A 71,168-nucleotide genomic window follows, 5' to 3' on the forward strand; every position below is an offset into this window, starting at 1 on the left:
CAGGCCGGTAAGAGGGGCGGAGCCAGCAGTGGAGCAGATTGGGCAAAAAAGATTCCCCGACCCAGGTGCAGAAGGCAGCCAAGGGCAAATCCCAGGTGTGGGGTAGCGACGGGCGGACCCAGTGAAGGCGCAAGGCAGCAGGCTGACCACGGTCACACATTTGCATGCAGATAAACCAGCCAAGGAGCGAGCAGTGAGACAGACTGAGCAGACCCCAGCAGCGGGAAAGAGCATAGGGGACCGCTATTGCTCCCTCTCTGACCCCACCCCCACATAGAGTGTCACAAACCAGTGACATGGGTGGCCCCGCCCTGGTAAACAACTAAGGCTCCTCTCCTCATATGTGACAGGCACCAACAGAGCAAAACATGACAAGAACAACTCAGAGCCCCAGAGTCCATAAATCTAAGCGAACAAGAAATTGCGAACCTATCAGAGGCACAGTTCAAAACACTGGTGATCAGGATGCTCACAGAACTGGTTATTTTAGTCACAAATTAAAGGAACATATGAAGGCTAAACTAATTGAAATGAAGGGAAATGCAATAGTGATGAAAAGGAAACTGGGACTCAAATCAAGGGAGCAGACCAGAGGGAAGAAAAAAATGACCAAACAGAAAAATATGAAGAAACAAGAATTCAAAAAAATGAGAGGCTAAGCAACCTCCAGGACATCTTTAAACGCTCCAACATCCAAATTATAGGGGTACCAGAAGGGGAAGAGGAACAGCCACCAGTGGAAAACTTATCTGAACAAATAATAAAGGAGAACTTCCCCGACAGTCACCTACAAAGTAGTTCCCATCAGACTGCCAGCTGATTTCTCAAAAGAGATCTTGCAGGCAAGAAGGGGCTGGAAAGAAGTATTCCAAGTCATGAAAGGCAAGGACCTACATCCAAGATTGCTCTATCCAGCAAAGCTTTCATTTAGAAGGGAAGGACAGATAAGATAAAGTGCTTCTCAGATAAGATCAAATTCAAGGAATTCATTATCACCAAGCCATTATTATATGAAATGTTAAAGGGACTTATCTAAGAAAAAGAAGATAAAAAAGATGAACGGTGAAAGGACAGCAAACTCAGTTATCAACAACCACACCTAAAACAAAAGCAAACTAAGAGGATGTCTAGATCAGGAGCAGAACCATAGAAATGAAGATCACATGGAGGGTTAGCAACAGGGGAGTGGGAAAAGGAGGAGGGGGGAGAAGGTATAGAAAATAAGTAGCATAGACAGTAGATAGAAAATAGATGGGAAGGGTAAGAATAGTGGGGGAAATACAGAATCTAAAGAACTTGAGACATGAGGTCATAAACTAAAGGGGGGGGTAATAGTGGGGGAGGGGTGTGCAGGGTGGAGGGGAATGAAGGGGGGAAATAGAACAACTGTAATGGCATAATCAATAAAATATATTTAAAAAATGCTTTTGTTTATTCACATCACTTGGGCACTTGCCCCTTTCAAACATGCATATTTTTTCATTTAAATTTGTATTTATTGATTGTTAGAGAGATACTGATTTGATGTTCCACTTATTTATACATTCACTAGTTGATTCTTATATGTGCCCTGACCAAGGATTGAACCCACAACCTTGGCATATTGGGATGATGCTGTAATCAACTGAGCACCCAGCCAGGGTCAAATATACATATTTTCTAAAAAAGATTTTATTTATAGACAGAGGGAATGGGAAGGTGAGAGGGAGAGAAACATCCATGTGTAAAACATGGATTGGTTGCCTCTCACATGTCCCCAACCAGGGGCCTGGCCTGCAACCCAGGCATGCGCCCTGACCAGGAACTGAACTGGCGGCTTTTGCGTTTGTGGGACCACACCAAACCCACTGAGCAACACAAGTCAGGGCCAAACATGCATATTTTTAAATGTAGTACCCACATTTGCTAGTGTTTGAGAACTCTGACAAACTGAGAATCCTCTCCATTTGCTCTTGAGCCTGCCTCTTAAACAATAATCAGTGTATCTACTAATAAATATAGTTCATGTGACTGAGAGTATTTTTTGGATGTAAACATTGCAAAACAATATGAAGCAGATTGTCTTCTTGGCCGTAAGAACATTATACTAGCCAACGCTTGCTGAAGAAACTGGATCAATATTCACTTACCAAATTGTTTTAGATGTTGGGAGTATATATAAAAGATTGATGAGTCCTCTCCTAGTGTCAAATCTAATCAGTGATACTTTAACACACTTCAGATGAGAACACACACACCTCTCGTGAAATACAAGGGAAATACAACTGCATAATACTTGACACTTCAAAGGCTTCATCCCTAAATGCCCCCAAATTACATGAGCCTTCTGAGGACAAGTTTGAGAAGCACTGATTTAAATATGCTAGAAAGTACTCTTCAGAGTCAGTATTAGATGGCAGGCTTTTGTTTTTAAATCCTCACCCAAGGACATATTTATTCATTTTGGAGAGAGAGAAATTGGGGAGAGGGCGGAAGGGAGGGGGTGGGGGGAGAGAGATCAGTTACCTCCCACGCAAGCCCTGACCAGGATTGAACCTGTAACCTGTTGGTGGTGTATGGGATAGCACTCCAACTAACTGAGCAACCTGGCCAGGTTTAGATGGCAGGTTTTGATGAGCAGTTTTGTACTGGAATTAAAATAGACATTCTAAAATTAAGGCCATAAAAGATTACATGTAAAGGATCACTGTCATTTGCCACTATAAATAAAACAACACAACTGTACAACTATATTGACACTGGTACATTTTCTTCCTATCAAAAGTAGCTTCAAACCTTATATGGCATCTTTCAGGGAAATCTACAAAAATTTTACACTTTTATTTTTTCCTTTATGTCAAGGGATCAAAAGTAGTGATTAGGTTTTCCTACAAATTAGTGACTGAGCAAAGAGCTACTTATGGGTTTGTTTTTTGTTTTTGCTTTTAAGCCAGAACCACATTTACAAAAAGTCACCCCATTATAAAGTGGTCACATTTGGCAAATGCATGAATTAGAGTAATTTTTGAATACATCTTCTAAAAACTTAAATAGTAAGATGTACAGTTTCCACCAAAATAAAAACTTTATATCAAAAATAGAGACTTTGGAGTCTCTTTTCATTTTCCATTAGAAAAACTGTTAAAATGTTTTTATGACCAAAAGTAAAACAATGATGAAAATGAACTAAGCACAATCATTTCATCATCTGACTTTTACAAGATGAAGAATTTGTGAAAAATTAAGGCAACAACGTAAGTCACATTATGAGTAGGTTGAAGAACTCACAAATAAAGGGAAAATTCTCTTTAATCAACAATTTTCAGTTTTCACAAATAATCCTAGAACAATTCAGGTGACTAAGGTTTTGGGGGACACAGTTCTTACATGTACATAAAGAACTATTACATGCTCCATTTTCTGTAAATAACTCTATTGGCTGGATTAACAAACATTGTCACAGAAACAAAAAACAAAAAAATTAAAGCCATAGACCACTGCGTTTATATGTACAAAAAGCCATAAACATGCATTTCTCCTTTACTAGGAGGACTTAAATAAATGTGTGAACATTAAGGCAGTGATGATCCTAAAACATAATGAAATCCTAAGTTAAGGCTTTATGTTTGTTTTGAAATCCATATTCATAGGCAACTTGACCAAAGCAAACTTTTATCTACCAGGTCAAATTCATCTGCTCAGGATATGCTATTTACCCATTATGAACAATAATTCTATTAAATAGGAATTAACAACACAATTTAATGAATTATTAGTCCCCTCCCTAGGTTTGGGGGATTTATCCTTTAGCAGCACAACCATGTGCCACAGAAGGTAGAACTTTTTTCTTTTGGTAAAGGTGGAAACCTAACTTTAGGCTACAGTCTTTTACTTGCCTGAAAGCAGGCCAACAATAAAAAATTCAGCATCTCCTAAATATCACCAAAGCATCCTTGACCGTGCTCCCATCTCAAAACAGATGTTCTTGATTATTGAAGCAATAGGTCTTCACCTCAGTTTTCTTTGACTGGCTGGTATTACCCTTTCTAAACAAATAAAGCAACAAAATGCAGAAGCTGGATCTATTCTATAATTGCTATCCTCAAGGCACAAATAATATCTTTGCTAGACCAATGTCTTTCCTTATTTAAGGAAATGAGGTGGATGAAAAGAAGATTCACTTTGTTTGATTGCACGCTTCCCTTTCAAGCTAATGCAATGTATTGAAATTTAGTGGGAAATATCCTTTTCCATTTTTTAAAAATTTAGAGTGACAAAACTCAGATCAGCCCATGCAGTTAGACAAACAGTTCTGGAGCACCACCATAGAGCAGAGGGAACACCAATGTTCTCTCTGGCCTACTTAGAGAACAGGTGGTGGTGTTTGTAGGGCACACTCTGGAATAAGCTAATAGGCATGATTCCACAACCCATTGGAATGACTGTTATTTAGACTAGAAGGACCACTATTTACACTAAGTGCCTGCTGCTACTACTTTAAGCAGTAATTTTACAACACAAGTCTTGTGAAGAAAGTACTGTACATTTACTTTGCTATCAATAGTTCATGTAGAGACAGGATGGTAAACACTACATGAAAACTGCCTGGAAAGCTAAAGGCAGATGTTTTCTTTTGTGTCTGCAAGTCAGAAAAGAGATGTCAAGGCAGAGGAAGCTGCAGAAAGCATGAGTCTCAAACCATCTAAACACTGGCATTTAAATCTGATGGTGCAGCATTACATTTCTTTAAGTATTAGTATCAGGAAGCATGAATTTCTAACAAGCACTATCAAAAATATGTTAGGTGCAATTGAAGTAACACTTAGACTAAAATACTGTGGAGATTTGAAAAGTCTGTACCCTAGTAACTGGTAAGCTTGGCTTCAGCTACATGACTTAGATGGGTTTTGAAGGTGTGAAATTCCTTTTTTTTCTTAAGTATGGAAAGACTAGCTAGCAAATGAAAGGGCAAATGTAGGCAATGCAATGCAATCCTTTTTAGATCAACATCTTCAATTTATAATAACACTCACATTTATACACAAATTTCATGTTTACAAGTACAAAAGGCAAAGAACCTCAAAGAATCAGAGCAACTGCCTATCAACTACATTCAACAGAGTTAATACTGTTTCTCTACTCTTCATTTTCTAAATCCAGAAGGAAATTGCAAATGCATCCCACATGTGGACTCCGTTTTTAGAAGTTGGAGACTGTGTGTGGTTCTGCACACGTCTGAGTTTCTACAGAGCTGAACTGAGATTCCATCGTGTTCCAGGCCAAATCTGCAAGAAGAAAGTCATCCATTGCTGTCTGAGTTTCATTGCTGGTAAAGAACAAGCTCCCCAGGGTTTCAAAGCCAGAATGCATGGTTTGTGTTTCTGTACTGTTCAACTGAACCTTGCCTTCTACAGTAGATATGTTTTTAGCAGTGGAGATCCCTTCAGTCTGGGTCTCTGTGTCAGATGAATCAGTACTCATGGAAAAGCTGGAGTGCTTCAGAATACTTCCCAGAGGCAGATGAGGACTACTATCTAAAAAGAAGTTCAAGTCTGTCTGTGTCTGTGTGTCAAACATTTCAAGGCCTAAGAAATTAGAGTTTCCCCTACAACTGTAGGGCTGGGCAGAAGTGTCTGCAAGTAAGAAGTCAGTTTGGGTTTCTATGTCCAGTGATTCTAAGACTGGCTCCGTGGTCATGGTGCTAAGCTCACTCTCTTCAGTTTGAGTCTGGATATTTGAGGCCGAAAAGAACTCTTCAATGTCAAAATCAATCGCAGAATTCTGGCCTGGGCCAGATGGCAGCTGGGTGTCAGGTCCAGTATTTGTGTCAGACAGAAGACTACGACTGTCCAGTGTCTGACCAGGCAGATTACTTGACAAAATGTTTTCTAAATCACTTAATAAATCCATAGTTTGGGTCTGATTATCTGTCATGTTCTGTGAAGGAAGCATACTGTTCTGTGCACTGAAGTTTATAATTGGCGCAGGTTTCCCAGTATCTTGATTTAACGTCTTAGGGTGGTTCTGAGGTAACAAACCATGAGTTACAGTCTCTCCTACTAAGCTGCTGCTTATAATATTGTCTGTAGGAATACTGTATGATGAATGGACACTCTCAAAAATGTCTCCACACATTACAGCTTGGTCCATTTGTACTCGGTCATCTGTTGGACTTTGTATTCCACTGGTTTGAGTTTCTCTGGAGACCCCACCTGACTGGAAACAGGCATCTGAAAACACATCAGTCTGAGCAGCTATAGATGAAGTCACCTTAGAATCGGGCAAAAACGTTTGTGTATGAACACTAATGGGTAGGGAGACTTGAGAACCAAATGTCAAATCAGTTTGAGAACAAGACGATACAGAGGAATCAGGGCTCACCCACTGTGTAGAAGGTATGAAGTGTTGTGTGGCATAAGACAGATCTGTCTGAACATTGATTGAAGAAATGCTGTTCTTTTGACACGTGTTCCCTAGTTCATGTAAAGGATTAGACAAACTTTTACCCAAGTTCACTTGAACACCTGTACTTATTGGCTCAACAGCAACAGGATTCACAATTTTTGAAAGAGGGAGGCTCTCCTTGAGAGAGCAGGCCTCTGAATCAAGGCCGAGGATCAGGGTTCCCATGGACAAGGGCAGTAAGTGCACAGCACCCGGGGCAGAGCCCTGATGATCGACACCTAACACCACAGGCTGGGCCGAGGAGTCAGCTGTAGGCACAAAGACAGGCACAGAAGAAAACTGCATAACGGGTAGTTTAACCAAAGCCACTCTGGGCTTTGGTAAAAGTAACTTCTGAGAATATCTTGGAGCTGTTGTAAGAGTCTGCTTTCTGGCGTTAGAGCCACAAGAGTCTTCAAAAGAAGTCACTAGCTTTATTTCTGAAGTTTCTAATTCTTGAGTGTCTGTTCTGGGGGTTGGTTGGTTGCTCAGTGATTCAGTGGTCTTACTGGACAACTTCTGGTTGTGCAGGCAGTTTTCCATTTTCCTTTTCTTACCAGGTGGATCCCTGAAAACAGTGACAGAGTAAAGAGGTCAGACTCAACCCAGCGAAGAGAAATCCCTTCCTTTGCAGCCCTCTGAGAACTGGGTCTGCTGTATGGCAGGCAGAAGTTCAGAAACATGCAAACAGGGAAGGAGGAAGCATACCCAAATGCTATTTCTTTTGGGTATTAAAGCTCTAAGTATGAGAACTCAATCTAGATATGTGAGCATAAGGAAGCTAACAGATTATACAATGCAACATTTATTATTTCTAAATTACAAAGCTAGTACTCCAAGTATAAATTTGAAAGTACAGTTTCATGATAAGGGACCACCAAAAGAAGTTGGCAAAAAGATTAAGGAAGAAGATCTGGGTCAAGTCAGCATGGATCCTTTGCTAGTACTGCTGCCATTTCCAAAAGTTCTTCCACGTCACATCTCTTCTCCACTATTCCTCCTTTCCTCCTACACTAAGGGCTTTCCAGGAAGTTTCATTAGAAACTCTTCTCACAGCTACTGACTTTTGGGTCGCCATTTCTTCCCCTTTACCTGTGCTCTGCAGGTATCTCATGGCCAGTTCGGTAGATATGAGACTGTAATGCAGTTCTACTGGCATAGGGACAGCCACATGTGCACTGGAAGGTCTTGCCACAGTCCTCTGCATGTCTTTTCAAGTCCCATTCAGTGCCATACGAATTGCTGCACTTACTACATTTATGCTTCTTTTCGGCATGCATTTTCATGAAGTGCTAGGAAGAACACAAAGGGATCAGAATAAAGAATTGCAAATGCTCAAAATGTTTCAAAAGCCATCAACATACAATGATTTTACATGATAAAACATAGCAGTCCACATCAAAAGAATATAAAAGCAGGTAAGTTGCAGTTTCTCATATGCCTCTTCTATCACTTTTGCTTTGTGAAAAGTATGGAGACAGTTGTAGAAACAATCTATGGCACCCAGGATTTAGGCTCTGATCTACAAATAAGTGCTGCAGGCAGAATAAAAAGTGTCTGCAATATTTTTTATACAACCTCCCTCCAGCAAACTGTCAGGAAGTATTTCAGCTGCCAATCTCTTCTGGTCCTGAATCACCTCTTTCCCCAGTTGCTGTGCCCCTTCCTCCTTCTAAGACAGCTGCTTCTAAAATTCTTCTTCTGTGGCATTCTGCAACTTCTTACTCCTTTGGGAGAACATTTCCTCTGCGCCTTACTTGTCTGACCTTGGAAGCACAAAGATTCACACAAGCGAGATGACATACACATTTTTCTCATTCTTTGAAGTGATTGTTTTCTCTTTCTCTCTGAATCCACTTCTGGACATCTTCCCTTCTAGAACAAGCCATGTCTCTTTCACTTGCAGTACGTCTTACGCATCTTTTCCAACTGGGAGACCTTTGGGTGACTATCCTTACAAGCAATTTTCTGCTCAATTCTCTAGTTATATTTGGCAGATAATTAGAATGCACACTAGGTTTATATTATTTGCATTTCATCCTCAGAGAAGTATTCTTAAGATAAGTAAAATACCTGTTTTACGAGAGAAAATTGAGAGAATGGCCTGTCAGGCCCTCTAGGACATCCTTCGATTGGACAACAGTAGAATTTGGGTACGGTTTTCAAATCCTTTCTTATTGTTGGATTTACTATGCCATCCTGAAAAAGAAAAAACCACTTTAAATAATTATTTTTAAAAAATCAATACAACAGGCTGGGGGTGAAAACAAGGAATGATGAAAGATAGAAACAAGGGATCTTTTTGGGGAGATGAAAATATCCTAAAATTGAATGATGATGGTTGTATAATACTAAAGTAATTGAATTATTCACTTAAAATGGGTAAATTTTATAGTATATAAACTATAGTTCAATTTATGTTAAAATTCTATGCATTTCTTTACCTGTTCTAAACCTATAATCTCTGCCATTTATGGATGAAAAGGGGGCTCTATGACAAATCTAACTGAAAGTAACCTCACAGGGTGGTCTGATCATAAAGTCCTAATTGGGCAGGTCATCGTGGGCAGCCACACCTCAGCTCTATAAGTTTCCCAGTAAAAGGTGACCTTTGCTTTAAGCAAACAAGCTCTGTCCATTGTTTTTGTGCATCTGGATTTGCATGAAATGCCTCTTTTTCATCCCTCAGATGTGTAATCACCTTCAAGAGACATAATTGTTAACTCTCGTGTAGTCAAATCATAAAGATTTCTGTGCCTGCTTTCTCCCACTTTTCTGTAATCTTTCTAACTTTCTTCCTTAATGCCAACTGTGCAAAAGAAACTGCGAACTGTCATTCTGGGAAGCATTTTTCTCAGTCTATTGAGATTTTTCTTCCAGGTATGTCTTCTGTTCAGGGCACACAAACTCTTAATTTTGTATAGGTTCTTAGTCAACACCTTAAAGCTACCTTCTATATTTGCCCATGATATATTTACAGTTTATCAGGCTCAAGGTTTCTACATCACCCTTACGTCTTTCCTCCCTCTTTATCTTACCCCCAGTGTCTCAGTGTGAACTCCTGAAAAAAAACCCCTTCACTATGATGTTTGGCCTTCCTGATACACAGCATTGTGACTTTCTCTGACTGTCACACTGCCCCCCAAAGGAGCTAAAGCTAGTTGACACAACTTTTGTATAGCATACTATGCCTGAAATTTAATCATTATTATAATGGCCAGTATTACCATAGCTTTTACCATTGTCAGGCACTGTTGTAAGCACTTTATACATATTAACTCTAATCTTAATAGTTAGAGTTAAGTATGTGAATGACTTTTTGGCTAGGAGTTTTCAAGTAATTGGTAAGTTAATTTAGCTTGAAATGCTCTATCCTGTTGGCCTTGATGACATACTCTGCTGACGTATCTCAAGTGTGATGACCTCCAGTATAATTTTTAAATCCTCATCTAAGAACATTTTTTTTCATTGCTTTTAGACAAAGAGGAAGGGGAGGGGAGGGGAGAGAGAGAAAAAAAACGGACTGGTTGCCTCTCATAGGCTCTTTGACTGAGGACTGAACTCACAACCTAAGCATGTGGCCTGACCAGGAATCAAACCTGCAACCTTTTAGTATACTGGATGACAATCCAACTGACTGAGCCACACCAGTCAGGGCCAGTATAATTCTTATCTAATTCCCTTCCAAGTAGCCCCAAAGAAGGTGGGAAGTGGTGGGACTTTAGGGGTCACTGGAAACAACAGGACACACGCTCAGGCCTCAGCTGCTTCTATAGAACCAAGATATTCTGGTCCTCTAGTATTCTGATGAGAAAGGATTTATTACTTTAGGAACATACCAACCTCCTTCTTTCCCATCAGTGTGTATCCAAAGAAGGGAGAAATTAGTAACTGCCTGTCTAAGACTCTTTCCCTCTCCTTTCCCACAGATCTCAAGAGGAACATGCTGATCTTGTTGAGTCTATGTCCATTCATTTAGAGGGAAGAAGAAGCCATTCCCATTTTATTTTTAAAAAACAATTCATCGTCCTGGCTGGTGTAGCTCAGTGGATTGAGCATGGGCCTGCGAACCAGAGGATTGCGGTTCGATTCCCAGTCAGGGCACATGCCTGGGTTGCAGGTCAGTTCCCTGCAGGCCAGTTCCCAGCAGGGGACAAACTAGAGGCAACCATACATTGATGTTTCTCTTCTTCTCTCCTTCCCCTCTAAAAATAAATAAAATCTAAAAAACAAAACAAAACAAAAAACAAAAAACAATTTATCTTTCAGTGATATCATATCATCAGTTATTCCTCCATGTCTTGTGCAATGGTCCATCCTTTTATAGTCCTACTGCACTACACTTTCTAAATATTCATATTTATTTGGATTATTTATTGAATAAGTGGTCTCATAAATAATTGTCCTTCCTAGCCTAGTGTTGAAACAATTTGACATACCAAAAAGTATTTGTATACATCATTTCATACTCTTAAAAAAAAGTATGTAAAATAAAATCCCAACTCACTGTGCCTCCAATCTACCTTTATAACCATATCTTTTTCTGTTACCTTTTTAAATACTCCCCTATTCAGTCTAACCTTCTTCCCACTTCCAATTCCACTTTCACCTTCTATAGCCATTCTTGGATGACTGCCCTTTGAAGGCCTGGTTTGTCCCACATGCTCCTGTCTCCCTTCAGACTGAGTGCAATGGTGGAAATAGCACTGTGGCTGTAAACCATTTCTACCACTGATTTGTGGTGTGGCCACGGACAGGGTCTTTAACCTCTCTGAGCTGATTTACTCATTCCTAAAACAGAATAGTTAACTCTCAGGATTATTTTGTACTGAATTAGCAGAGCCTAGCCCAGATCGCATTCTCATTAAACAGAACTCCCTTGCTCTGCTCACCACCCAGATCTAAAGATCCAATCCTTGAATGAAATCCAGGATCTTACCTAACTTAAGCCATCTTAAATACCATCATTTCCTTTTAGATTCTAGTCTCCCCAGCTACATTCCTTAGGAATAGAAACTATTCTATATACCTCTTGGTACTGCTTCAGGAAGAGAGCAATTGCATGCTAATTGCAGAGCATTTTTAGAAAGGCAGTTCTGTGTAGGGCAGTGGTTCTCAACTTTGGTGGCCTGTGAAAAGTTAATCACTTGAGGCACTTCAAAAAAAACACCTATGTCTGGTCCCAACCTCAAATATTCTGAGTATTTAGATTTGGATGGGGATTAAGGAATCTATATTTGGTCTTAAAATCTCCCCAGATGATCCTAATGTGTAGCTCTTTGGCTTAAGAACCACTGGTATAGTGATTAAACCCATGGATTTGGAATATGAACTAACAGAGTTTGAATTCTCTACCTTGCCATTTTCCTGCGACCTTGAAAAAATTAACTGTCTTGTTTCTTTATTTGCAAAGTAGATAAAATAACAGGACCTACTTCAGGGTTGCTGTTAGGATTTAATTAATAGTTATAGGGCTTAGAACCATGTTTATTACATATCACTCAACTAATTATTATACCTATTAAGATATTTGCTGACCAACTTATTGCCAATAAGCTAATCTAAACTAGTGCTTTGCATTAAGTAATGTCTTTGTAAAAGCCTACTAAGGTGTTGTTTGTTAAAACACTGGCATGTGCTAGCCTTAATGATAACTGACACTGTCTCTCATCACCAAACTCATCCCATTTCACCAATTCATCTAGTTTTTTTTAAATAAAATAACTTTAATTAACATATATTTTCTATCTAGTGTTATCAGTGAAAGAAATGGAAATGTGGGGAGAATATTAAAATCCTTCATTTACTTCACATGATCGAATTCTTCTTAGTTTATGCCAGGGAGATGGCCCCCTTCTATGTCCTAGGCTGTCAACTGTTCCCTGAAACACTTCCTACAGGAGCACTGCAAAATTCATGCTCACTTCTCATACATTCTCAATTCTGCTTAGCAACCTTTTTATTACCCCTTTTCAAACACCCTATTATGCTCTCATTTGCCTGTTCACTTTTTAAAATATTAATGAACTTATTATTTCTTTGGAAAAGTTTTAGGTTCACAGCAAAATTGGGTGGAAAGTACAGAGTTCCCACATCCCCCATCCCCAAACACATACAGCCTGATTCACTATTAACATTTCCTTCTACAATGGTACATTTATTATAATTGATGGACCTTCACTGACACATTACTATCATCACCCAAAGTCTATATATTATAATTTACTCTTGGTGTTGTACATTTTATATGATTTGACAATTGTACGATGACATATATCCACAATATAGTATCATACAGAATATTTTCACTGCCCTAAAAATTCTGTGCTCTGCTTATTCATAATACCCTTCTCCTAATCTGTGGTAAACATTAATCTTTATACGGTCTCCATAGTTTTTCCTTTTCTATTTTTAAAAAGATCTTGTTTATTTATTTTTAGAGAGAAGGGAAGGGAGAGAGAAAGAGGGAGAGAAACATCCATGTGTGGTTGCCTCTCATGCACCCCCTTAACTGGGGACCTGGCCTGCAACCCAGGCATGAGCCCCAACTTGGAATCAAACTGGCAACCCTTTGGTTCACAGGCCTGTGCTCAGTCTACTGAGCTACACCAGCATTTCATAAAATGTTTATGAAACATTTTAATTAGAATTTGAAAAAGAACCCATGAGAAAAGAACAATAAAAAAAGTAAAGATACAGAAAAGTAAAAGGAAAGACACAAATGAAGATGAGAGGGTAAAAGGGAAGGATTGTAATAATCATGGCAAGACTTAGGGAAAAAGGCATGATAGCTACGCCAGCATCTGACTGTCTTCACAGAAAGCATCCAGAAGAAAAGTAGTTTGCTTTGTTGTCTTCTTATTGTAAATTAAAAATGAGAAGACTGTATACAATATGGTCTACAGAGCAACTTGGAACTGTTCCTTTCTTTTGCTTTTAAAAAACTTTCCAGGTAAATCATTAAAAGCAAACCCCTGTGCTGAACACAATACAAGATCATCTATGCCATGTTTTAAAAATATAAATGTTGTTGGATAAGAGGTTCTTTAAAATCCCTCCTGTCCTTTTAACTGTTTTCAAACACAATGAATAAAAGAATTTCTCACAATCAAATGCCCATTTACCCCTACTCTTCCTTTTACTGAATCCCCAGCTTTTATTTCTCAATGTATTCCCCCCTAAGGCAAAGCTGAACTAGGATATTTCCAGATTTCCTTATAGGATACGGAATATAGACATATCTGAAGAAGCCACATAAAACCAAAAGGTGGCCTTTATCTTATAATCCCGCTCTTATCCACTGTCCTTCACAAGAGTTTGTGAATCATTTCTGTTAAGGAATATTTGGTTAGGGGCAGGGAATCCTGTGAAGAAAGATTAGAATAGAATAAGAACCACACAGCAACTAATGGGGAAGGGAACACAAAATTATCATAATTAGGAAAAGAAAGAAACTAGAATTATGCAAGTAGCTATAACCAAGAATGAAAGGGAAAATTTCCACTGAATATTTTATGCATATGTGCCATCCAGATATACTCGGACTAGCGTCAGAACAGAAAGAAGGTGCACACTTCACAGGTAGTGGAGTCTCTGGTCTAAACACAGACTGCTTTCAAAACCACAGGTAACTCCCAGTCAGTCCTTGTCCCCAGGCCTCCTCCTTCCAAAACTTTGAGAACATTAAGTATAAAGAGTGATGTCTGAATTCAAGTGCTTCTCTTCAGAAGCTAGAGGGAGGGCAGAAATTTGCCACACTGGGGCACTACCATATGGTTATGGCTGTTTTGTCACCTAGGCCACCTTCATTAAAAAAAATGAACCCCCTCTTTTCCACCAAGATAGCAGATGCTCAGAGACCACTGTATACCATAGTGAGAAAGGCAGAATAAATCAGGAAAGTGAGCCTGTTTGACAGGAAAAAAACCAATGATAGTTCTTGGAGAGGTTTCTTTAATTCCTGCTGAAACAAGTCTCCCTGGTGGTTTAGGAAGGAAACTCAGAAAAGTCCTTTTTTCCCCCATTGTTCAGATCCCGAGTACACAGTGCTGTTTTCACACAAGAGAAATCTGAAAAATAAATCTAATCAGAACTGGAAGAATGACTTTACACAGGTTCTAAGCAAGGGAGGATACTGATACTATAAAATGCTAAAGTCAAGACTGTCAAAGTTTGTATTTTCCTTAAACATATTCCTCCTTCTTAGGCCTATTATATTTTCTGTATTGGTACCTTCAGAACTCCTGAACGTCACTCATTTTAAAAACATAATTAGAAATATAATTAGATTGTATACATACTATTACAGTCCTGAAGGCTAAATGCTATCTTTATGCTTAACAGATGCTTCATAAAGTCTTGAGAGATGTAGAGCTCCAAACCACAATTCCAGAGACAAGAATAATATAAACCTTTAAGAAGTGCTTCCTGGACTGATTGATGTTCGGGCCAACACAAAGGAGGTCCGCATTAGACTGGCAGCTGCATTTGTGCTCAGATGTGGTCGTGTGCCCTAGCTGTCTGTCAGTGAGGGGATGACACTGAAGGAAGGGAATGCCTACTGTATAAGAGCTAACGAGAACCAAAGGATTAGGCTGTAGGATCTCTACAAATATATACTCAACAACTCAAGTTAAAATATGGTTAAGAAAAGGAAGGATTCTGTTAAAGTTCGGTATGAAAGCAGAGCCCATTCCCAGAGTTACTTCACTGTGTCCTGGAGGAAACCCAAAACTACCCTGAGGAATTACAGCCCGCCTGCAGAGTTTTCCTCACCATCCCTCCATCTACATTTCCGAATCTGTTTGGGGTCCCTAATATTCACAGGAGAACGCTGTTGCATCTCTGTTCAGCTGGTACCTTCTAAAAGGAGATTACCCCATTAGACTTTCTGCTGCTAAAATCTTATCAGAAGTCTGATTCTAAGGAAGTTTCCAAGATGGATTTACCTGTGGATAGACAGAACATGCAATACACTAGGTAATTTAAGCTTTCTTAAATTCAGATTGTCAATTCAGACTGTCAAAAGCTACATATTCACAAAGCTGCTTTCAGTGACTTAGGGTTTTGAATTATGTCACTGTTGGCGAAGAAAGACTCTTAAGTAGTGGAAGGAAACTCCCTATTGTAATGACTGTGAATTAGGATTTGATAGGTCTGGGTGGGACTGAACATCTGGGTTTTTAATAAGCTTTTTAAAATAAGATGTGCATTAAAGGTTGAAAATCACCGCCCTATTTTACACCAGATGGAAGGGATATTCAGACTCTTATTACACGCGTTCTCTCTTAAAGCAGATCCATAGGGGAAATTTCCCTCAGGTCTCATTCCTGAGCTGATTTTATCGACACTGAAACTTGTGACTGCCAGTGCTCCGCCACATGTACAGTCAGTGCTCCTTTTTAACAGCAGGCAGGACCTAAAGGCCTGAAGGAGGTGTGGTGGCAAGAACCAGAGACCAGAGACCAGTGTTTAAACCCCAACACTAGTGAGGTTTCACAACCTGTTTCTCATCAGTAGAATGAGGACGATATGTCCGTACTTCACGAAGTTGCTGTGAGACCTAGCTAAACAAATGCCCGGGCCGCGATGTAAGAGGCCGTTGGTCCCGGCTGGCTGGTCAGAGCCTGACAGCCGAGTGCCATGACACAGTGTTTTCTAATTATTGCGCGTTCCCACTTCCTAGCTCCCACCTTGGCCTGCCGCGACTCCCTCCTCGGTTTGGCACGTTTTACGTAGATGGAAGACCCTCTCCGAAGCGGGCCGGCTGAGGCTGGACTCACAGCGCATTCTGGACCCCGCGCCGCGCAGCCCTGGAAACCGAACTCGCACCCACGCCCCCAAGCGAGGCGCTCCGTCGGCTCCAGGCCTGGGGAGGCGCCGTCCGGCGACCGGCTCACCTGCAGGCGGTGGCTCTTGACCAGGTGCATGTTGAGCGCCGGGCTGTTGGGCAGGATCTTGCCGCAGCCGCGCACAGTGCACAGGATGTTGGTCCGCACGGCCCGAGACAGCTCGCTCACAGACGGCTGGATGAGCTCCCCGGCTGGCCCCCCTGGTGTCGGACCCCCGGACTGCTGCCTCACCGTCCCAGGCCGCGGCCGGCTACCCCTCAGCCGTCCAGGTGGCCCCCACAGGCCCGAGGCGGCGGCGGCTCCCTTCGTGGCCGCCGGGCCGGCCGGGGTGCCCGAGGCCAGAGACCCGGGTCCCGCCGCCGCCGCCTCAGAGGCCGCCATAGCTCCCGCACTGCAGCCTGGACGAGCTCAAGCCCCGCCCTCCGCCTCTGCTACTTCCGGTAGGGGGCGGGACCTCTCAGCTCATTAGCATCCGGCCGTGACTGGCAGATAGCAGTCCCTTGGCCGGCCAGGGACTGACTGCACGTCTGCTAAGAGACGCTGCCAGGTGGTGGGTTGTAAAACTTCACTGGGATTCCTATGCACTGGTAGAGGTACCGCTGATCCATTCTTTGCCTTCCTAGAAGCTTGACCTCAGACAATAATTGGATAGAAGAAAAAGCAATGCATTCAGAAACTTTACTTCCCAAAGACTGGAAACAACCCAAATGTTCAACAGCAGGGCAGGCAACAGTACGTTAGTTACAGCTATCTTTTATTTAGGATTTACCCTGTGCGCCAGACTCTGGGGGATGCACTTTTCATTTGGTGTCTATGTTGTCCTCAAAACAGCCATTAGAAGGTGTGTACTATAAGTTTTCCCCCACTTTGCAGAGAAGTAACTAATTAGTCCTAGGTCACATTATGCAAATGAAAGGATTGTTATAATTGGCAATTATTTTTAGGGAGGCTGGATTCACTTGCCTTTTTCTGATGATGAAATTCGACTACTGTGTGAGAGACAGTGTAGCTCAGGCCAGGGTTCTAAAACCTAAGTACTTAGAGACACTAGGTAGGTCATGTAAATGAGAATAGTAGGTTAGGTGTTTATGGAAGGGAGGAGTGAGAGCTACAGTGAAATGAGAAATACATCCTTTGTTTAAAGGGGGACAGTTAGTATCTTTGATATTACTGGCAGATCTAGGTAGGCCTAGGAGGAATGGAAAATCACCAGGTGGGAAACTGTAGCCTGGGAAACTGCCTGCCAACCCTGTCCAGGACAAACAGATGCCCCCCTAAGATTGGGGTCTGGGGTTGGCCTAACAGGATACAGCTTTAATTGGAACCAATCAGATTCTGATATCCCCAACCAGTTAACCTTCAGTGGGTCTTTGCACTTAAAAAGCCTGCCCTAAAAACAACTGAGCAGGTCTTAACCTTCCTTGGTTGGCTCCCCAATCTAGGTTGGCCCCACTTTTCCCCTTATTCCCCGCTAATGATTTATTAGCTCCTTGGCTCACTGCATCCATCTGGTTTCTTGAGTGATTCTTTTTTTTCCCCCCTCAAGATTTTATTTTTAAAGGAGAAACATCAATGTGTGGTTGCCTCTCATGTGTCCCCTACTGGGGACCTGGCCTGCAACCCAGGCATGTGCCCCAACTGGGAATCAAACAAGTGACCCTTTGGTTCACAGGCTGGCACTCAATCCACTGAGCCACACCAGCCAGGGCTCACTAGATTTGTTTTTTAAGACTTTTATATGAAAGCATCCAACTTTTATATATTAGCGTCTGTATTAGTTTTCTATTGCTACAATAACAAATTACCCCAAACTAGTGGCTTAAAACAACACAGACTGGTTGTTGTTGAAGGAACTCAAAAAGAGCCTGGAGGCTTTGGCTAGAAATAAATGATAAAGAGTTACACAAGTGTCTTGGAGTTTGCAAAAAAAGCATTCCAAAGAAGAAAAAGTTAAAAGTTCCTATAGATAAAAGCATATTCTTGAGAGTTATCAGTTCTGTATTCTTAGCCCTAGGATTGGTCAGGGATAGATACTGATCAGAGGCTGGGCAGTCAGGATGATGGATTCCAGGTGGTTCAGAAGATGGGCACCAACACGTCTGGTCATGTCCTATGGTCTGGATAATGGATGCCAGGAGGATGTATTTGTGAGTCCTTCGGTGTGTAATCAGTATTCTGGGCACTTGAGTCCTTCAAGGGGACAATCACAGGGTTATCTGCATGTCCATTTGTAAATCCAGGCATTGACACAGGACTGGAAAGTTCAAAAGCATTTTAAGTTCCCAGGCTAGTTAGAACAAGAATGGAATCTTTCATGCTTCAACCTTCATAATTATGAAGGTTGAACCAATGAAGTTTTAACCAAGCTGTTAATAATTTTAACAGCTTGGTTAAAATGACTCCATTTTATATGTTCCCTATCTTCATTCTTTCCTCATTATCTCACCGTTCTGGAGATCAGAAGTCTCAAATGAGTCACTAGGCTAAGACTGAGGTGTTGGCAGGGCAACATTTCTTCTGGAGCCTCTAGGGAAGAATGTGTTTACTTGCCTCTCCCAGCTTCTCAAAGTCAGTAATGGTGAGTTGAGTCGTTGTATCACTGATTTCTTCAGTAGTTATATCTCCTTTTACTCTCTTCTCTTCCACTTTTCAGTACCCTAATGACTACACTGGCTCCATTTAGGACCTCTCCCCACGTGCAAAGTCCCTTTGCAGGGTCTAAAAAGTCCTGTGGGCCCAAACCAAACCAAACCAAACCAAACCAAACCAAAAACCAACGACAAAACCCCCAAATCTATGTGTGGGGTAGGATCCATGGGCTTTCTTTTTGGTATGCTGTTTAAGAGTGCAGGCTCTTGGGTCTGACTGCCTGTGGTTAATATGACTGGCCTAAGCTTTTGGTAGTCATGTAAAGCAGAGTAAGACTAGTAATGCTGCCTGCCTTACAGGAGAGTTATGAAAATAAAATAATACTTAGAAGCATAGAAAATACTTAGCACAGTGCCTGCCATAAAATGTGTTCAATAAATGTTAGCCATTATTCACTTTTGGACACCTTACCTAATGTAAAATTAGGTAAATTACTAATTAGAAACATTCAAAAACCCCACTAAGTTATTCTGAAGCAATTCCTTTACCTAATTTTACATTGGGCAGTAAATTCCGTGGGCTATGAAGGTCCTTAGATATATATTTATGGCTCCATCTGTTCCCAAGACTGCATTTGAATATAGTATGTGTCTCTGGACCATTAAGCACATAATAGCTAACAATTTCATGTATTCTCATTTCTTTAAGCAGGTGCTTCTGTCTGGGGGGCCCTCAGGGTGCAGCCTCAAGTGATCCCACTATAGACTGGATAATATGATTAGCATCTCATTCAGGTTGCGGTTGCCCATCCTTGCCAAGCACCAGGGAGGGCTGTGAGCCGGGGAAGCCAACCCAGGAACATGCAGTGCCTCTGTGCGGACCTAACGCAGGCATGCAGGCACTAAGCAGAAATCAGCATTAAGCCCCTGCAGACTCAGTCCTTCAATCTGAGATAACCGGAGTGTCATTGCCATAGCTAATGAAATCTAAAAACCTATTTTTCACATAGGATACCTACATCGGTAAAAAATACCATTGTATTATAAAGCGCAGCTTAACATTTTTCTGATTGTATTTATATATCTACACATTAATCCTCTTTTAGATGTTCATCAAAAGTAACTTACATGCCAGTTTTTAAATATCTTTATTCACAAATCAGTATAAAATTGGTCAGTTTGAATGTCAACGTATGAGAAAATAGATTATAAAAAGCATATTTACAATGAAACCATTATTTTATATAACTGAATCATCTGATATGCTGTCTCCTGCAATAATAACTTAATGGACCCAAGTCTGATTATCCTAGAAAGTTTTGAGCTTGGTAGTTTCTTGGTGCTCCTTTATGTAATCCAAGGGTTAAGGGAAAATTCCTGAAAACAAGCACTTGGAACCAGACCTCTCTACGATTGAGGAGAGACAGAGGTGAGAAAAAAGACACCTTGTCGCTTATTCTAGGCCCACAACTGCTGCGCTTTGCAGAATATGGGGGAGAGGGGAGCACACAGTGGAAGAGGAATGAGTTATTCCCAACCATTATACTGAACATTTCTAAACTGTCAGTATTAAGGGTTCATATCTAAAACACAAGTGTTTAGACAGAAGCTATTCAGCTAGCTATGAAGTGAAACGTGTATGCAATATCGTCAGGGAGGTGTGATGTTTACAAAACCATTTACATCTTATTTATCTTTGATTTTAAAATAATTCATTCTCTTTTTGGGTATGCAAGTGAGCAATGGAGAAAGTGGTGCATCTGCAATACCTGAAATTAAAAAAAAGAAAAAGAGAAAATGAAAATAATCATGGTGTAAAGATTTGAATCAGTTTAAAAATGGGCAAGATTACAGTGTGGATCATGGACCCCCATTAAATGCAGAAGCAGAAAATGTAATAATAGAGCGTGACAGGATAGCAGACTGGCCATGAGAAAGCTCCCAGGTAATTAGTCAGCAAAGAGAGATTTGAATGTACTGTGTAATTCATTCTTCTAGCTTGCAAAATAAACAACTTACCTGCTGGTGCCAAGGATTTCAATGCTTCCAGAAGATTTGGGCTAGAGAACTTTACTAGGCACCGGAGGGGTTCTTTTCTTTCAGCCAAGATGCCCCTATTTAAGTCACTTTTGAATTTCGTTTCAAGCTGTCAACAACACACAGAAATAGGTACTGTTAACATTTTAATATATTTCTACCTAACCCTTTCTTTTCAGTGACTACAAATAGGTATATTTATAAATGACTATTAAAATGTATCAGTTAGAATGGCAAAATAAAACACTTGGATTGTGCATTTCATTCATTCTTATCATAAAAAAATATAGGGATTAATGGGGGAGACATTAATTTGAGGGGGGGAGGGCAGAGAGAGAGGGAGACTTCAGTGTGTTGTTCAAATAAGCATTAGGCCTAAGTGAGCAGATTAACGGTAGATTTCAAGTGTGGCCTATAGCTGTAGGGGCACTGGGCCGAAAGAATTTTATTGGTGGGTTTTAGGGGGAGGAGAGTGCTGTGATCATGGGTATCAGATTAGGATGATCATGATTTGAATTCTTTTATGGTGGCAATTGGCTTGTCCTCCACCCTGGCCTTCCTGGTGGCCAGTGGCACACTTCTAGAATGAGCTAGGTTTACAATACTAACAAGGCTACTGGTTTTTTCTTCGTATGATACCAACTAGGCTACATATAAATGGCTTATTTATTCACTCTTTTATTCAACAAGCTTTTTAAAATTCTATCCAAATTGGCTTTTTATTAATAGTAAAGACAATTGGCCCTGCCCAGTGTTTGGTTGGTTGAGCTTTGTTCTGTAAACTGAAAGGTACCAGGTTCAATTCCCTGTCCAGGCACATGCCTAGGTAGTGGGTTCATCTCCATTTGGGGTGTGTGCAAAAGGCAACTGATTGATGTTTCTTTCTCACATCAATGTTTCTCTCCCTCCCTCCCTCCCCCTCCCTTCCTCTCTCTTTAAAATCAATAAGCGTGTTCTTAGGTGAGGATTAAAAAAAAAAAGTAAAGACTACTGACACATACTGCTTGCAAATAGTATAGGCACAAAAATTATAAAAATAAACTAGCAGATATTTAAGGGCAAATGTAAAGTTTGTATACTAGGTCATTAAAGATTTTATATACTTTTTTATACTGTTATTATAAACTAGATATATGAAGCAAAAAAAAAAAGCAAGATGCAAATCAGCAACTATCATATGGTACCATTTCTGCTTTTAAAAGGAAAAAATATAGACAAACACCCCACGTGTGCACAGACTACCTCTGGAAGATTAGCGAACCATTAATCGTTGCCTAAGGGACTGTATCAAGGAGTGAGAAAGAAACTGCCTTTCATTGAATAGCCTTTGGTACAATTTAAAATTTTTTTAGTCAATCATGTACAAGTTCTTAAATATTTTGATTAGTAATAAAAAAACCAATACTTTATTTATTGATTTGAGTGAGAGAAACATTGATTTGTTGTTCCACTTATTTATACATTCACTGGTTGCTTCTTGTGTCTGCTATGATTGGGGATTGAACTGGCAATTTTGATGTATGGGGACAATGCTCTAACCGACTGAGCTACTTGACTAGGGCTGACTGATCAACAAGTCTTTATAAGCACCCACTATGTTGTATGTATTGTTCTAAGTGTAGATGGGCTAGAAAGATGTAGACTATAATTTTTTCCCCTCAAAAATACAGATCACAGCCAGTTTTACATAACTGAATTAATATGAAAGATGAAATGAAAAGACAAATTAAAAATTTCCAAGGGTCTTTCTTCTTTACTGGTAGAGGAACTTACTAAATGTGATAGAGAAGTCATAAATTTATTATATGGAATTGAAGTGACAAATGAGTATGAAACAGTTTCTTAGAACCATTTTCCACTTAAAGTTTTTGTTCTTTTAAAAAAACAATGATAACTGTAGATAATTTATAGCAACATCCTACCTTATATTGTGCAAATTCTAGTCTTGGTTGAGGATAGTCTCCAAAAATTTCTTGAGTAATTCTTTGGACTCTGTCCTTTTCTATTCTGTTTTCATGAATGATCCTTGAATCCACTATAGATGGCAGATTTCAAATAAAACATCTGTTAGAAATCTATTGCATCCTGAAAGTATCCTACTTTCATTCCTAAGCTTTTAACTTGCTTGTAAAGTTTAGAGATAATGTTCAACCTTTACTGTTTCTTCTCTTGATTATAATAATTTCTTACTGTAGAAAAACTGGAAAGTACAGGCTGATAAAAAAGAAAAGAAAAACCACCCACAATTCTAACACACCAGAAATAGGTACTGTTAACATTTTAATATATTTCTACCTAACCCTTTCTTTTCAGTGACTACAAATAGGTATATTTTTACAACTGGGATTATAACACACAATTTTTTTATCTTTACTTAACATGAATGAAATCAACAGCAGTTTCTACATCATTGGAAAGTCATAAAAATGTTTAGTTCATAATGGCTGTACCATTTCATTTGACTATCATTTTAAAAGTGTACTTCCAAATTTCAGTTTTTATTTTAAAACACACATACTATTTATATCTAGCCCAAGGCTTCCTTCTTGTAGAGGTGTAGTCGAGTAGTGAGTTTCAAAGATCTAGGGGAAAAAAAAAGAAGAAAGTGAATGTTTTCCTAATTTTCACACCCTGAAGCACAGCTACTAATTGGTGTTAGTACACAAAAGTATGTCAAAATTTATCTTTATATTTCTCAAAATGAAGAGATTTGAGGTCACATCTGGCTGAGCTGAGCACTTCTCCTAGAACAGGGAACTGCCGAGACTGCTGGAGCCAGCAACATGGCTGTTTTGCCTGGGGGGCTCTGACCTTTTATCATAAAAAAGCATCTGGAAGAAACAGGTGGTGAGGACAAAAGCTACAAAAATCAAGGCTGTATTTGTGATGTGATGTTTCAACTTTATAGCTATGTCTTCATAACCCCAGTGAGTTAACTCACCGAGATTTCTTTTGGAAAAATAACTTTCCTACCAAAAGTCTGAATTTCTCAAATCCCTTCTCTGACCTTCCGCCACCAAGGCCACTGTTTTTATAGTTAAGTGTTTGATTATGTGACTTTTCCTAGAAATACTATTGTCAGAGCACAACAGTTGATACGAATTTGATGTGAGGGTGCCGGGAGCTGTTATGGGAGAAAAGTCATCTGACTTCTTAATGTTAGTGTTTCCTTAAAGAGTGGCTTGCAGAGAGCCATCGCTTCTTTCTGCCTAGAACAGGTGAAATACGTAAATACAGGGTGGGGCCCAAGTAGGTTTATAATTGTGAGTACATGAAACACAGTATATTCTTGCTATTACTTATTACTGTATCATTTTTCATACAAACAACTGTAAACCTACTTTTGCCCCACCCTGTATAATATACGTAAGGGCTCAAATTTACACACAGAGCGTTAGTATTCACCCACTGGAGTCTGAACATACGAGCACACAGGTGTCATGCACAGGAGGAAATAACCCTGAGCCTGTAAGGCCAGATCTGTTCTTATCAGTAAAGGGAAACAATACATTTAAATAATTTGAATAGATAAATAAATTGGAACTTAATAAACCAATACTTTTTCCTTTACTTCTAACCCCTGTATCACCTGATTGACTGATGGGACAAAAATTCTGCTTCTCTCTTGCACAATAGAACAATGTAATTAGTCTGAAAAGGCAGTGTTGAGTTATTCTAAAAAGGAAAGAAATTCTAATTAGAGTAGCTGATCTGGAAACTGGGATCTACAGCATCATTTTGTTTCCCTTCATGTTAACCAACGGAGAGCTTTCTCTACTTCAGTAATACCTGAAGGGATCTCCTTTTATTGGAGGTGGACTTTCCCACCTGCTCGGTGGCCTCTAACTCACAGGTAAAGAGAGAAAGGAGACTTAACCTGAAAGAATGTCACTGATCAGCTCACCTGATTATACTGCTCAAAAACAATAGCCTTAAGAGAGTCCAGATATCGGCTTCTGAAGTCCATTTTCACAATCCGATGGTATTTGCTAGCAATTGTCAATGCCTTGAAGTGAAAGTTATAAGACTATTAAGATTACTATGTCTATACTTGTATTTATAATAGTTATCAAAGTAAAATTAGGAATTGCAGTAAATGAATAGTTTCTATTTAAGAGGGAAAAGAAATGCAGAAAAATGAGAAAAATGTAATCTCATGTTCTGTTACTCAATTTTAAAAAAAGGCCTTATGGCATTAAACTAATCAGAAATACAAACTCTTTTGTACCATTTTTAGACAATGTGATCCTACTTAAAATTAGGAATTATAATAAGTTCAGACCTAGAAGTAAACAATGAATACTCAAATGTTACCATTTTAGACTACCAGTCATCTAATACTACAACAATACCGACACACAAAAAGGCAAATATATATGCTTTAGAACACTACTGAAGAAAAAAACCATATTAAGTGCAATTTATAAAAGCTTCCCATGATCTGGGGAAACAAATTAGAAGGCTGAAACAGAATTAGTAAGGTAAGATATTTACCTGGACTGGAGGGTAGAGATAAGTTTGCCTTAAGATACACAACGAAAATAAACATTAGCTTTTGGTGTAATGCTTAAGCCAGTTGTTGCAGGGTGGATTCAGCTGGCTGTAAGTGGATGAATGACTGCTATAAATCACGGAGGAAGAGATCCCAAACATAAAGAAGCAGAGGTAAGTGTTAAAGGGAAGTAGAAGCAAGCTGCAGTCATTCCAGTAAACAGCCAAGGAATGTAAATGACAACCAACTCTGTCCACTGGGACCCTATAGCTCTCGAATCCAGAACCCTGGGGTGCACAGTCCACTTAGCACTAGAGATAATGCAGCCAGGATGGTGGAGCTGCTCACCTACAACCAGCTGAAATGAAAGCTCTGGAACCAGCTGAGGTGCCATTATAGTTGTGAATATTAACAGAGAATAGAAGTAGCAGCAGTCACCAGGCCTATGCAGGGATGGCTTATTCTGGGGAAAGATGCTAGGAAGCCAGAGTCATAACAAGAAGCAGGCTCTGAATAGAGGCTCCTTTTTATGTTAAAGCAGTCTTCTTGTGTACAGAATGTGGGGAAAATGATTACAAATGAAAATAATGTTCATTAATAGGCAAATTATGCAATCACAAAAAAGTAATGATGTATATCACATGGAACCATGTGGAAATGTTAAAAAAGCAAATGACAGATGCTAAGTACAACTCTGGTTTTGTAATAAAACATCTGAAAGGAAATAAACTGTTAACAATAGTTATCTTGGGTAAATGGGACTGGGAAGAAGGGTATGAAGTTTTAAAAGACTTAACTGTTGGTCTTTAGAGACTTCTGTGTTGGTTCAATTTTTACATTAAATTTGTACTATTTCTAAATTTAAAGATGATAATGAAGAGCTCCGAACTAATGCTCACACTGCTTTCCCATCTGCCGAAGAACCACACTTGCTTTTTTTAGGAAGTCAGGAACTACATGTGGCACTTTTATATACAATGCTTAAACCTACACAGACTTCTGAGACAGGATAATACAATTTTGTAGCTGTTGTGACTGGTTCCATACCTGGCCCAGAAGGGGAATACTGCTCCTCAGCTGCGAGGAAGAAATGAAGGCGTATGGAGTCTGGGGATAATACACCACGTAAGTAGGTTTGTACTGGTTCGGCTTCCTATACTGTGTTCCCCAGGCAATTCGAATCCATATTGCATTCTCCTCAGCATCTCTGAAGGTGACTGATACCTTATTAAAAAAAAAATTAAGTTTCCTAGTTAAAAATCTCGTGGCACCAAGAAAGAACACATGCTTTCTAAGGGGGAAAGATGACATTGCAATCTCCCACGTAGCCTTTTCTCTTGCTTTTCATTACACTGCTTTGGGAATCTTTGAGAAAATATTCTGTGGTTGTTTTATAGACATGTTATGTCCTGCAAAGTCTTCTGGAAGAAAAAAATTTAAATCTACAATCGGGGTATGATACCAAGTTTTTAATAGTTTCTTGGGCTCATCTGGACAAACTGTGTTCCTCTACCTGTAAGAGTTTATGAGTAAGGCAGCCTTATACATGACATACTTGTTTTATTTTTTTTTAAATTTTTTTATTGATAATGCTGTTACAGTTGTTCTATTCCCCCCTTCATTCCCCTCCACCCTACCCCCCCATCCCCACCATTACCCCCCCTTTAGTTTATGACCATGTGACTCAATTCCTTTAGATTCTATATTTCCCATGCTATTCTTGCCCCTCCATCTATTTTCTATCTACTGTCTATGCTACTTATTTTCTGTACCTTCTCCCCCCTTCTCCTCCTCCCACTCCCCTGTTGCTAACCCTCCTTGAGATCTTCATTTCTATGTTTCCACTCCTGATCTAGCTGTCCTTTTAGTTTGCTTTTGTTTTAGGTGTGGTTAATAACTGTGAGTTTGTTGTCCTTTCACTGTTCATGTTTCTTTAACTTTTTTTTCTTAGATAAGTCCCTTTAACATTTCATATAATAAGGTTTTAAATGGAGCCTTTTTGGAGGTGAAAGAATTAAGCGCAAAAAACAACAACAAAAAAAACAAAACAAAAACTCATAGGCACAATGGTGATTACCAGAGGAAAAGGGGGTGGGGAGACGGAGAAGAGGGTAAAGGGGGATAAATGGTGATGGAAGGAGACTTGACTTGGTGAACACACAATATACAGGTGATGTAATATAGAACTGTACACCTGAAACCTACACACTTGTATTAAATGTCACCCCAATAAATTCAATAAAAAATGGAGCCTTTTTAGTAGTGTGCCCTATAAAAGTTAATAGTAGCACTTCTATGTAGTAATAAGTTTAAAAATATACTAATCCTAGTGCTTTTATAAATTTAGCTAAGATGCTAAAAATTACTTTAAAGGAAAGTTATGTGGTCAGAATATAGGAAATTCTACTTGGTTTCCATTTCATGGATAAAATGGAAACCTTTCTAAAGTTTTAAATATGATTACCAGCTCGTCTGGAATTCAGTAGCCTACCCTTAGATTAGTAACTCCCCCTTAGAGTTCGGGCCCTGCAAAGGAGGCACTTGAGACAGGTGTACTTGGCTGGCCCATGTCTCTTTACTTCCTCCCTCTCGAATCTTACTCCAGTAAAGCAGGTTGTAATGTGGCTGCTGGCGTTAAGAAGGCAGTTTCTTTGACTCTGCCCACTCTATTTGGCTGCTTTTCCAAATTCCCTCGGTGCATCATATAAGGAACCCTCCCTAGTCCTGGGTATGGAAGGTGCAGAGCTGCCTGGCTTTCCCTGAGTGAGCAGTACAGAGGTTGGCCCCAACAGAGGGACCACTACTGCCCTGAATGGAAGATTAAGTCTCATTCTGATTAGCATCTTTGAGTCGAGTTACTAAAGCAAACACCTGTAAAATCAAGACTGAATACAGCATAGAGGGCACACTTTAATTAGAGGGAGAAAACTGGTAGCACTCAACACATTCAAGTAGTCTCTCTAGGCCAGAATGAGAATCTTATAAGTGAGGGTTCATGGAGGGGCTTAACGGCTTAACGAGGCCTGTGACCTCCCTGAACTGGAAGCAGTCAGGTGTACATGTCTAAGTGTACGCTTTTCTGGAGAGAGGTTCTGGATCACTTACCAAAATTTTCTTAAGGGTCTATGATCCCCAAAGAGGTTAAAAAAAAAAATCAATGGGCTGGGAGAAAAGGGTGTCCCCAGCGTCAGTCTAATCCTGGCCCAGCTGGCAGCCAGGTGTTTCAGCTCACATTTTTAGAGTAAAATAGATACCTGAAGAGGTGGGGCCCAAATAGACTTTTATTATTTTCCAAAGAAACAATCTTAATAGATATCATCCTGCAATAGCCGGGATAAAGCATTTTTCACTAACAATAGCTTAAGATTAGTAATGTTCAAGCTTACCTGGGTGACTAATCCCACCAGGTTCCTAAGTGGTCTGGCTAACCTGGGACCGTACCCTCCAGGGCAGGCCCCAGGACGGCTGTGAACGAGGCCCAACACAAAACCGCAGATTTACTTAGTGCAAAGTAAATGAGATTTACTTTTGTCTGAGTAAACAAAACATTATGAGTTTTTGTTTGCTTTGGTTAGTGTTTGTGTATTTCATGTGTGGCCAAGACACCTCTTCTTCTTCCAGTGCGGCCCAGAGACGCCAAAGTTGGACACCCCTGGGACTGTCGGTTACTGACTACCACTGGCAAGCTACTGAAGATGTTAAAAAAGGTTAGTGTGAGAATCAAATGAACCTTCTAACACGTAGAATTGCCACATACTTGACAGACTATTCATGACAGTCTGATACATGATATACTGGCATAAAAAGGTAAATGGTTTTTATAATAGAAACGTTTTTTTCATTTGTCTCTTCTTTGTAAATTTTCCAAGAACTTTGTATTCTTAATAGTTTTACCAACCCGCCCACCCCCGCCCTCCTCTCAAAGGCTCTGCACTGGATCCCTGAACTTCAGGGTCTAACCTAACGCTCCCCAGTTAGGTTCCCTGTGAGAGGAGGGAACCTTCTCACACCAGCTTCTCTACCCAATTGATTCTAGGGTAGGAGTTCTTAACCTGAAGTCCATAGTTAGAATTCAGGGTGGGTATCTATGAACTTGGTAGGGGGAAAAATTGTATCTTTATTTGCCCTAATTTCTAACAGAAATTCATCACCTCCTTCAATTGTAATGGTAGGTAACAAAACAGTAGTTTTAGGACCAGTTACATTGTTGTCCATAGAAATCCTAAATTTTTAAGAATCACATTACAGTTGTGGCAGTCCGTGAGCTTCATTAATGGCTAAAGGGGCCCCTCGGCACAGAAAAGGTTAAGATGCCTGTCTTAGAGCAGCAGGCGGGTCACTCTTCAATCCCGAGTACGCTACTTGGCGTGACATCACCACCGCCAGCCTTTGAGAAAGTGGGGTTATCCATCACTGGTTATGTCATGAGGAGGAAAGTGAAGATGAGCTGGGAGTCCTGTCATTTGAGAAAAGGGGTTAGGATACGCTGACCAGTTTGAGAAGGGGACCTTTGGATAGAGAAGATACATCGGCAGATACGTTTAGAAGATCTTCTAAAACCTACAGTGCACACAGCACGCCGCTCTCTAGCGGGCCTTTCACACAGGACAGATATGTCCCATTATGAACTGTTCCAGTTCCCCTGGCCTCCCCTGCTAGTCTTCCTGAAATTCACTCAGGGGGCAAAAGCTTTTGGAATGCGGCAGTGATAAAAAGAAGAAAGCTAACAACTGAATACAAGGGCATTAGAGTAGGAGGAAACGTGTTTCAGATTCTTCTCCTTGAATGGTAGGGGCAAGAGGCATGGGGGTCAGAGAACACGAGTTCCTGGTGTGTAAAAGAGGCACTGAGTGAGGCGAGGGCGCTGAAAAGGAAGAAAGCGGATAAACTCTGAACTGGAGCCCAGAGAAGCTCTCTAGGAGGTTTCTTGTTTGGGGTAAAGTAGTGTGGGAACGCTGCCAAGAGTGGTTTTCAAAATGGGTTAGCCAGTCCCGTTCAGCTTCATAAAAAGGCTGGTTCCAGAAGGGTCCAGACCATAAATGCACAACATTTACAGAGACTTGGCCAGGGGCTCCGTGCCAATGAGGCTTTGTTTAAAAACAACAACAATCCCCCGCCAAAAAAGCCCCAAAAGCGCCTGTGTATGCCACACCCACATGGGACTCTCCTTTCATCTCTAAAAAAATTTTAATTTCATGGTAAGAATATTTTTCAAATAATATAATCCAAGTTAATTTAGAAACAAGGTATAAAAAGTACTTATTCATAAAAGAGGAAGAAAGGGAGAGTCACATCTTCCCTTTGGCTCACAATTCTTAAATTAACTTATAAATTAAATGAAGCCCCACTGCTGAAGATTTTGTTTTCTAAATCTGATAAAATGATTCTAAGATTCATCTTGAAGGATGGTCGGGATGTTGTTGATAAAGAAGAGTAATCTGGGATACAGGCAGCGTGGACTTGCCTCAGTGGTTATTAAAATATTTAAAAAACTGCAGTGATGAAAGGAATGGGGGAGTTTGCAAAGAATGCGCCCAATTCGTTTGTTCCCCAGCATTTGTTGAGCCCTTGCCTGGGTCAGTGGGGAGCAAGATGACTTCTGCTCTCACGGGGCCTGCAGGCTGGGAGGGAAACTGACAGTTAAACCAGAAAATGGGAAGAGCTGGTGAAGGTAGCACAGGCCGGGGACAACCAGTCCAGCCAGGGAAGCGCCCGAGGGAGCACCATTGAAGTGGGGGTAAGAGGGATGGGGAGGAATGAGGCCATTCCAGGTGGTGGAGGCTGTTCCAACCACAGGAAACAGCCTATGGTAAGTTCAAGAACTCAAAGATTAGTTCAGTTTGGCTGGAGTGTAGAGGACAGCTGATGTCACCCGAGAGGCAGGCACTGGATCCGGGGTCACAAGGAGGAACACACCAAGGAGTAGAGGAACACGGCTCTAGAAGTACAAATGAATCTGAAGGTTCCAGTGAGGGTAACGCCCATGGGAAAAGCTGAATTAGTAAACAAATAGTGTTGGGATAAGTTATTAGCTTCTGAAATCATTAATGAGTCTATTCCTCTCTCCCTTTCATCCTCCACCAAAGGAAATTCCTGTAGCTTAGCTTCTTTGGTGGAGGGCTGAGTGCAGCACTCGTGGGATGCTCCAGTGAAGGGCAGAGAGAAAGGAAAGGAGTTAGTCATGGAGACAGTACAGGAGCAGTTTAGGATGTGTAGAGGACAACCAGAAGACAGAGGTACAAGAACAGGGTTTGACTGCCAAGTGTGTATGTGACCTTGAGCACAAAAATGGATGTTGTGCATCTTTTTTCAAAAACTGCTTTAAAATTTATTTTTAGAGGGGGATGGGATGTAGAAAGAGATACACTGACCGGGAATTGAACCAGTGACTCTGCTTTATGGGAAGACACCCAAACCAACTAAGCCACACTGTCAGGGTTGCTGTGCATCTTTCTAGCCCCAGCATCTGGCACCTGGCAGAAAAAAAGCCGAGAGAACCTGCCCAGTGTAGATGTGAAGAGCATGGCCTGGAAGCCACCTGCCTAGGTTTAAACCCTGGTTCTGCTGTTTTCAGCTGTGTGACCCAACTCGCCTCACTAGGAGGATGCAATGAGTTAATAATTGGAGAGGGGTTAAAATCGGGTGCAGCTCACCTGGTATTTGCAATCAGCACGACTACTGAAAGAGAACAGGCCACGGGATTCTGTGATAAGTATCACTGGCACCCTTCAACGGGGAGGTTCTCAAACTTGACTGGGCATCAGCATCACCTCGAGGGCTTGGGCTCACCTCCCCGCCCCCCAGCCCAGTGTCTGATTCAGTAGGTCTAGGATGTGGCCCAAGTATCTGCATGTCTAACCGGTTCCCAGGTGATGCTGATTCTGTTGATCCCAAGATCACACTGTGAGAGCCACGGCCCATAAAAACTGTTTCAACCTGGCAGTGAGGGCACCAGCCAGAATGCAAGGGACTTATGCATAAAGCCAGCAAGATTGGAGTACCCTTTCAAAAAGTCTTTTTGGGGAAGTCTTTGAAGAGGAGCAATAAATAACACCCCTCTTCTCTACCCTTCTGAACTACTAAGAAGTGAGGCAAAAGAGCGGGCAGGTAGAGACCAACATATAACTCATACTACCAAGGAACTAGTGACTGGCTCATATCTGCAGGCAAGTGGCCCTCTGGACAATAAAACCCCCGAGTCGGACAAGTTGCCCATGTGGCCGCTGGCAGGATCACTCTGGGTAGCCTCCCTTGCAGGGGCAGAGCTGGGCCCTGGAGCAACAGACTAGAGTAGGTGAGCCTGCAGACAGCTGCTCTCACTCAGGTCAGTGCTCCTGCTGGAGAAAGGGGGAGGGGAGGTAGTGAAGGGTTACCTGTACATGAGGGACATCACAGGAGCAAGAAATATTTGCCTCCAAGTGTTTTATGCTTAATGATGAGCATGGAGAGTGGGTGTGCTTTTACTGAGACTTGGGCATGTTTATAAGTGGTAGGGTAGGTATCAGTAGAGGAGACTGAGAATGTGAAAGACTCGAGAAAAACCAAGTACCCAGGTCCTATGAGGATGCAGGATAGGAGATGGATGCCAAGTACACAAGAAGAGTCATTATAAGAAAGGGGGAGAAGAGTAAGCTCAGTGACAAGTGGATGCACAGAAAGAATGACAGAAGTTACGAAGGATGAGGTAAGGAGAGGCAAAGACAGACCAAGGAATTTGTGTATGAAAAAAGAGGGAACGCTCCCATTCTAGGGAGGACGCACACAGTGTGGTGAATGAGACGGATTTGTTGGCAAGTCTTTATATGTAAGGAGGACTAAGGAGGACTAAGGTGGACTAAGGTGGAAGGACAAGACAATGAAGTAGGAGAGGTTGTTAGAAAGAAGGATCACAAGGTAATAAGGTGGTGCTTGTGGGAATGGAGTGGTAGTAAGATTCTTCGGGTGCACTCGAGCCGCAATGACCACCACAGGAGCCACTAGGCATCCATGGCTATTCGACTCAAATCTGTTGCAGTTAAATTGGATCAACATTTTAGTTCCTCAGTGACACTAGCCACATTTCAAGTGCTCAGTAGCCACAAGTGGCTATTAGCTAGGGTACTGGACAGTGCAGTAGACAACATTTCCATCCTTGCAGAGAGGTCTGTTGGATGGGGTTACTCTTGAGAAAGAAGTGTTTGCCCTTGAATTGAGAAGTGAGGGAGGAGGAAAGTTTTCATAATAAAGTTTGTCATTGTTATGGACTAGAATAGTACAGAATATTACCCATTGAAATCCTTACAAATTAAAAAAAATAGCAAATTTTAAGTGCACAAATGCCATGAAATTGGATTTCATGGAAATTCAGAAAGATTTTGTTCTTACATTTTTTAATGCTCTTTGAAGAATTTTCTTAAATGAACTTTTGAATTGTCTCATATCAAAAAGGTCAATATCTCCACCTGTCAAAGTGAAAAGAAAAATTAAGGGCACTACACTGTGTTCAGTAAGTGCATTTACAAAGATCCTGAGGTGAGCATTTGTATAACCTTGAAGTTCAAATCACACGAGTGCTGCTGGTATTCTGACATAACATTGCTAAATATATTGTTCATTTTCCCATAAATGAATAATAATTACCTTGTCTTGAAAGAAAAGATACTTAAGAGGAACATACTGCTATTCATTTTTAAATTGCCAAAATATCCAGTACAAATGTTCACTTTAAAAGAGAAAGTGTGGAGGAAGCGGGGTGGGACAGTTGGCGTGGCAGCCTCTGCCCCCTCATCCTGTTGTGGCAGCGCAGGGTGGGCCATGGGACTGGCACGGGACAGGGCTTGGGGTGAGGTGATTAAATTAAGAAACAAAATGAAAGTAAAAGGGAAAATGTTACCTGGTTCTTTAGTCATCTGAAAAACATCCCAAACTTTCTGGTGCCGATGAAACTGAGTATCTGAGAGGCGGAGGGAGAACTTATTACTATTCTATCAAGGAACTTTTAAGTAATGTGTTTATGAATATATATATTTAATAACATGAAGGTGGAGAAACTAACAGTAATTTACAAATTAGGCTATGCATTTTTATTCAAAACATAAAGTTTACATGGATTAAATTTACTCCAGACAAACAAAACACGTCATAAAGAACTACTCAATCTAGTAGAGCTCTAGCATGTACTTTCAAGTCAGATCATTCATTCTCTTTCTACGCAGAACACAGAACGCTGCATTAACTGAGCAGGCCAGGGATAATGTGCTCCCGTATCTGGCATACGCACTGGCCGGGTGTTCCTTTGTCTGGAGCAATCTTCTCCTGGCTCAGTGCGGACTTCATTCTCGCACCTCATCTAGGCTCTACGTCATGGCCTACCCTGATCCTCCTACCCAAATTCACTCCCACCCCACCTTGCTTTAGTTTCCTTCACTACCTGACATTACATCGAATGTTTAAATGGTCATTTATATAGTCCTTGTCTTCCCAGCCAGAATCCTGAGACACACAGGACTTTGTCTTGTTTCACTGCTGTATTCCCAGTGTCTAGACACTGGCTGGCATGAAATGAGTGCTCTGTATATAGTTGATGAATAAATGAATGAACGTATGAATCTATGACACAGGAGACACCTTTCAGGAGTTATAAACTTAAGGGTGTCTTGGGGTAAAAATGGACCTAGGACGTTATTAAGTTTAATCCCACCACATTATCATCCTGGACAGACTCTGTCCCTGCACTGACCTCTGTCTGCATCCCTGTGTCTTTGCACCTAGGACCAAGGTGCCCTGCACCCCATAAAAAGGGGCTGTTGGCCCCAACACTGAAGGGTACCAACTTGCTATGCTTTTTGTACTTTCTTGTCCTTTCTACAATTTAATCTTTTTTTCCCTTTATTTGGTGCCTTGGTGTCCCCACCTCCGCCCTCACTCCACTTAAGGCAATGGTCTGACAATTCTTCATTACCTAAATTTTGTCTGAAATGGATGTAACCCGACACAATGCGATGCCTGCCCAAGAGACAGCATCCAAAGGGTTTTTGTTCCTTTCTGGTATTCTCCTCTTGGTTCTGTGTTTCAGAGTTAAGATGGCTTGCTAATTGATCTCTGAATAAGGCTGTTGTAATAATAGAAACTAAAATATTTTGTTGTTGATGATTCCATTAAACATCATGCAGAAGTTCAAGACAAGTGGCAAGGACTTAAATACGCATGAAGGCATTTCCTCAAATAGAATACGTCCTAGATTAATCTGTGGTCTTTGTGACGACTGTGGTCTGCCTCTAGTGTCCCCTATCTTAGTAAGGACTCCATCTTCCTTTCAGTTGCTCCTATAGACCCTGAAGCCATGCGTGCTTCTCCCACTCACTCCCCCAGACCATACTGCCTTCAAAGTCCACTTTTAATCTTTACATTCCTTACAAGATGCACTATCGTAAGCCCAAATTTTCAGAAACGTATTTTCAATTCTGTTAATAATACAAATCTTAACAGATATTTACTATGTGCTTATTATATGCCAGTTACTGTGCTCAGAGCTTTTCAAGCCTTATTTCACTTAACCCTCATAATGATCCTGTGCTATATTATTATAATATTATTATATTAACGGTGCTACTATTATTCCACTTTACTTAGTAGAAGTCTGAGGCCTAGGAAGGCAATGTGTCTTGGCAAAGGACACAAGACTAGTAAGTGACGGAGTTAGGATTTTACACACCAGATCAACTTGATTGTAGAATCAGAGCCCTTACATACAAAATTGCCTCTCTGATGAAACTGGATTGGTTAAATGTAAATACAAATCACCAAAACTTACAAATGATGTCTAAAACGGCAGCATCATTGACACTTGCACGCTTCTCCTAAAAGAGAAAGTAAAATATTCAGTAAATATGGCTACAGGTTTGGTTCTACCCCATTTCCAGCACATTTTAGAATTGCTTACAGACTGAGAGCACCCTCTCGACACCTTCCTGACAACCTGTCTCTGACCTACGCTCTCCTGTTAAGTAACAAATACACCTGTTGATTCCTATTTCAGTACAGGCACTCGCAACTGTCCTCCCACAATCTACTCCTCATTTATCACTTTTAACTTTTTGTTTTGTGTTTTTAATCAAACTTCTGGACTTCCCCTACAACAGGTTTCTTAATTAGGCACTACTGACATGATGACAAGTCTGCGTTCGGAGAGCTGTCGCAGGAGGCTAAGGAGTTTCCTGGCCTCCATCCGCAGGAAGCCAGTAGCGCCCTCCTCCCCACAGTTCTGACAACGAAAAATGTTTGCACACACTGTCTCTGGAAGACAGAATCATCCCAGCTGAGAACCACTCTTCTATACGTATACATTTGTATGTATGCATGGCATGTAGTTTCTCTCAGTGTACACAAAGATCTAGTTTATTCTTTTTAATGGCTGAAGAATATTTTGTTATGTGCATGTATCAGTGATTGATAAACTTCTATGTACAGTTGTTTGCAATTTTTTTGTTTTTTAAACAATGCTAGTTGTCTTTATATATAAATCTTTACATATTAATAACTACATATATAATGTTTTTCAATTATATACTTACTTATATATTTATTTTTAATGACTGTATCCACATGAATTTTCAGAAGTGAAATTGCTGGGTCATAAAGTGTGTTTATCTAAATGTAAGGGTATACCGGAATACGGGAATTCTTTGTAACAGCATTTTTTCTGAAAGTCTGAAACCACTTTAAAACAAAAAGCAAATGAGTAAATAAATACATGTGAAAGAGTGTCTCTTTCTGCACAACCTGACCAACACATCTGAGTATTATTATCTTTTCATCTTTGACAATCTGATAGGTTTAAAAAGACTGCTCATTGCTTCAACTTGTATTAATTGTATTGATTGTGTGTTTCTCTCCCATGATATTCACATTTTCCTTAATGATTTGTAAGCAGTTTTAGTAAGCTGAAAAGCCAACTAAAAAGTAATGTCTTTCCCACCAGTGTTACATGGTCTCATCACTTCACAGTTTAGCAGCTGCTTTAAATCTCATCTGAACTAAGGAAAGAAAAACACCAAGGAGAGTAGCATGATGTTCAAGGTTAATCATTTTTAACATTGTTACCTCACAAAGAAGAACCAAGTCATGAACAACAGATTCCTTTCTCTTCCGGAAATTTATGTTCTGCAGCTGATTTTCAGATAAAAAATCCCAGGCTTGTAGGATTGTCATCATTTCAGCCATTGGGATTTTCAAGATGGTCCTCCTGACAAACTCGGCGACGGTTTCATCCATTTCTTTGGCACTTTAATGAAACAAAAACAGCACAAGAATAACCAGCACAAAAATTTAACTTACCAGTGAATTTTTTCAGCATATTTTTAGCTGAGATTTTGGTTTGTAGGTCAAACACCCACATGTTTATTTTACCTTTTCTCAGGCAATCTGCAAAGTATTTCAACAAGAGAATTTAATATTTTCTCCTTAAGCTGTATATTTAAATATGTTTTAGAGTTTTTAAAAATTAGTGCTCTCCTTTCTTGGCTAGAGTACTTTGATCTTTTGATGGCAATGACATGGAAATCATGAACTCATTTACTGATTCATGTAACAAGTTCCTGGGCACTTATTTGTGCCAGATACTTTTGTAGGCACTGAAGTTAAACGCATCTTTAACCAAAAAGACAAAAATCCCTGCCAGTATGGAGCGTCTTTTCTACTTGGGAGAGGAAGGCAACAGGGAAGTCACAAAATGTATTAAAAGTGGTAAGTGCTGCAGAGAAAATGGAGTAAGTAGTGTCAGTACTAGTACTAGTAAAAATGGAACAGGCTGGGAGTGAGGTGGAAGGAGGTGGAGAGAGCAGGCCCCACAGAGAAGTGGGCATCTGAGCTGATCCTCGTGGGAGTATGCCATATGTCTAGCTATTGGAAGAGTTTTCCAGGCAGAAGGAACAGCAAGTGCAAAAACCTTGGGGTCTTCAAGGAAGAAGAAGCCCTCCAGAGAGACTGGAGGGAGGAGCACAGAGGAGGTGGGGTCAGAGGTCATGAAGGGCCCTGAGGGCACTGCAAGGATCTTGGCCTTGACTCTGACAGAAACCAGTGGCTGGAAGTCTTTGAGAAAAGGCAGGATATGCTCTCACTTAGGTTTCCTACCAGGATTTAATCTGGCTACTGTTCTGAGAATGTAGACTAGGAAGAAGAGAGAAAACAGGAGGCCAGCTAGGAGGCTACCTCAATGATGTAGGTTAGAGGTGGTGGTAGACCAAAGTGGAGATGGTGGGAACAGGTCAGATTCTGGATCCACTTTTAAGAGAAAGTCCACAGAATTTCCCAATGGATTACATGCAGGTGTTAAGAGAGAGGAATCAAAGATGATACCAAGGTAACTGAAAGGATGGAGTGGCTATTACCTGAGATGGGGAAGACTACTGGGGGTGGAGGAAAGCTCAAGAATTCTGCCTTAAACATATAAATTTTAAGGTTAATTTTTAGACTCTAAGTGGAGAAGCTAAACAGCTGGAGTTATGAGCTTACAAGACTCAGTGAGAGCTGGAGATGGAGAGGATCACAGTCTCTTCTTTAACGCATTGCCAATTAATATAAAGCTATCACACCACTTTTCTGGTCCCATGCCTGATTCTTTCATTGTCCAAAAAGTCTTGCCACAAATCTGGTGTAGCTCCCTCAGCAACAGACAGGGTAATGATCTTCTGGAGCATAAATAAGGTTCTCTTAAAGGTGTGGCATAGGGTAGGGGGATTCTGAGTCCTTTTATTACTTTTTACAGGGAAGAAGCTACAGGCCAAGGGTGACAGTTGATCTCAACTCTACTACCTCATCTGAGGACACTAATGGACATCTCTCATTCTCCCTCAAAATACAGAACATAACAAGGCAAGCAAGTATGATTTCTAAACAAAGATTAAGTAGGATATCCTCAGATGTTAAACACCCTTAACAGCCTATCTTCTAGGAAAGAGCATACAGACCTTGCTTGGTGTCTGTGTTTAAGACAAGAAGCAATAGTCTGTCAATCTCATCAGCTGCCACGGCAACTACAGGATTTCTAAAGGCAGAGGCATATCCCCCTACAGGGATCCCGACTGTGATTTATGCCTACCATTTAAGTATTTGTGGAATACTGCACGTAATTTATTAGCACTGACAACTTCCAAAAAGAAATGGATATTGTCTGTATCTTAAAAAGATACTGTCCTGGCTGGTATGGCTCAGTGGATTGAGCACTGGCCTGCCAACCGAAGGGTTGCTGGTTCGATTCTTAGTCACAGCATATTGCCTGGGTTGCGGGCCAAGTCCCCAGTAGGGTGTGTGTGAGAGGCAACCACACATTGATGTTTCTCTTCATCTATTTCTCCCTCCCTTTCCCTCTGTCGAAAAACAAATAAAAGCTTTACAATAGTTAAAACAAAAATAAAGAGGAACTATGGAGTCATTTAGAAATGCAGTGGCAGCAGAAAGAGAAAAATATCTGAGTAAAGAACATGAGAACAGAATCAGTCTCAAGAAAATGACCCTGAAGTCAAGACTGAAATCCTCATGAGGCCCTGCACTGCTTGGTATCTGATTCTGTCCCCATCTACCACTATATCCTTGGCTTTCTGAGCTATCTTAGCCTTTCAGTTCCTCTAACACAAAATGATCCCTCCACCAAGGTCCATCTACCTTCAATTCTCCCTGCCTAGAATATTCTTCCCGCACATACTCACATGGGCAACTCTTGCTGTAATTCAGGTCTCAGTTCAGATGGCTTCTCACGGAGACTTATTCTGACCACCCAATCTGAAGTTATTTCCCCACCTTCATTGTTTTTCTTTACAGAACTATATGAACTTATCTTGCTTTTTTAATTACTTCATTGCTTAACAGTATTTTACCAAGCTCCACTAGGGTAAGAACTATGTTTATCTTACCCATGGCTCTACCCCTACATGACAAATACCTGTGGAATAAAGTATTACTTTCCTTAAGCAGTGTGCCTGAGGAGATAACCTGGGAAGCATTAGGGTCCAACAGTCCGAGAAACATCAAAAAACAACAGAGATCGGGGTGGGACTGTTAAAATGCAGCTTTCTGGGCCATATCAATTTAAACTGGGGCTGGGGGGCAATCACTGAGTAGGACTTTGGATTCTGCATTTTAGAGTGCCTGAGAAGATTTTAAATTTTAGGTAGCTTGTAGAATGCCATTCTAAACTATTTGGTAGAAGGAGCTCACTCAATGTCATCAACAAAGTTCGAAAACTCTTTCGAATAAACTCTCAATTCCCTGTGATTATCTAATTTCTTTTTAAATTTTTTTTTATTCATTTATCTTTAGAGAGGAAGGGAATGAGAGAAGGAGAGAAATATCAATGTACGGATGCCTCTCATGAGTTTCCTGCTAGGAATTGGCCTGCAGCCTAGGCATGTGCCCTGACTGGGAATCCGACTGGGAATCCAACCGTGATCCTGTGGTTCGCAGGACGGCACTCAATCCACTGAGCTACACCAGCCAGACCTATCGCTATCTAATTTCTTATTTACTAGTACATAGGAGCTCAATGCCTGGACTACAGAAGGCCGTTAAGATATATTTGTTGAATAAACTTATGAAAACAAGAGAGCCCTTTTAAGTAATTTTCCTGTAGAGGTACACCGCTGGAGAGCTGCAATAAGGAGCATAAGAATTGAACGCGAGAGGCCGCGCGGATGTAAACAGAACGGAACCCATGGATAACTGAAAAATCAAAACACCCAACTCCCGGCAAAACAGCAATCCAAAACTCGGAAACAAGCTCACCCCATCACGTGACTATTTGAGAAGGCTGGGCACCGACGCACGCTTACCCAAGTCCCCGCCCCAACCTGGGCGGACGTGAGGTCACGACCAAGCATCACTGGCCTCTCTGCCCTAACTTTCAACCATAGTCCGTGCCCCTCCTCCACCAGCTGAGACCAAGCGCCAATCCGCACCTTGGGACATGCGGCTGTCGCGGAAAAGTCACCCCAGAGGCTTGGGATGTGGGTTCCTTAAGGCTCCCGCCCCTTCAGAACACGATTCCCTGTCTCTACTGCCTTTCTTACCATTCACTTCGGCAGCCGTATCACTCCTATGGAGCTGTTCCCGCCCGCTGCGCCTTCAAAGCCGCCAATTGCAGTTCCCTCCGCCCTCGAGCCCCACCCACTGGGGGGAAGGCAAACTTTGGACTCTATCTCCAGCGTAGGGGGTCGCGAGAAAAGAGCTGCAGAAGTGAAATTCAGTGAGCCTCCATGCCACCTAATTAGCAGAGAATATTGTTTAGATCAGTTATTTTCACCAATGACATCTGACTTGTTGGTTCAGCTTGCTCTTTAGGCTTTGCCGTGTCTCTATGGGCTCGTGCACTCCCCCCTCCACCCTGCGTAAAATGGGCCCGTCCAGGCCCTGTGGCGCCTGCGCCTCTGAGGCCGCCAGCGGCGGGGGCCGGCCTAGCAGGTCAGCTGTGGAGTGCGTTCCCTACTTCAAGCTCCTCTGGCCCTGGCGGCCAGGCAACCCTGCTTTTGGGTGAGGAGCCTTCGCTGGTGAGTATCGCTTCAGCCCTCCTGGGGTGGCCCCGAGTCGGGGGAGTCTGGGGGTTCAGAGGAGCGCCCTCCTGACCGCGGCGCCTGGCGAGCCCGCGGAACACTCACCGGTCTCTTCCCTCGTCCCCTGCTCTTGTGCCCCCCCCCCCCGGTCAGCGTCCTGTCCCGACTTTCTCTCGCCCTTGGAGGTTGATATCGGGAAGGCGGCGTCCTCGAGGCGGCAGTTGCCTCCGCGCTGGGGATTTTGTCAGGGAGGCTACAGGTGCTACTGAACTCTCCACCCTCCGGCTTTTGCTGAGGACCTGGTAGTAGTTGAGGGCAGGCCTCGTCCTAGATGTTTCACTGTCCTGCAGTCTGTCCCGCCGCTCTCGAGCCTTGTGACTTTGGGCGGGCTTTTCTGCTCCCTGAGCCTCGGCTGCCTTTCCTTTAAAATGGTATAAACCCATGGCATCGATTGTGGGAAGCGAAGACCTTAGCCCAGTGTTTGACATGGTGAGCGCTCAACACATGGTGTGGTTATTGTTATTGACTATGTAGTTTAGAATTTGGAGGCAGAAGATAGGAGCCCTTTAGGGCGCATCTCAGCTGCAGTGAAAGTTGCCACCAATTTGTTCAGTGAAGGGAGAATCTCATAAAATCCCCCGTCAGTACACTTTTCAAGGAGCGTAGACGTTCATATTCCTTTTATTCTGTTTAAAAATTACCGTGCCTATCATTTCCCAATAGGTTCTTTAAGAAATCCGAGTTCTGGAAACCTTCATTTAAATTTTTTTAAAAGATTTTATTTATGTATTTATCTTTAGAGGGGAAGGAGAGAGGGAGAGAAACATCAATGTATGGTTGCCTTTTGTGCATCCCCTGCTGGGAACTGGCCTGCAGGGAACCGGTCTGCAACCCAGGCATGTGCCCCTGAGTGGGAATGGAACTGGGATCCTCTGGTTCGCAGGCCCGTGCGCAATCCACTGAGCTACACCAGCCAGGGCTCATTTAAATTTTTAAATGCATAAAAATAAGTTTGCGCTGGCAAAGGTTTTTGTTGTGACATCCTTTGAAACTCCTTTCTATATATACAGGTTCTTGCACTTGTTTAGCTGATTTAAAATTAACCTCATCTCCACACTTAAAAAAAAACCCTATGTTGAGGTCTGAACCAATTTTCATTTCTATGATAATCCTAAACTCAACATTCAGTAAGCATTTACTATGTGTATTTACAAGAATATTCTCTCATTAGCCTGTGTGTGTTCTTCAAGATGTATGGACTAATTTTTCCCCCCGAAATTCATGTGATTTGGAAGCGCCTAGCGAATGCTGATGAAGTGTTCAGGGAAAGCTACAACTTGGCCCATTTCTTAAGAAACTGTGTGATGGAAGCTAGAGTCCTATACAGCCCTCCCCCGTGAAGCCCAGGGGTTGCTCTCAGGGGGCATGGTTTGTGCTTTGGGCACACCTGTTACTTAAGAGCACCTGTTTAGACTTGGTCACCTTGCAGCTGTGGTAAGTAAGTAGAAGTGGGTAGGTTTCGGTGGTCACCTGTTATCTGCTATGTTTGCTACCTCTGCTGAATGTGGTGCATAGTTTAAGATAGTTGGAGAAATACTAATTTACTGGTTCCGGTGCTTTCTGAAATGTAGGCTTTAAAAGATTGTTTTAGAAAGCTTTAACTATTACAGGTTTTTTCCTGGAGAACAGGTTTCAGAGACTTCTGGCCTTGTCTTCTGCTTGTTTTAAAATGACATTAGGATTTGCAACTGTAGCGTAAATTTATTTCTGGTGCAGCAACACAGTAGCACACTCTCTCTAAAGAAAACAAAAGTGGCATTAAAATATGGGTTTTCCCCCATGTAATTATAGATCTGCTGAAGTGCTTACACCCTTTATTAAAGTTGCTTATTGCTTGCTTTTGGTTTATTTATTTTCTGAGATGGTGCCACCTGGTGGTTGAAATCTTCCGAATATTTTAGCTCGGGAGTCTTGGTAGGATAAGGTAAAAAAGTGAATAAAATAAGACTTATTTTTATATTGTCAGTGAGAGGACCCTACTGCTTCTACCCTTTCAGCTTACTCCCTAGTAAAAGTTAAAATAGCTCTTTAGAGGCCCATTGGCCACTTATCAAAACATCAAATTGTCACAGCTGAACATTTTTTTTTTGAGAGTTTCAGCTGAGTGTTTTGGTATCAATTTGTGCATACTTCAGGAAGTGGGTGAAGTTCGCATGGGGAGGGAGGTGTTGTAATTGTGACAAGTTAACCCTTCTGAAGTTTTCTAAATGCCAGTGGGACTGAGCTTTTGTTTTCTAACTGAATAATACTGGACTTATCCCTCTCTTTCTCACTGTAAACACCCACAAATGACGGCTTATCACATATGAATATTCCCTTCACCTTGGTTTCAGCAGTGCAGCCTCTGTTCACAGTACCTTGGCACTGTCCTTTCGAAATTGTTTCTGTATTCCTATCAGTAGCAAGTGTTTATCATATGAATGTGAATTTTGATTTTGGAAATAGCTCAAAGTCATTTAATTGTGAGCTTAGATTTGAGAAGAAACTTAAGAATGCAGTGGTACAGTATACTCTGTGGCATCCTTGAGTGATATAGCCAGTCTCTCAGGTGCACATTTGGACAGATAAGCGAGAGTTTCACGGAGCGGCCTGTTTCGTTGTTGGACAGGTCCATAGAGATGACAGCTGCCTCTGTAACTTCCATCCTCTGGTTTCCAGTCCTGTTCCCAGAAACACCTCACAGTAAATTCAGTTGACTCTTTCTATTACGTGACAGAGCATTTCAAATACACAAATAATACTTTACATGTCACATATACTGTTCACTGTTTCAGAGACTCTCTCATGTTATTTTTAAGCCTCATGCTATCACAGAGATAATAGGTTAAGAGCTAATTCCATTTTGAGAAAGAAGAGACTTAGGTCTCAGATCAAGTAAACAAAGCGGTATAACTTGTAAATAGCTGAATCCACGATTTTTGTCTTCAACATATCTTCTCCCGACAAATCCATGGTTTGTCCAACTTAACCAAGTTGTTCCTTTTATCTGTCTCTGTTGGGGACTTCCCTAAGCTGGCAAATATTACCAATTTTATTAGTGATTTCTTATTTAAATCTAGTGACAGAGCCACCACTTCCTGAGCACTCTTCCCAGGAATATTCGAATTGTGAATATTCCAGATATGGCTGATCAGGATAAGTATAGTCCTGTTTTTTTCTTAGTGTAGACAGACACTCTATTTCTAATAATATAGGATAATACCAATATTACATTGACTTCTTTGGGAACTAGGTCTAGAATTAGTGCCTGTTGAACTTGTAGCCAGCCAGAGGCTCTCTGGGAAATAATTTCATTCACAAACCACTGGGAAAGTATGTTTTTCCTATTAAGAACATGGGGGGGAAATCTGTCGTGGTGAGAGATTACCTTATATAGTAACTCTGCCACTTACTGTGTGGCTGAGTTTTGTCATGAAAATGTGGGTAATGTATATTTTGGTATACAAAAAGGCAATTTCTTATGATTCGACTGAAATGTGAAAGATACCTACTTCCTATAGTTACTTCCTATAGTTGGAAGGATTATTAGACTTGTGCCTAGCACATAGTGCTTAACAAATTATTTTGCACATTAGTAATGTAGATATATTCTTATGGCTTTGAAGAAATTAAAAAAATAAAGAATTAGAATATATATTTAGCTTTCCTTCAGTTCATAATAATTACTTTGAATTATAATAGTGTTATTAGAATAGACTTTTAAAGATGACTAGTGAAAGGTATCAGCACTCATTTAAGTGTGTTCTAAAGACAATGCCATTGTTTTATAGTCATGTATATCATAAATGCATATCAAAAATATGCATTTATGCTTATATACAACATGTATGTATATTTTTATCTTCTTAGGTGTTTACTTTGCCAATTAAGTCATTTCAGTACATCATAAGCTTGTTTCTGAACTGTAAAAGCATAAATTTGAGGGCTGGTTGACAGAAATGTGCAAAAAATATTTTGTCAAATATGTTACAAAATAAAATTTTAAAGTCATTTGCTAGGTGATTCAACCAGTGTACATTTTCCTTCAGAAGATGAAGTGAGGCAGAAACTAGGTAACTGATACTATACATCGGTACAGTATTAGATGACTTAAATTGCTGTACCATATGAGACCTCATTTTTCTGAGGCAAAAATTTATATCATTAAAAAGACTTTGTAGTCAGTGGCAGGCAAAAAAGACTTGAACTAGGCTGTATTTTCAATTTCCATGTCAAGTACTCAGCTGCTCAAAACACCCTGATTTTTTTTTTTTAAGATTTTACTTATTTTTATAGACGGGGGAAAGGAAGGAGAAAGAGGGAGAGAAATGTCTTTGTGTGGTTGCTTCTTTCACACCCCCACGCTGGGGGATCTGGCCCTCAACCCAGGCATGTGCCCTGACTGGGAGCAGAACTGGTGACCCTTTGGTTCACAGGCTGGAGCTCAGTCCACTGAGCTACACCAGCCAGGGTGAATTTTCAGTCTTTGGCTGTGGTATATTTTGTGGGTGTGGGTGGGTTAGTTATTCAATGAAATAGTGATCTACTGGTATTTTTTGTAAGTTGAAATCTGAAATAGTAGGTATATTATGATTCTTTGGAGTTATTGATTTAGATGTTTTTAGGGATTTTATTTGTTGGGAGTGAAAGGTGGATGGGCAGTTTGAATTTCTCAACTTGTTTTTAACAGTTTTGTTAAGGTATAATTTGCATTTTACCTTAACACACCCAATGTAAGTGAATTCAGTGATTTTAGTAAACTTATACAATTGCACAAGCCTTACTCCAGTCTTACTTTAAAACATTTTCATCACCCCCCAAAATTTCTTGGTGTCCATTTGCAAGTTAATTCTCCACTCTTACTGTCAGGTCTAGGCAGCCAATGATCAGCTTTTTGTCTACAGATTTGCCTTTTTTAGACAGTGCATCTAAATGGAATCATACAGTGTAGTGTTTTGAATCTGGCTTCTTTCATTTAGCTTAGTGCTTTCAAGGTTCATCCATGTTGGCACATGTATCAGTTAATTTCATTTAATTGAAAAATAGTAATCTGTTGTGTAAATATACTACACTTTTGTCCAATTACATGGTTATTGGACATTTGGATTGTTTTCAGTCTTGGCTATTATGAATAATGCTATGAACATTGACCTACATATCTTTGTGTGGATACACTAAAGGGTGAAGCAAAAGTAGGTTTACAGTTGTTCATATGGAAAATAATACAATATTTATAATTAATACAAGAGTAAACTGTATTTCATGTGCTCACAACTGTAATTTGACTTCTGCCCCATGCTGTATGTTTTCATTTCTCTTGAGAAGATTCTTAGGAGTGCAATTTCTAGGTCATATGGTAAGTTTGTGTTTAACTTCTTAAAAAACTGTCAGTTGTCTCCCCAAGTGTCTGTGCTGTTTTACACTCCCCATAGCAATACATGAGGTCCATTTTCTCCACAGTCTAAACAGCGCTTAGCATTGTCTGGCTTTTTGATAGTAGACATTCTGGTGGATGTGGAATAATATCCCATTGTGGCTTTAATTTGCGTTTCCCTGAGGACTCATGGTGTTCAGCATCTTTTCAGGTGCTTAATTAACCAGTCCTGTATCATCTTCAGTGAAATATCTATTCAAATCTTTTGTCCATTTTTAGGGGGTCCATTTGAAATATTGGATTGTTTTTAAGATTCTTTATTATTATAGGTACAAGTCCTTGATCATATATGATTTGCAAATATTTTCTTGTAGTCTGTGGCTTGTAGTAGATTTTATTTTTTTAGAGCAGTTTAGGTTTGCAACCAAATTGAGCAAAAAGTGGAGCGATCTCACGCACCCTCTGCCTCCACACACTCACAACTTCCCTATTAACGCCCCCCACTATCAACGCCCCCCACCAGAACGGTAAGTTTATCACAGTCAATGAACCAACTACATTCACACGTCACCAAAGTGTGGCCTGTCTTTCCATTTTCTTATTGGTGTTTTTTTGACCCAGGGAAAATTTTAACTTTGATGAGCTTTTACCAGTTTTTTTTCTTCTTTTATGGATTGTGCTTTTTATGTGTCTAAGAACTTTCTACCCAAACTAAGGTTGTAATTTCCTCCTGTTTTCTTTCTTAGAACTTTTAAAAGATTATAGCAATTAATTGGGTTTGGGTTTTGTTTTTTCTTTTGCTACTTTTTCTGAGTTAAAAAGAATAGGTTTATAAAAGACAATAGGTGTATAGTGCTACATAATTGTAGCACACACCTCAAAATAATGCTTTTGCTTTTACCTTAGCTGATAATTTTCTATGTAAATGAACTAATTAAACCAATTTCAGGGATTTCAGCCTCTTGTCATTGAAGTAGTCACATTTTTATGGCTATATCTGCCAAATTTGAAAAATTTATTTTCCATCTGCATCTAGTTTCTTTTCATTGTTTAGTTCGATTTTCCTAGGCAGAAGTTAGGAAGAAAGCAATCTATATTAATTCACACTAATGCGAGATGACTAATTTTCCCTTTAAAACTCTCAGAGGAATACACATATTTAAAGGATTACTAAGCTAGTTCTCTTAATCGGTAGAACTTCATCTGAACAAAATGAGTTGTGATCAGTTTCAGGAATGTGGGGCTCACTAATACAGGTGAGCTGTTTCTGCCTGAGCGCTGATTTCCAGGGTCAGGTCTGTTGAGGAGTCCTGCTTTTTTCTGAACTTGCATGTTCTCTCAACACTCCTGATAAATTACTGAATCTGTTAAATCCTTGGATAAGGAACCCGAGGCTCAAGTTGAATAATTTGCCTAAAGTCAACATTCTATTCTGATAAAGGTCACTAGAGGTTCTTACTGAAAATATGAAAATAGTTTAGCTTGCACCAACAAATACAGCCACACATATTCAGAACTGCTCTTGTATCCACAGGTGGCTCTGCTGTGCTCCAACACCTGCTAAAGATGCATCCTGACTTATCTCCACACTTGCACACTGAAGAATGCAACGTGTTGATTAACTTACTTAAGGATTGTCACAAAAATGTAAGAGTTCAGAAAAATTACCGTAAAGTAAAAGGGAAACTTAATGTATAACACTGATGTAATTTAAATGTTACTTCCTATAACAGAAAGGAATGATAATGTCTTAGCTTAGTAAAGATTAGCAGCTGATGCTTGTGAGTTTTGAGAAACCACTTTTATGATGAAAAATTCAAGGATGAAAGTTTGTTAGGGATCTTTTGAAATGATTTAATATTTAGAATCCATGACCTTAAAATAAAATACTTTTCCTGATTACAGAGCACTAAAACAATTATGTTCCACTCTGACTCTTCTGATCATAATTGAATTAGTCTAAGATTTTCTGTTTCTTGATGTCTCCCATTCTGTGTTTAAAGGAAATTGAAGCATTTTTATAATTAGATGTTGATAAATTTAAGTTATGATAGACCTAATTTGACAGGTTTACTTAGTGGAATAGAAGTAAAATTCCATGCTAAAAACCAAAATAACAAGCCCATTTTAAGAGTGCATTAAATTGAGCTGATATTTTTACAGATGTTGAATATTTAGCTTTTTCATATACTTGATGCATGAGACAGTGATATGGAGCATTTGTGTTACTCTTTAACTTTGCATGATGCATTAGTTTCTTCATGAGATTCATGAACCGTAGATATGTCAAATTTTAATAGTAATAAGTATGATTTATTTCTTCTTAAAGTATATTTTATTGATTATGTTATTACAGTTGTCCTGGTTTTTTTCTCCCCTTTATGCCCCTCTACCTGGTACCCGCATTCCCTCCAGCATTCCACTCCACCCCTATAGTTCATGTCCATGGGTTATGCATCTAAGTTCTTTGGCTTCTCCATTTCCTATACTATTCTTGACACCCTCCTGCCTATTTTGTACCTAACAATTATGCTTCTTATTCCCTGTACCTTTTCAGTATGATTTCAATGAGCAAAATTTTAAGACTGAAGTTAACATAAGTAAAACCCCTAACCTGTGAAGTCAGATATTTTTTGTGGTTCAGAGAATGTTGTAGATGAATAATATACTTCAGGCAAACAGTTTTTCACCATCCATTTAAATCAAGAATGGATATTGTAAATCTTTTTTAACTGTAGCCATTCAGCAGGTATATGGTAGTATCTCATTTGTTGTTAAATTGTATTTCCCTGGTGGTCAGTGATTTTAAATATGCTTTTATGTGCTTTATTGGCCATTCATGTAAAGTCTTGCCAATATTTAAAAGTTGAATTGTTTGTTTTACTATTGAGTTGTCAGAATTAGTTTTGTCATTGGGCGTACAGGTTCTTTGATAAGTATAATGTGAATATTTTCTCCCATCCTTTTCTGTGACATTCTTTTTTCATTTCATTTATTTATTTTAAAAAGATTTTATTTATTTATCTTTAGAGGGGAAGAGAAGGAGAGAGGAAGAGAAATATCGATGTATGGTTGCCTGTCATGTGTCCCCTGCCAGGAACTGGCCTGCACCCTAGGCATGTGCCCTGACTGAGAATCGAACGGCAGTTGTTTGGTTTGCAGGCTCGTGCTCAATCCACTGAGCTATACCAGCCAGGGCCTTTTTTCATTTTCTTAAGGATGTGTTTTGAAAAGCAAATTTGATGAAGTCTAATTTACCAGTTCTTTTCTTTTGTGTGTATTTTTTATGTTTTAAGGATCTTATATATTTGCTGGTCACAAAGATTTCTTATTTTTTCTTTTGCAAATTTTATAGGTTTAGCTTTTACATTTAGGTCTGTGATTCACTTCAAGTTTTAATTTTTATGTATGGTTTAAGGTATGAGTCAAGGTTTCTTTCTTTACCTATGGGTACCTATTTATTCTAGCATCATTTATTGAAGAGACTATTCTTTCTCCACTAAATTACCTTGGTGTCTTTGCCAAAAATCAATTACCATAGGTTAGTGGGTCTATTTCTGGGCTCTCTGATCTGTTCCCCTGATATATAGATATATCTGTGTATCTGTATATCTCTTAACACCACTTAATTTCAAAGTTAGGTCCCCTGAGTGTTTTGTCCTCTTCTGTCTTAATTCACTTTCCATAGTGCATCCAGAGCAGGGGTGTGAAAGTCATTTTTACTGGGGGCCACATCAGCCTCACGGTCACCTTCAAAGGGCCGAAATAATTTTAGGACTGTATCAATGTAACTACTCCTTAACTGTTAAGGAGTTGAAATTACAATTCGGCCCTTTGAAGGCAACTGGGAGGCTGATGTGGCCCCTGGTAAAGATGACTTTGACACCCCTGACCTAGAGTGACCTCTGAAATGTTTAATCATTGTTCCCTTTTAATGGCTCCCTTTGTCTATAAAACCTTCATTTCTACTTGGCGTTGCAAGACCTTCTGGAGACTGGTGCCTCCTACCTTTTGGGCCTCACCACTGTCCTGTACGTCTGGTCTTCCCCTCACTGCTCATTTTCTGCAGTTGCACTGGAGCATGTTTCTCTCTTATCAGCCTTTTACTTGCTTGTTCTGTTGTTTCACTTAGAGCCTTTTTCACTGCCCTCACTTCTTCCCATTTGCTAGACCGCTTATAATCTCCTAGGTTTTATTCAGCGTAATTTGTCGTTTCTTCTTTCTTGGTCTTGCCACTCTTGTGATAGTCACTCTACTCCAGTAATACCATACATAATATACTTCCTACTTTGTGACAGTTGTTCTCACATCTTTTGGTCTCAGGATTCCTTTACAGTCTTTAAAAATTATTGAGGCCCACAGAGAACGTTGTTTACGTGGGCTGTATATATCAGTATTCACTGAATTTAGAAATTGGAACTGAGAAGTTAAAAAATAATTTATTGAAAATGGTAATAAACTCAAATGTTAACAGTTATTTTTTATAAAAAAACTCTTAGCTTCCAAAATAGAAAAAAGAGTGACATTGCTTGTACATTTTTACAATTCTCTTTAATGTCTGACTTAATAGAATACAGCGGATTCTCATAGCTGCCTCTCCGTTTGATCTGCAGTGACATTACAGATCTTTTGGCCTCTGGAAAATTCCACTGTACCCTTGTTAGAGAATAAAAGTGAACAAAACAAATAAGATCTTTAGTTATTCAGAAAACAGTTTTTACCTTACGCATCTCCTGGAAAGGTCTTGAGAACTCTTGGATGTCCCTGAACTACACATTGCTTTTTAGCACTGAAGTCATTACTCGTCTCCTCCCTTCGACAGTATGCCGGGCGAGGACATACCCAGGCCTTTCTTGCTCACTGCTGTATCCTAGTGCCTGAGACATTGTCTTCCAGACATTAATGGATTGAGTCACTCATTAAATCAATGGCTAAGCTAGTTTGGTTCTCTAGAAATAGACATCAGGCACGAGAAGCTTATGGTGTATGTACAAGGGAATTGCAGTACGTGGGCTTGTCCTTTACCACTTTCAGTCGGCACGTTGGGTTTTAAACATAATGTCACAAGACTATGCTTCTTATTTTGGCTTAATGTTGGTAAAAGTGAAAATATAAATCCTTTTTTTCTTGAATTTTAATATAAGCTGTACCTTTATGGGATGATAGGAGTAACTGTAATCTAAACTATGAAATATTGCCTTGCATTCTAGAAGTCTAATCCTATCTGTTATTTCTACTTGACCAGAAGGTGTGTGGAACTGCATTGTCTCTGCTCATTTTTAAGGAACTAATTTAGGAAAAATACACAGGAAGTATTTATTTTGAAGAGGTCATTAGGTAACCAGGAGGAGCTCTTAGTCTGTTTTAAATGCTTGCCAGAAAAACTGACCATTTATCCAGTGTGGACCAGAAAAGTACATTTAAAGTGGTAATCAGTCAGGAAAAAAAGAAATAGCATGATCCATAGCTTACTAATTATGTATGGCCTGGTTTCCATGAAAGCCTTATTTAGAAAGAAAAGGAAAAGACCTGCTTATTACTACAATTACAGGTTCAGCATTTATGGCATCATTCCAGATTACCCCCCCCTCCAGTCCACCCTTAAGAGTTGTGACATGCAAACACGCTAAAAATGGCCCTACTAAATTCAGGTTCTTGACTTCATTCATCTTAACCTGCTTTGGAGTATACTTATTGCAATGATAATAGTCATAGGACTTGAAACCACTAGGGGATTTTTATTTTTGCTTTTCAAATAAAACAGACTGAACCTCAGACACAGATTTTTCTTTATTGTGAATTAGTGGCTTATTTATGTGGCTCATATAGGCCATCTAATAACAGTGTTATGTGTTTCTGATTTATTTGGTAACATTTTGAATGGGGGCAGATGAGAAAATGGCTTTGGCATCAGGCATTTAGTAAGTAGCTCTTCTATTGGACAGTGTTTGCTGGTGAAGGAAGTTCTCGTGTTAATATGGCCACATTGCTCTTTGACGTTACACCCTGTGATGGAGGATGGATTGCGCTGTGAATTCAACATGCCCTCAGAAAAGACGGTATTAGGCAATAAAATTGTTCACACTCTGTCATGAGGTTTTGGCAGGTTAATAGGCTTCACATTTATCAGGGAAAAGTCTTCTTATTTTTTATTTCTACCTTTAGAGCATTTATCCCCTTTTTTTAGGGAAGCTGGATACACATGTTAATTTGGATATTTTATACTTGTGATTTAACTATTCGCTTATTAACAAAGTGACACATTAGATAAGTTTTTAAATTCTCTGTACTGTAGCATATTATGGGATGAAATATTTTACCTTTTTTTTCTTTTAGCACAGCTTTCTGAAATTTTTTGGTCATTGCAATGATCTTGATCGGGAGATGAGAAAATGCTTAAAGAAGGAGGTAAGAGAAGTGTTAAAAGGATGGAAATAGTTCAACAATAGAACAGAACATTTTTGAACAATATTATATATTACTGCCATTGTTAAATTTCTTTCCCAAATGTTAGTATAGCATCGAAAAATTGACTTTATATGTGTGTACCCCTAAAACCTAGGAGGGAAATGAAAGCCTCTTCTGGGGCCAATTTTAGAATATCACTGCTGTTTGGCATGCACATAATGAAAACAACTTCCTTCCTCACTGTAATTCCTCTGGATGAATTTTAAAGTTTTGGAAATTGACTTTGTATAGCATATGATTGTTTAACCACTATGCAGTGTGCCTGACACTAATACAAAATAATATTGAATGTAACTGTAATTGAAAAAATAAAATTAAAGATGAAAAAAAAGATGCCATGGGAAAAGAGGATTCTTTTCATAGGAGTTTGATCTACAATTGTCTTTGAACTTCAATTAAAATGTTTGGTAAATTGAATCTCTTCAGCAAAAAAGACCTATATCAATCAGCTGTTGGCTGTAGCAGGTAACTAAAACTCTCTGGGACTAAATTTCCTTATATAAGATGATGAAGGTGGACTTGGGTTCTTTACAGCTTTAGAATTTTGAATTTCTTTATAATCATCATATGTATAAACCATAGGGATCTATGGTTTATACATACCATGCATAAACTTTCCAACTCCTCTACCCAATTTTAGGCTAAGACTTGGACTTGGGCAGATAGCCAAAATACCTAATTCATTGTCTTTTACAGGTTCTGCTAACCAAGCAGAGTGCATTCAAATCTTTCAAAAGAATTGTAATTCTGTTTGTTTTGTACATCAGATGTTTTATGTCCAGAACATTTAAAAATCTATAGTAAAAATCTGCCTTCCAATTTTATTTCATTTTCTGTACTTTGAACTTTTCCTCCCATTAACCTTATACTGAAAAGTTTTAGATATAATATTTGAAGTTTCCCAGCATCTATCTTTCTTCATTTTTGTATTTTCCACTTGGGGCTTTTTTTTTTTTTTCTTTTTTCCTTCCTGGAAAAAAGTGTCTTTACTGTTTGAGGAACTTTTCCAGAGTTCTGAGTTAAGGGTGATAAATTTCTTGTGTGAACAAAGATGTACATCTATAAATGTTTTAAACTGTTTTTTGAAGAGTTTTGTCTTTTTAATATGTGAAGGCTCATTTAGATGGAAACTAAACTTAAGACTGCTTCTTTTTAAATAAGATTATGGAAAAATAAAGACTGTACTGTTTTATTGGGTATAGCTGTTTATTTCTCACTTTCAGTTGTGTAATGTAGTTTTTTCCCCAATTTTAGATTTTTTTCTTACTACAGTTTGATGATTTTGCCATTGGCTTGGTGATTGATCATATGAAATTTTCTTCCCAGGTAAATCTGAGATGTTAGTGAATATTTGGTGGAATATTGTAGATACTCTTATTTTGTCTGAGTTTTTCATATAAATTTCAGATTTTCTCCTTAATTAATTAAGTTTTTAAAAAAGATTTTATTTATTTTTAGAGAGAGGGAAAGGGAGGGAGAAAGGGAGAGAAACATCAATGTGTGGTTGCTTCTCACGTGACTCCCACAGGGGACCTGGCCTGCAACCCAGGCACGTGCCCTGATTGGAAATCAAACTGGTGACCCTTTGGTTCCCAGCCCATGCTCAGTCTACTGAGCTACACCAGCCAGGGCCTCCTTGATTTATTTTTTAAGTCCTCTGTGTAGTTTCTATGTTGCTTAATGACCTGATTTAGGGAGGGCTGGGATAGGGGTAAAGGGCAGAAAACTGTACTTGAATAATAATTAAAATTTTTTAAAAAATGACCTGATTTATAGATGTTTTTCTGTTCTTTCATCTTTTAATACTCTGGACCTGCCCTCATTTATTTCCTCTCTGCTTTTGATGCTTTCTTGTTTACCACTTTGCTTCTAGTGCTCTCTTCCTGCCATTCTCTTGATGTGTCACTTGAGTACTTTGTTCCTTGAAGCTTTGAACTAGAAATACGGTCTGGCCAGTTCTGTTGAGCCTCACTTTGCTGCTGTGTTGTTGCTTTTGTTCATTTATTGAAATACAAACACTAGTATTACTTCTTTGTGGCATCCGTTTTCGTCCCTCTTGGTTTTTGGTTAATTGACCTTCCATTCTATCTGTTTTCAGTGGAGTTTTGTGCGAATAACATTGTATTCGTCCTTTTCTTTTTTTCTTTTATTCAGGGAGCATTTTGACTACCTTTGGAAATAATCTTAATATATGTTTTAATATAGACTGTATTTTAATTTACATTTTGACTTATTATAGTGGCCTGCTACAAAGTATTATCTTAAGAAGATTTACTGTTCAGACCCTGCTCACAGCCCAATTGCTGGGGGTAATGTGATTAAAGATAGATACAAAATATTTTTCTCAGGGAAGGTATCTGTGTTCTACTTATTTATTTTTAGAGAGGAAGAGGGAGAGAAAGAGATAGAGAAAAACATTGATTTGTTGTCCCACTTATTTGTGCAGTTATTGGTTGCTTCTTGTGTGTAGTGTACCCTGCCCAGAGATGGAACCCGCAACCTTGGTGTATCAGGATGACCCTCTAACCAACTGAGCTACCCTGCCAGGACGAGTAGTGGTGTTTTTATCCCTATTTTTTTTTAAAGCAATGAAACACACCTTTTTCTTAACAATCTTAAGAGGAAAATTAATGTATGACATAAAAGGAATCATTTTGGTTAAAGGAACCTATTGCTTCATGTATAATTTGAAGTGGCCCTTTGATGAGGAAGAAAAAAAGTTTGAAAACTATCGTTCTGGTAGATGTTAGAAACCTTCAATCAAAACTTTAGACGCAGAACACTTCTTAAAGATGATCTGGCCCAACTCCTTAGTATTTGAGGTTACTGGACCAGAAGATGAAGTAACTCAAAGGTGGGAATCTCCACACCATTGTCTCAGGAGGTGGGGGAGGGGATCTGGTCAAGTCCTTGGTTAGCTCTCTGTCGCAAATTTTTTGTTTTCTGTGGCCTCTTTCCATATCTCTGTCTCCTAAAAGATTTTGATGTCCAGCTGTTCACATACACTCAGTTTTTTCAACTTGGATTTGCTTGTCCTTTTTTTTTCCTTTTTTCGACCTGGATTTCCTTTTACTTTTTCCCCTCTCTGTCCAGGATTCTTCATTCACCTTTAAAATATGTCTGTATTGGTATATATATTATAAGCCTACATATATGAACTTATAAGAACACTTATGTTCAAGTTTCTCTGCTTTGAACAAGTGCTTTTTCTAAATGCCATGCTCTGTGCGTATTTCCTGTTATTTATAACCTACTAGCCAGATCAGAAGACTGAGTCGAAAACCTCTAAGGTGGAAACTGCATTTAGATCCAACTGATTACAGACACACAGGATTTGGGGAGACTCTGATTCAGTGACCATTCACGATAAAACAAACATAAAAAAAACCCAACCATGGGAAGTTCAGCTGCCTATAAGTTCCTATACAAACCAATAAGATAATGTGGTTGGTAAGAGCCAGTTTCTCGTGATAATATTCATATTTATAGAAATGTAATGTGTGTAGGTCATAAGAACTAGTAGGCCCATTGTAGTCCACATCTGGAGCACTGTATCTAATTCTGGTTGTGTTATTTTTCATAAGGAATATTGATATTTAAGCACTTAATAAAGGTGCTTTATTGTGGGGACAACTTTGCCCGCAAAGTCCCCGTGTCCACCATGGATTAAAGTGAAACTACCAAGACACAATCTGCTTGGGGAGGAGAGGTGGCCGATCTCTCAGAGGAGAAAGGCCAAGAACCTTTTCCTCAACGGGCTTTTATTGGGTTTGTTTGCACAAGAATACAGGTAAGGATCAAACAATGGATAGCATTCAAAGAACTTACCGGAACAATAGTTAAATAGGTAGTGAGCTCCTCATAACTAGAAGTGTTCAATCAGAGGTTGGGTAATTCTATAGATTGTGAGCTATGGAGAGCAGGAACAAAACTCATTCATCTTATATACTGAATTCGTATTTTGAGAGGAAATTAATTCAGTAAAGACTTGAGTATCTGTTAGGATGTAGATACTATATTGAATGGAATTATACTATATAGTCTCTTTTGGTTCACAGGCCCATGCTCAATCCATTGAGCTACACCAGCCAGGGCTTTATACTATATAGTCTCAAAGGTTGGTTTCCAATCTCAGATTCAGTGAAATAGGAGAAAAGTAAGAGTTTTGTCAGCACAAACATTATTTTTATTTTGCAAATATTTAAAAATATTTAACTTACTTGATATAAATGGCGATATAACCTGCTCTTTTCTCCCCCTTCCTTTTGTTTTCCAGTACATGGACAAGAGGATCAAGAGCAGGGAGCATGGCAATGCAATGCGAAGAAGACTTTTTAATTCTCCAGACGAATCTGAAACATAAATTATATTTTCACTGGATGCCTTGGCTGAGTGAAGACCTAAGACTCTTGGTTGATAACCAAAAGAATTCTATTTCATTTGGTCTCCAGAATCTTGAATAGCAAGTGACCCATGAGAGATCAAGCTGTGGAGAAATACGGACCCTGGATTCAGACTGTGTTGAGCAGAGCCTGTGGCACTCCGACTCCCTTACCAGCGCACCTGACTTTTAACACGCTTCTTTCCTTTGCCTACAACCACTTAACATTTGAGTAACTTATTTCTCCCTTAATAAAATCATTGAGTTCAATCATGTTTTCTCTGTTCTCTTAGACTCCTGAAATTAGGGCAAAATGGTCCCATTAGACTTTCCTTTTGAACAACGTGGCAATTCTGGAGCTTAAACATTGAAGGTACAAGCTAGGGCAAAAAGAGTTTGAGGAAATTCCCAGCTGTGTTAACTATATGACAATGTTCCAACTTTATTATTCGTAAAAGGTTAGATGTTTAACAGTGATAAACATCTAACATTGGTAAATTACTCGTAGTTAGAATTTACGTCTTGGTGGACTTCAGTTCCTGTTTGGTTGGATGTGCCTGCCCCGGGTGCCACTTAACTCCTGGGCATTACCTTAGGCTCGCGTGCCTCCTCTTGCTATGTCCCGGGCTCGTTCTTCCTCCCATACTCATTTTTAGCAGCATTTTTTCTTCCTGGTGTTTCTGAGACCTGTGAGAATCAAAGTCAGCAACTTCCAGCCACATGACTGCACAGCTTGATCTTGTCAGGTAAGGTATCAACAGACTGTGCACTGTGAACTCCTTGTGAATTCTGTTGTTTATGTTTGGTATGAGGTCTTGTTGGTCTCAGTGTTTCATAAGTGATTTCCCCATCACAGGAGGTATTCAAGAGGCTGGATCTTGATACTCACTTAGCGAGGTGGTTACAAAGGATAACATATTTGATGAAGGGTTAGAGGAAGAAGCAGAATTAATTCTTAGGTCCCTTTCAAGACTGAGATTTATGAATATTCACTTGTGCTCACCCAATCTCCCCCCCCCCCCCCGTCAGTACAGGTATGGAAATGAGACATTTTATCTTTAGAAGCTTATAAACGGACAAGTTGACTATTAGTGTAGTAAGTGTCATGATCGGGTAGGTGTCGTAGAAAACAGGACGTCTATGCCCAGTCTTCGGGAAGAAGGAGCCATTCCAAGAAAGCTGCTTAGCACAGGAGACTTTGGACAAGTGGAGTGAAAATGGAATTCATTCTGGGGAACGCAAGTCGTTGAGCATGGCTGGAATATGAGAACTCTTGATGGAGGGAGATCAGAAATGTCTTTTAATTTTGTTGGAATTACTTCTTCAATGCTGTGGTGACCAGTTGCATATTTTAATATGGTGATTTGGGATTTGTGGAGGGGACTTAGGAGGTTGATATGTTTCAATTTGTGTTTTTAGTAAGACTTTTCTGGTTGTAGTTTGTCATGTAAACTGGAGGAGAAGGGAGATTACACTCAGGGGGACCAACTAGGTTACGCCCTAATTTAGGTGAAAAGTGATGGCCTGAATTAAGTGGCTTGGGGATCAAGAGGAGTGACTGGATTTGAGGGGAGTTTGAACACAGAATCGGCACGACTGACATGGGGTAGGGTTTAGGAAAAGTCTGGGAGGCCTCGGGCATTGTATTTGTGCCTGCCTGCTGTAGATGTCCTGCCCAGAGGGGAGAGAGTGTCGGAGAGGTGTGGTAGGAAGTCTGAGGTGTGTGGGTGCTCCGGGTGCAGGTGACTTTTAGGCTTCTGAGTAATCGGATCCAGAGTTTACTAGAGTTGCCTGGGCTGGAGCAGACTTGGGGACAGCACCACACAGATTAGGGCTGATGACCTGGGGCTGATGTTGATAGTGGACCAGGAGAGTTTTGTAGAGCAGAATGGGATTTTTTTTCAGGGAGGGGGGGTCACTTAGTTTTTAAATTATGTGAGTACTACATTTGTAGGAATATTCAAACAACTTACAAGTTTTACAGAGTAAGAATTATCCTTTATTCCCCAATATCACGTTTAGACAGAATTATCTGTAACTGACAGTTCGGCGGGGCTTCTAGGCATTTATATTAGCGTTTCAGGACAGAAGAGAGAGCCCGTATTTGGAGAAGGAGCAGGCATAGAGGCAGAAGGCAAACCACAGTGACTGGTGGTTACAGAGGAAGGAGTGTCACTGGGTCAGAGTAAGGGCTGAGGTGGCAGTTGATTGGATCCCTCTATCGTCTGTGACCTTAGAGCCATTTGGTGTGGTGAGGCGTGGGTGGAAACTGAAATAGAGTCGGAGGGTATTAGCACATTTGAGAAGGCTTGGCTCTGAAGGGAAGGATAGTGTAGGATTGATTGAGAGGTCTTACAAAATCAAAAGAAAAATGAGTGACACTTGGGAATGGGTGTATGTTGAAAGAATGCCATAGAAGAGAGGGATTCGCTTGTGGAGTGAAATCTTTGAGGATGCAGAAATGGGTGAGATTCAGGGCCCACGGTGACAGTGGTGATTTTTTTTTTTTCTAAAAACATCAGAAACTGAAAACTTGAAGCACTGCAGGACATGCAAAGTATTCTTTTCAGAGAGCAGCAAATGCCTATTTGTGCAGGATGTAATGCTGTTTCTTCTACAAAGAATTAAGAGCAAAGCTCTGTTTCTGCTCCCTGAGGACCAAAACCTCAGATACACGAATGTCACCAGGAACCAGTGATGCCAGTAAACGTTTAATGACTGGCTCTCCAAGACAAAGGCAATGGTTTGTAGCATTTGCCATTTTCTGTGTTGTAAATATTTCTGCCATGGCAGATTTCAAGCTACCAAGCTGATGTCGCTGAAGGTGGTGTTAGGAAGAGGTGTGCTTAGCAGGCTCTTTTGAGCTGGTACCAGCTTACACCAGCCCCCCAGTGGCACACCACTGCTGTGCCGGAAGAGCTGCAAAGAATGATCAAGTCCGTTGGTTGCCCACTGATTATCACCTTCCCCCTCTCTAACGTTTTGTCAGTTGAAAGCACCTGTAATGTCAGATGTACACTAAAGCAATACTGCTGTGACTTCTGTGACAGAGCAGCTGTAGTTGAGGACTGCTGGGGTTCAGCCAGTCTCTGGGGGCATGTCCCTTGTAGAACAGCAGATAACCATATGCCAGGAGGATTGGGAAGGAAATGAGACCTGCCTGTGCCATTATGGGTGGTTGGATTTGTGCCCTGGCAACAGAGTTCAAGAGCTCAGACGTCCTCTACCCTCTTTATATATAATCACATTACCTTAATAGCCATCTCAAGAACTGCTGGTACCTGTGAAAATGGGTGTGGCTGTCTATAAGTTGTTACCTAGCTATGTGACTTCTGACAAGAGTTCTCAGTCTGGGTTTCAACTCGTAGTTTTAAAATGAGGTGGTTGGACTCATTTACTGTTTTGTTTACCACGGAATCCTTAGTACTCAGGCCCAAGCACTAAACGATCAGTAGGAGCTAACTGTTTTGCAATAAAAGATGCTGCAACTATAAAGGCAGTTTGTCCTGGGTCTTTGTGGTTGTTTGTGTTATTTTCCCTTTAAATTTCCATCCCATTTTGATATCTGCTTCCTATCCTCACCTCTTGTATCGCTGGAGGGTGCCACCTTTACTAATAGGACTATATCGTATCCCTTGAGTATTGAAGCTAAATTGAGGGTCACAGAGTCCTGCTTAGAACTTCTCTCCTTGCTCCTGTCCAGCTTCCTTGCAGACAGCCCTCACAGAGCTGCCAGGGAAATACTGCACACCGCTTTTAAGGTCGTACTCTGAATATTCCAGGTGTTCTAATTCTTGTGTAGCAAGGTGCACACTCAAGGCCCTGGCAATACAAGGCTCCTCTGCCTCTTTAGCTCCCTCTAGGAGGGGAGTTTGGGAAAGAAAACGCTGTGGAGCTGGGACATGGGGAGCAAGGGAGAGAGTGGAATGAGATGGGTGGAGAATGTGGGCAGGGACCTTGGGAGCCACAGCAAGGAACTTGGGTTTTATAAAGATCTCTCTGGCTGCTGGGTGAAGAATAGTTATGGTTAAACTAATTTGACCCAGGTTTAAGTTACTTAAACTATTCTTCAAAAAATTTTAGAAAGATTTTAATTATTTATCTTTAGAGGGGAAGGGAAGGAGAGAGGGAGAGAAATATTAATGTATGGTTGCCTCCCATGTGTCCCCTGCTGGGAACTGGCCTGCAATCCAGGCATGTGCCCTGACTAGGAATCGAACCGCAATCGTTTGGTTCTCAGGCTCAAGCTCAATCCACTGAGCTACACCAGCCAGGAGCTAAGTTACTTCAACTTTTTTAAGCCTCAGGTTCCAAATCTGTAATTGGTGGATGTTATCAGTACCTATTGCATAGAGTTACTGTGAAGATTAGTTGAGATAATGTATATAAAGCTGTTGGAAAATTAACTGGCACAAAATAAAGGCCTACCAATATTGCTATTCTTGATGAGTGCATCCAAAGGAGTATTGGTAACACTTCCCTGCATTTTTGTAGAATGAAGCAAATCACTTGGGGTGGTCCCATTTGGACAGGGCCCCAGCAGTGGGGGGATCAAAGGGTGAGGGACTTGGTATGAGGCAGAGAGAAGGGCCAGGCAGCTACAGCTTCTAGAAACTCAACCCTCCCTGGATCCCTGTACATCCCTTATTTCATAGAATAAGTCCCACTGCCTGGCTGTCTGCATTTCTTCCCATAGTCACATTAGGACCTTCTGGTTTAGGTAATGTCTCCAGTCTTGCCTACTTTTTCCCAGCCCTCTGTGGATCAGAGCGAAATGTCTCTAGATTAGAGTTTTCTTCTCTAGAGCAAGCTCACTATCCTCCTGTCCAGGGGATTTGTGTGGTTTGTTTGTTTGTTTGTTTAATTGCCATTTGTAATAGGAGTCTAAGAGGCTGGAGTCAGATAGGGGTGGGGAGGAACAGAGATTCTATCTCTTTTTGCTTTTATCGAGCTGGCACTGTGCTGGAAGCACAGTGATTGATGATGAATGAGCTGGTTAGTCCAGGTCAGGGCTCGTGTTATGAAGGACCACCTGAGTCCTGATGAGGAGTTGGGCTTTCCTTTTCAGAGCACTGGGAATACATTGTAGGGTTTGTGCAGGATACAGTGATAGATTTATTTAACTTAGTGTCGATTTTCAGTGGCTTTGGGTCATGATCTTCTCTTGAAGTTGAGGATCTCAGGCCAAGGTTTTCCTGAGAAATCTAATTTTGTGGAACACTGTGAGCCTTGATGCTCCGGTCATGACAAGTTTATTAATACTTTATTGCAAGACGTACTACACAATTTTACTTTAGAGTGAGGATAGAAAGTTGAGCTTTTTCTGACCCTTCATAAATGGAGGTTAATCTCCATGGAGTTTTTAGTTCAAAGCACAGTTAGTTTCCTAGAAAGAGTGTGAGCTAAACTAAGTAATGTCATTGACCCGCCAGGTAGACATACCAGAGATCATTCTATGTTTAGCAAAAGGACAAGTCACCAAGCCTCAAATGAGCTGCCTTTTCTACCACACTCTGAGATGGAAGCTGCTGCCCTTTAAATGACATTATATCCAGGGGTTCACATATGCCAAATCCTGCCTTAATCATTAGTTATACCGACCTCCACCAGTGAGGCCACAGAAGGAGATGTATCCAGAGTGGAGACTGCAAGGGACAGCAAAGGGATGCTTTACAGATGGAACAGGTGGCCTAGGCTGGAGGCCTGTGGGGCAGTTTCCTCTAAGCTCAAGTCTGATCTCAGTGGCAGCTGGTCACAGAAGAAGACAGGGGGCCCAAAATGAGACTGATGGTAGAGAGAAAGAGCGGGAGGGAACTGGCTGAGCGGCTCTCACAGACACCGGCCCAGTGTGTGCCGCCTCTGACCAGCACGGCGAGGAGGGTGCTGCCTGCATGTTAACGGCCACTGTTCCGCTGATATTAAGGACTGTACCACTTCCGCCAAGATGGAGGCGTAGGTGGAAGCACTGCGCCTTCTCACACAACCAAGTTTAAAAACAACAAAATTTTAGCAACAAAAACGCAGCCAAACCACAGAAAATTGAACTACACGGAAGTCTGACAACAGTGAACCCTTCAGCCAAACCGGTAAGAGGGGCAGAGCCAGCAGCAGAGCAGGGTCGGGCAGGAAAGATCCACCGGACCGACCTGGGTGCGAGACCCAGGCGCGCCGGCAGCTGTAGGCGGATCCCAGGTGTGGAGTAGTGGGCGGACCCACTGAGGGCGCAAGATGGTGGACTCATTGAGGGCTGACCAAAGTCACACAGTCGAGCGCAGATAAACTGGTGCAGGAGCGAAGTGGTGAAACAGACCATGCAGGCACCAGTGGCGGGAAGCAGTAGAGGGGACCGCCATTGTTCCTCTCTGACCCCACCCCCACAGAAAGCGTCACAAACCAGCAACCTGGGTGGCCCCGTCCTGGTGAACACCTCCTTGTACGTAACAGGCATGAACAGATCAAAACGTGGCTCAAGAACAACTCAGAGCCCCAGAGCCCATAAATCTAAGCGAACAAGAAATTGCCAACCTATCAGATGCACAGTTCAAAACACTGGTGATCAGGATGCTCACAGAACTGGTTGACTATAGTCACAAATTAGAGGAACATATGAAGGCTAAACTAATTGAAATGAAGGGAAATGCACAGGAAACCAATAGTAATGGAAAGAAAACTGGGACTCAAATCAAAGGAGTGGACCAGAAAGAGGAAAAAAATGACCAAACAGAAAAGGATGAAGAAACAAGAATTCAAAAAAATGAGGAGAGACTTAGAAACCTCCAGGACATCTTTAACCGTTCCAATATCTGAATCATAGGGGTACCAGAAGGGAAAGAGGAACAGTCACCAGTGGAAAACTTATTTGAACAAATAATAAAGGAGAATTTCCCCAATCTGGCAAAGGAAATAGACTTCCAGGAAATCCAGGAAGCTCAGAGTGTCCCAAAGAAGTTGGATCCAAGAAGGAACACACCAAGGCACATCATCATTATATTAGCCAAGATTAAAATGAAAGAGAGAATTCTAGAAGCAGCAAAAGATAAGGGGACAGTCACCTACAAAGGAGTTCCCATCAGACTGTCAGCTGATTTCTCAAAGGAGACCTTACAGGCAAGAAGGGGCTGGAAAGAGGTATTCCAAGTCATGAAATCCAAAGACCTACATCCAAGATTGCTCTATCCAGCAAAGCTTTCATTTAGATGGAAGGACAAGATAAAGTGCTTCTCAGATAAGATCAAATTCCTGGAGTTCATCATCACCAAGCCCTTATTATATGAAATGTTAAAGGGACTTACCTAAGAAAAAGAAGATAAAAAAGATGAACAGTGAGAGGACAGCAAACTCACAGTTACTAAGAACCACACCTGAAACAAAAAGCAAACTAAGAGGACAGCTAGATCAGGAGCAAAACCATAGAAATGAAGATCTCATGGAGGATTAGCAACAGGGGAGTGGGAGGAGGGGAAGGGGGGAGAAGGTACAGAAAATAAGTAGCATAGACAGTAGATAGAAAATAGATGGGGAGGGCAAGAATAGTATGGGAAATATAGAATCTAAAGAACTTGAGACACACGGTCATAAACTAAAGGGGGGCAATGGTGGGGTAGGGGTGTGCAGGGTGGAGGGGAATGAAGGGGGGAATAGAACTGTAATGACATAATCAATAAAATATATTAAAAAATAATAAAAAAATTTTTTAAAGAAAAAAAAAGGACTGTACCATTTTTTCCATAAAGGAGATATTTCAGATTTATTGCAGAATATAAATAATAGATGAACGCCCACATACCCACTATCTAGTTTTATTAATTTTAATATTTCACCATATTTGTTTTAGGGTTTTTTTGAAGAAAGAATACATTGGGAATGTGTGTGGAGCCTCCCGTGTATCTCACCCAATCCCACCCCCTTCCTTTCTCAGAGGTAACTACTACTCTGACTTGATATATTTCACTCCCATGTGTGATTTTATGCTTCTAATATATGAGTATCCATAAACTATATTATGTTGCATGTCTAAACATTTTATTTAGAATTCATCATGATGCGTACACAGCCTTCTGTAGTTGACTATTTTCCAAAAGACATTGATAAGTAAAGCTCTTCTAAAATTTATTTTAACTGCCACTTAATATTCCATTGTATGATTGTACCTATTTGTTTATGCAATTTCCTGTTGCTGGTCATTTAGATCATTGATTTTTGCTACTGTAAACAGTGCTTTAATTAGCAGTCTCACATGTCTTGTGCAGTTTGTGACAGTTTATACCCAGTGTCTCTTGAGTATAAACCTGGGATTTTAATTGTTGAGCTGTAAGGTATGCATCTTCGATTTTACTAGAAGCTTCTAAATTATACCTCATATGGTTATAGACACAATACATCTTAATCATATTAAGTTTTTCTGCATACATGACATATCTCTCAATTTAGTCAGATCTTTTATGTTTTTAAATACATTTTTATGATTTCTAAAGAGGAATCTTATGTATCTTTTGCTAGATTTGACCCTAAATTGTACTTTTTAAAATTGCATATTTTATTTTATTATTTGTATATAGAAATGCAATTGATTTCCTTATATTGCTCCTATATCCAGAAAGCTTGCTGAATTTAACTTATTCTAATAATTTACAGATTATCTTAGATATTTCTATAAGGACAATCACGTCACTTGTGAATGTTAATAATACTGGGTCTTTCAAATGCTTATACTTCCTTTTTTAAAAAATTGGACTCAGGGCATGTAGTACAATGTTTAAGAGAAGCATCAGACTTCTCTTGGTGCTGATATTAAATCCTAACATTTCACTGATAAGTACTATGCTTGCAGTAGGTTTTTGGGAGACACCTATGTCTGCTTCAGGAGGTTCCTCTCTCTGGTTGCTACCGTGCTCAGCCCTGCTCAACCTCAGTTCCATGGGCCTGCCCGCTGCTGAAACTGAAAAGCTGTAACACTGCATGTTCCCAGATTCCCTTATAGTTAGGCTTTCTGATATGAATTAGTATCCATTAATCAGTGAGCCTTGAATTTGAAATTGACTTAGGTTAGGGGACAGGCAGGACGTATTGTATCCATTTTATTGGTGCTGATTATAGCAGACGTGATGGGCCAGCAAGGGTATCTGCCGTGTTTCCCTTTTTTTTTTGCCAGGCAGCTTCCTAATTGTGTCAGGATGGTATACTCCGCCGTGCAGTGTGGTTTTGGGAATTGTTCCTGAAGTTTCTTCATCTCTCCCAACAGTTAGGTAGGTTATTTAACACCTTGCAGTACTTTTCGGCCATTATATACTGCATTCTTTCCCTTTATCTAAATTGTAAGTACATACTTAATGCCCACCACTAGTCTTACAACTCTCCAGTCATTCTGGTTGTTTGTAGCTCATTCTCTAGTAAACTCCTCAGGATTGTCTCATGGGAACAAAACTCCCTGGGTTTTGATAAGCTTGTGCCCTTTAGTTTTTGAACTTGTGTGAGCCTTGACTCAGATCATTTTTCTGACTTTACGAAGCTCTCTCTTCTGTTGCTTCTGTATATTAAAAAACAGAGCGATTTGCTTTCTGAGATTGTTTTCCTCGTCCATCTTTATCTGAACCTTTACTTTTCCTTGCCTCTGTTGTCCCTATTCTGTTCAACTTTTATTCTGTTTCCTCTGCAGGGTGGGATCTTGTCCTGGAAAGGAAGCTTAGAAGGGCGGGTTTGGAAAGTTCATAGAAATTAAACTGCTCCAGCCCTTTTCACCCCTTCTTGGGTCCCTTTTACTTGTCCACTGTTGAGGTGGGCAAAACCACTCCCAGTTTCAACTGCCAGACTCAGACTGGCCTGTTAGGCTTTGCAGTGAATATCAGTCAACTACTCTGGGTTCTCCAGACCTCAGTGCTTCAGGTGCCCCATTGCTTCTCGGTGCTTCTTTGCATGTAGATGCTCATACCTCACAGGTCTGGTGGCTCTTGACGATTTGTCCTCACTTCTACTTGTGGTTTGTTGCTTACCTTTTAACCTTGTTTTATTGTAAGTATGATCCATGATTTCCTGTTAGTTTTGATTTATTACCAAGTTTCTGCTTTTATTTGGGGATTTGGAAAGATGCAGAAGTTTGCTTCTATAACCACAACCATCTTTTCAGATGTCCCCATCATTAACCTTTTGACATATGCACTTGATTTGACAAAGGCTAGAACCAGTATCTCTAATCCTCCACCTGAGTAGAATGCAATTTAACTCACATCTTACATCTTATTGTTATTTTCTATTTCAGAGAATTCTCTATTTTTTCATCCCTCAGAGCAGTGGTGGTTTTCACTTGCTCTCTTTCTCTCTCCCTTCCCCTCTATCTATAAAAATAAATAAAATCTTTTTTAAAAAGTTGTATTTGGTTCATTTTCATGTTGACCCATTCTATTTTTAAAAGATACTTTCGTATATTTTTAATTCTCGCTTTTATGTTTTATTTTTTTCTATTTTTTAATCCTCACCTCAGGACACGATTATTGATTTTAGAGAGAGGGGAAGGAGGGAGTGAAACATCGATTTGAGAAAGAAATATTGATCAGTTGCCTCTTACATGGGGTGGGGAAGACCTTCCAAGAGAACAGAATTTATTTATGAAAAATTATGTATTTATTTTTACATGTTTACACTTCAATCACCTTCAAAGTACTTTCCATTTGATGTAATACACCTACTGAGATATTTTTTCCACTGCTCAAAATGGTTTCTGAACTCATCAATTTTGATGACTTTTAGAGCTTCTGCTGTTTTTTGTTTCACCTCTTCAACATCAAAAAACATTCCCCTTTGAGGACTTTTTTCATCTGGGGAAACAAAAAAAGTTGCTTCTGGCAAGATCAGGTGAATTGGGGATCCCCATTCTGTAGATTGCCTTTGATTTTCTTGATTGTTTCTTTTCCTCTGCAGAAGCTGTTTAGTTCAGGGCACAGGGGTCCTGCTGTTTTTGGTCAAAAAGTGCCAAACACTCAGCATGGTGTAGGCAGGTGCACTTATAAATCACTCATCATAAAATGGGCAAATGTGTTGGAAAAGTCTTTAAAAAATTCACTAATGCCAAACAAAACCTCTCATAGTAACACAACTGGTACACTGATACAGAAGGGTTTCTAGAACATTCACCTGGTGGGGGAAACCTGTTCCACAAGGGACCTGCCTCCAGAAGATAATTCCTGTTTTGGGGGGTCCCCCCTTATAAGCACCCCAACATGGACCAAAACCACAACCTAAGTATGTGCCCTGAATGGGAATGGAACCTGTGACCTTCTGGTTTATGGGATGATGTTGTAGCCAAAGGAGCCACACTGGCCTGGGCTTTTTTATTTTTAAATGTTTTTTTCTTTTAATAATTTTTATCCAGTAGTTCTACTTGAAGTTTTGGATGTCTAATACTTTTGTTTGTTTGCTGTCTCTTCCTCATGGTACGGTGTTCCCTCATGTGTTTTTAATTTTTTTATTGTTAGCATACCTTTAACAGGGTTTATTTAACTGAAATGTGTGAGTGTAACTTGAGGGGTGTATGTGTACTGAAAGGTCTGGTTTTATCCCCTGTGAGGTACTGCAGAGATGTTACAGACTCGGGGCTACCTTTTACACTAACTACTGTTGCTGTTTAGAAATTCCTGGACCACTCTAGTAATAAAAATGAATAAAAATTACTTGAGTTGGGTGAAGGAAACTCAGGGTTATGAATTTTAGGTGAAAAAAATTTTTTCTGCCTAGAGCCCAAGATGAGTCCAGCTTTGCTCTTCTTTTCCTGTCCTGCTGCATGGAGTTCTTCAGTTACCTTGTCTTAGAAGGGAGCGCCCTTTGGTGGTCCTGGCACTATGTGGTGTTCTTATTTCTCTTGCTATACCTCATATGCACTTAGGTCTCCCATCTTTTTTCATTGTGTGAATGAAATCCTCAGTTTCTAGGTTACTGGGCCTGGTCCAAAGTGCACAGCATCTGCTGATGCTCTCATCTTCCTGGTACAGAGTTTTGGGTTTCAACCCCTAAGGGTTTTCTTTACTTTCTTGTGAGCTCTACCATACCTTTAAAAAATCCATCTGAACTATCTTCTCTAATATTTTAAAATAGCTTTTTAACAGAAAGATTTTCAGGTGACCTAATTAGTCAAATTACTGAAAACAGATTTCCTGAGCATGAAGTTTTAACTTGCAGAGATTCTGCTTACTAGGAGTGGTTGTATTTTGAACAGTGAGAGGACTAACTCCTCATTTCTAGAGGGTGAGTGGGCTGGGAAGACAAGGGAGGTGGGAAGAGCACGGTAAAGAGGGCAGTTGCGAGGAAGCGTTCTTTTCCCGGATGCCTTCATCTACATTTGGACTCTTACTACCTACCCTGCGGTTCACGGACCAGCAGTCTCAGCATCACCACAGAGCTTGTTGGAAATGCAGTCTCAGGCCCCACCCCAGACCTACCCACTGGCAATCTGCATTTTAACAACATTCCCAGGTGTTACCATGCACATAAAAATTTGACTTAGACTGTTTCTGTTGTAACTACCTTCCATACAATGACTGCTCCTTTTAGATTAAAGACCTTCCTGCACTCTTGTCACCACTTCGGGCTTACTCCTTTTGCTCCAGTTAATTTTTAAACACTTCCCTGAGATGGTTTTTGTACTGAAGTTTTTGAGAACAGTTCCTATTGGTGATATATCATACTGAGGAGGTATTGGTGGGACATATTGTCCTATTGAATATGACAGCAAAACCTTAAGTCTAGAGCAAAGCCCTTATGAAATTCTTGGGGCATTTGCTTTCTACTTAACTGTAGAGTAGGGAACTCAGAACATGAGGCCTTTTGTATTCAGAGCCTTAGACCTGGCTATTTTTTATTGGAGTGTTTTCTCTGCACAGAGAGCATCCTGTCTCCAGATATTCTGACAATGCACAAAGGGTCCTTTTCTCCACATCCTCGCCAACACTTATTCTCTCTCATCTTTTGATGATGGCCATTCTGACAGGAGAGAGGCGATACCTCAT

General features: G+C 40.3%; 3 protein-coding genes across 6 annotated transcripts; 1 reads left to right on the plus strand and 2 right to left on the minus strand.

Moving 5' to 3' along the window:
- Positions 1–3,270: 3,270 nt before the first annotated feature.
- Positions 3,271–16,667, minus strand: ATMIN (ATM interactor). Its single transcript, XM_037145180.2, has 4 exons — positions 16,323–16,667; positions 8,497–8,622; positions 7,516–7,715; positions 3,271–6,991 (listed from the first exon to the last, which is right to left on the minus strand). The coding sequence occupies exons 1-4, from the start codon at positions 16,653–16,655 to the stop codon at positions 5,179–5,181; spliced, it is 2,472 nt and encodes an 823-aa protein (XP_037001075.2). The 5' UTR covers positions 16,656–16,667; the 3' UTR covers positions 3,271–5,178.
- A 3,335-nt stretch (positions 16,668–20,002) lies between these two features.
- Positions 20,003–42,028, minus strand: CENPN (centromere protein N). Of its 3 annotated transcripts, none has more exons than XM_053666718.1 (11): positions 42,017–42,028; positions 37,473–37,653; positions 36,184–36,229; positions 34,264–34,323; positions 33,756–33,832; positions 26,439–26,615; positions 24,804–24,905; positions 23,418–23,481; positions 22,822–22,934; positions 20,882–21,008; positions 20,003–20,631 (listed from the first exon to the last, which is right to left on the minus strand). In XM_053666718.1, exons 2-11 carry the CDS (start codon positions 37,641–37,643, stop codon positions 20,549–20,551), a joined length of 1,020 nt encoding a protein of 339 aa, XP_053522693.1. In that variant the 5' UTR covers positions 37,644–37,653; positions 42,017–42,028; the 3' UTR covers positions 20,003–20,548. The 3 variants fall into 3 exon arrangements, with proteins under 3 accessions (XP_053522693.1, XP_037001076.2, XP_053522694.1); XM_037145181.2 differs by lacking the exon at positions 42,017–42,028 and adding an exon at positions 41,432–41,606; XM_053666719.1 differs by lacking the exons at positions 26,439–26,615; positions 42,017–42,028 and adding an exon at positions 41,432–41,608.
- On the plus strand, positions 41,790–58,443 carry CMC2 (C-X9-C motif containing 2). Of its 2 annotated transcripts, XM_037145182.2 has the most exons (5): positions 41,790–41,908; positions 48,859–48,971; positions 53,661–53,732; positions 55,047–55,118; positions 58,069–58,443. In XM_037145182.2, exons 2-5 carry the CDS (start codon positions 48,891–48,893, stop codon positions 58,153–58,155), a joined length of 312 nt encoding a protein of 103 aa, XP_037001077.1. In that variant the 5' UTR covers positions 41,790–41,908; positions 48,859–48,890; the 3' UTR covers positions 58,156–58,443. The 2 variants fall into 2 exon arrangements, 1 of the variants encoding a protein (XP_037001077.1); XR_008391906.1 differs by lacking the exon at positions 55,047–55,118 and having other exon boundaries at positions 53,666–53,732.
- The last annotated feature ends 12,725 nt before the right edge of the window (positions 58,444–71,168 follow it).

Source organism: Artibeus jamaicensis, unplaced genomic scaffold, assembly GCF_021234435.1.
Source record: "Artibeus jamaicensis isolate MK-2021 breed Jamaican fruit bat unplaced genomic scaffold, CSHL_Jam_final contig_464, whole genome shotgun sequence".
Taxonomy (NCBI): Eukaryota; Metazoa; Chordata; class Mammalia; order Chiroptera; family Phyllostomidae; genus Artibeus; species Artibeus jamaicensis.

What these genes read in the sequence shown, in the direction of transcription:
- ATMIN (XM_037145180.2), bottom strand. Translation starts at nt 16,655, where the DNA reads ATGGCGGCCTCTGAGGCGGCGGCGGCGGGACCCGGGTCTCTGGCCTCG. An exon ending in TCAAGAGCCACCGCCTGCAG is followed by an intron (nt 8,623 to 16,322) that starts GTGAGCCGGTCG and finishes TTTCTTTTTCAG; the next exon opens with GATGGCATAGTAAATCCAAC. An exon ending in GAGATACCTGCAGAGCACAG is followed by an intron (nt 6,992 to 7,515) that starts GTAAAGGGGAAG and finishes CACTGTTTTCAG; the next exon opens with GGATCCACCTGGTAAGAAAA.
- CENPN (XM_053666718.1), bottom strand. Translation starts at nt 37,643, where the DNA reads ATGGATGAAACCGTCGCCGAGTTTGTCAGGAGGACCATCTTGAAAATC. An exon ending in TTTTTGAGCAGTATAATCAG is followed by an intron (nt 23,482 to 24,803) that starts GTGAGCTGATCA and finishes TTTTTCCCCTAG; the next exon opens with ATCTTTGAAACTCACTACTC. An exon ending in TAGAATTTGCACAATATAAG is followed by an intron (nt 21,009 to 22,821) that starts GTAGGATGTTGC and finishes TGTTGTTGACAG; the next exon opens with CTTGAAACGAAATTCAAAAG.
- CMC2 (XM_037145182.2), top strand. Translation starts at nt 48,891, where the DNA reads ATGCATCCTGACTTATCTCCACACTTGCACACTGAAGAATGCAACGTG. An exon ending in GAAAATGCTTAAAGAAGGAG is followed by an intron (nt 53,733 to 55,046) that starts GTAAGAGAAGTG and finishes CCCCAATTTTAG; the next exon opens with ATTTTTTTCTTACTACAGTT. An exon ending in ATATGAAATTTTCTTCCCAG is followed by an intron (nt 55,119 to 58,068) that starts GTAAATCTGAGA and finishes TTTGTTTTCCAG; the next exon opens with TACATGGACAAGAGGATCAA.